Consider the following 72,089-nt stretch of genomic DNA (forward strand, 5'->3'; position numbering starts at 1 on the left):
GGTAGTATGGAGATTCGCCGATAGTCAAACAGTCTATCAGTTTTTGACTGCTGGAATATAAACGACTGCAACAATGTACAGTAAATCTATACGGGTGCTCTTCGACTGCTTGTCAAAGTCCTTTTTGCCCCAGCCGGTAGGTCTCTAGACGTTACAAAGAACCCCGTACAACCCAAACTGTTAATCTTCAATACCCCTTTGTACTTACGATCTTGTATCCACTGACTGTCTTGTTAGATTAACTCAATAAATTTCATTCACTCCGCATACTCAATCCTATAGACACCCCTTTAATCTTTCAATCACAGACGTAACTCGATTTTACAAAAGAGTCAAGAGTATTCAAACCCACTTCATTTAAAAATCCGGATTCTTTATTACAACACTGACTTCAGCAGCGATTGCCTCAGTCTTTCCAAAACTCTACGAAGAAGAAAAATCCAAATTCTATGTCTTTCCTTCCCCGACCCGAAGCATGAAGCTCCTCTCTCTAATTTCCTTAATCTCCAAAACCCTCCAATAAGAAAACCAAACTGGTAACCTTGCAGAAGCTCGAAAACTAGCTCCCCCCCCCCAATTCCCCCGATAAAAGAAAAAAAAACTCCTCCCTCAAAACTATATACCATCTAACCTTATCCTCTGAATTTCTTCAATCTTCCGTCTTAGATCCGGAATTTGCTCCCACTTCAAGCTTGGATCCGAAATTGGCTCTCATCGTCAAGCTTTCTCCTCCGTTTTTACCTTTAAGAAATCCATTTTCTGAAAACAACGTTCCCTGAAACGGCACAGAGAACAGGACAGCCTCAAACAGAATCGAACCCCGTAATCGGGACCACATTGAGTCGCCCGACCAATTCAGGTCCTATATTGGGAAAGATGCCCGTAGTAACCTGGATGTTCCCGTAATTGGGTCAAATTGGTCCTCGCGTCAGATTGGCTAAGACCCGTAGTGAGACCTGGATTTCCCGTATTTAGACTGCATTGGGTTGACCGGCCAATTCAGATCTCATATTGGATAAGAGGACCCAGATTGGATTATCGAAATTAGATCCAATTGGCTCCTCGAACCCGTCGTGTGAATTGGTCCTTCTCTTCCTGCTGACTCCCGTTATTGAAATCGAACGGAGCATTTCAGTATGCCCCGGCTGACTGTAACGGAGTGACTGAACCTGTCCACTCAGTATTTGTACTGGAGTTGGTCGATGCTCCCAATATTCGAGGTAACTGAATATTAATAAAATTCCCCTTTCTTTTTATTTTCACTGTACACTCGTGTTACAACACGACAGCGTGTTAATCAAGTTTTGGAGCAATATTTAAGATGTACCATTAACTACCAATAAAGGTCATTACGGATGTCTATCGAAAGAAACAACCACCATTACACTTAGGTGATAAGATATGGCTACTTCATCACAATATCAAGACCACTTGTCCTTGTGACAAGTTGGACTATCAAAGGCTTGGACCATTTTTTATTTCTGCATAAATCAATCCAATAGCATATCGTTTACACCTACTAGAGCCAATGAAAATCCATTGAGTATTCCATGTATCTCTTCTTGAACCACATAAGACAGTGGACATACCAAGAAGACGACAAGCTCCACCTCCTCCTATAGAAGTAGACAATAATGAAGAGTTTGAAGTAGAAGAAGTCTTAGATTCAAGGCGACGTCGAAATAAATTAGAATATCTTGTCCATTGGCACGGATATGATATTAGTGAATGCACATGGGAGCCACTAAAGAATCTTGCAAATGCAACAAAGGCGATGGAGGCTTTTCATCGACGACATCCATCAAAATGAAGATGAAAACCTTCTTTATAAAAGAAACAACATCTAGGTAATATAACATTCTACTTTTAATCCTTGTTTGTAGCTTCTTTGTAGTTGTGACGCTTAGAAGATGGAGAACCAACAACCAGTAGACTCGACTTAAGAGCCTTTATTTGTTGACCTGTCAGATGAGACATTACGATTGTCACAACCTTCAAGACGACGCAATCGAGATGAAGTTCTTTAAGAATGACATGTTCTTCCTCGAGTAGATGGCGAGATACAACACGTTTCGTATCACGACTTGGAAAGGGACTTCCGATGTTTGGTGATTTTGCTAGAGATAGGAACAACTCCTGATGGTGTTCCAAATGTTCTATTCGAAGGAAGTTATGAAGGCGTCAACAATGATCAAATAACTGGATGGACTTCCCGCCCTGGTATGGAACATTATCGATGGTTGAGAGGCCCTATCAATCATCTTCGAAGAGATCAAAGATCAGATTATGTCCCATCATAGATTTTCTCAACATATGATGACCGCTCCTTGTGGAATTCGTCCCTAGAAGGAGGGGTAATGTCACGGACATTCTCTTAATTACATATACAAATAGGTGGAAGTAAGTAAAAGTAGGTAAAAGTAAGTCAATTCTATAGTATTTAATATGATAGCTTCCTAGAAGCTTCATAGACGTTGCTATGACTTCATAGGTCTATTTAATTGATTTTTTTGGATTAGAAACGTGGTCAATAAGTTGGCCATGTACCACACATATTGTTAGCTTGAAGATCAAGCTAACTATGTGGCTCACACATAGAAAAACTTGCCTTGTAAGACAAGGCATGTGTCTTACAAAGTCAACACATATTGGAGGTCCTATAGAACGTCGCCACATAGCCCCTAGTTAGATAGTATATATAGAGACAAAAGTGAAGCCTTCTTCACTCTTGTCAATTCTTTTCTTGCTTCTAGTCTAATTTCAAGGGTCTCTAGTTTTCTTGTCTTTTGGCAATAGCCATTCCAGTTTTTCTTTCAATATACATACTTGTTTATTTATATTTTGTTATCTTTCTTTGATTGAAGGCTCACTTGTTTGAATTACCTTTTCATCGAGTTCTTGTCCTTCATACGTGAAACCTTTGAATACATTTTAATATTTTCAATTAATTGGTATCAAAAATAAATCTTAAGTAGTTTATATTTTTATTAGCTACCAACAACTTTTTATTTCTTACTATTTGATAGTATACAATTAAAGCTATGAGGATGAGGGGTAGAAGTAAAATTGTTTGAAGATAAAGATTTTTTGAAAGGTAAAAGAATATTATGATTGAATAATACTTAAATATGTTTATATTTATTGGTTTGAATGGTATTATTTTTTAATCTATTTTTCATATAAGTAATTGTGATTGCTCGTTTTACTTATTCCGGAAGAAACTTCCCAGAATAAACCCATATAGGGGAATTCGAACACGGGGAGTGACTAGTTGCTTGAGCGTTCACGTTAGGGTCACACAATTAATTACCTCCAATGTATCGTCACTATTTCCATTGTCTAAGCACATAAGAAAACGATAATCTCTCCTTTCACCTTATCACTCTCTTCCTTGCAACAATTCAGTCATATCAATAACTGTTATTTCCACCAATATATCTTCACTCTTATAATCTCCAACTGTAATACCTCAACATCACAGCTTCAGCACACAATTACCCTCATTCCAATTACTAGAATTCTTCACACAGAACTACCATTCACATTACAGTGTTTCACACAACCACAGATTCACTCTTTCTGCTGAACTACATTCAGATTTCAGCATTCAATCTCTCTTCTTCTCATTCAATAACATATAATTCCATTCACACTTTCATTCCATGATTCACTTCACAATATTCAGAAACTCTCAATACTCTTATTTCAAAGAACATAACAACAAAAGAAAAGAGGTAGCACCAAGCTTACCCTGGCTCACACTATCACAGTAATGGCGGTTTCTTCCTCTCTCTCATCCTCCTTATCCTACCACAAGATACCAACTGCTACATCTCTAATGAAAACTGCTTTTCCTAACTATTCATCCATTTTAACTACTAAACTACATTTCTAACAGTCATCTATCCCTGTTTACACTATAAACTAAGTATCTACAAATCAGCAAATAACTACTTATTCTACATAGCCCCACTCCTAACTGTGCAGCGTCCTCGCAAACAACCAGTTTGAAATTGAACTGGTGACTCCTTAGTATTTTCCATACTCATTGCTACTGATTACAATTCTAAAGTCACTTCTTCGTCTTTCCCATGTGATACATTTATTGGGACTATGTTCAATCTGGCCGTTAAATCTTCATTAAGTGCTCCCAATTCACGGACTTGACTTTCCAATTGCAGAATTCGGATGTCTTTTGCCTCTAATTGGTATTGTTGTTGCTTCACCTTCTGTTCCAATTCACCAATTGAACCTTCAATTGACCCTTGTGGCCGTCGAACGCTGACCAATTCTTCCTCCAATTTCTTTGCAACCTCCTTCAGAGTGTTGATCTCCCCTTGCATTTCTTCTGTTTTCACTCTGAATTGGTCACTCATCGTCTTCTTTTCCTGTTCCAAAGTCGCCACCTTCGTCTGGTTCAATTCCAATTGTTGCTTTATTTTCTCAACTTCCAGTTTCGATTGATGGAGAGAATTGGAGAGTTCTTGTTTCTGATGTGCCATTCCGTGGTGAAGGCGCTCTCTTTCTTTTTCCCACGCTTGCTGTTTTACTCCAAGGACATGCTCCAGTCTCAAATAGGCTTCTTTGGTGGCCCTATTCATCCGATCTTGTTTCAACAGTTTTTGACGTTGTTCTGTCATTTCTCTCTTACACGCCACCAATTGCTGCTTAAAATTCGTGTGATCAACCAATTCGTTTGCCGTCTGCTGCAATTGGGATAATTGTACCAAAAATCGCTCTTTCACACTGTTCTCCTCTGATGTTCGATGTTGAATGTCCACTGGCCTATTGTCTCGCTGAGCCATTGGACCCTTCTCCCGAACATTGATTGATTCTTCAGCCTGCTGGCTTGTTTCTCCTGGTCTCCATGGAAGTGCCAATAAATTGCTCCTCGGTTTTGGTAGTACTGGAGCTGCTATCGTCTTCCCTTTCTCCGGCAACGGTTGACTCAATTCATAAACAATTATAGACTGTATATAGTTGGAACACAAAAGCGTTACAATTCTATCCGACCTGCGCTTGTAACTCAACTCTGCATGAATTCTGGTGGCCACGTACGCTGCCCAATTGAACACCATACCCTCGAAGGAGCCTATTGTTGCATATAATAATCGTTTAGCCATATACGTCATATGTCTATTTAATCCCAACCTCTTCTAAATGAAGCGCATCCACTCCATCAATTCTGGTGTAAGTGCATCCGTCGTCCGCCATCCTTGATTCCTTTCTAGTGACGTCATACCTCCTTTAAAATAACTCCCCGGATTGAAGTCTGAAGACTTTTCTGCACCAACCGCTAACTCTCCTATTGGTAACTGTAATGCCTTATGGAAGGTATTCTCATCAATTCCCAAAGTCCTCCCTTTTACAACACTCGAACCATCCTCAGGATCATAGTTCGTCAAGTATTCTTCCAATAGTTCTATATCGATTGATGGTAAATTGTCTGCCGCTCGCAGAAAAGAATAAAGCTGTGCACTTCTAAAGTCCTTCTGCTGCGTTGCATTCCAGTAAATTTCTAACCGCATGGGTTCCATATTTGTGAGTATACAAAGAGAAAGCTCATCCATATTACTCCTTGACCTCACTCTTCTACCCTCTTCCTCCTTCTCCGAGGCTCTCTTCACCTTCTCCCTCGACATTATAAATCTCTGCGTATTCGCACTAATACTATGATTTGCCGTGAATTCTCCACTCACGAACTATGCTTCAACAATTCTAGACAAAATACTGAAGACAGCTACACAGAGTGCCCCTCTCCTAACTATTTATCCAGTTATGAAACAAGAATCCCTAATCTTGATTGCTGATGTTCTAATACACTAATCAACCGCTGTCATTTGCCTCCGATTAGACACTTATGATGGTAGGCAAGTCATGATGAACGGCATGTCTGCCCCCTCCAATCTTGATAAACCCGCCCCCGGGTTTGTGTGTAATACATGCGTAGTCAGTTTCCATTGATACGGGTTGTGAATTTGGTTCCCGTGAAATCTTCCAATTGGACGGAACCATTGGGAAAAGCGGCCAATACGCGATAGGGTCCATGCCATCGAATTTGAAATTTTCCCAAAAAATTGTAAAAATGGTTGTCGTACAGCAGGACAAGATCATTGGGCATAAATGATTTTGTGCGGAGTTTACTATCGTAATAACTCTTTCGGCGGCGCTGAATAGCTTCCATGGTCATCAAAGCCGAAGCCCTAATCTTGTCCAATTTTTCCAATTCTGTTAACCGATATTGGAGAGATTCTTTGTTACCCAACCGTTCTTCCAATGCAATTCTTAAACTGGGAACCTCCAATTCTATTGGTAAGATGGCCTCCTGCCCGTATACCAATTGAAAAGGTGTGGAATTGGTCATTACTTTATACGCAGTTCGATATGCCCACAATGCTGCAAATAATTTAGTATCCTAGTCGGTTCCCGCTCCTGAAATAGTCTTTGTTAAGATTTTACAAAGGATACCGTTGGTCTTTTCGGTCTGCCCATTGGCACGTGGATGATAAGGGGTAGTTTTTCGATGTTTGATCTCATACTTCGTTGTCAATGCTTCAATGGTTACATTAATAAAATGGGTTCCTCGATCACTAACCAATTCTTTTGGACAACCAAAACAAGTGATAATATTCTCATATAAAAATGTTGCTAAAGTAGTGGCATTATCAGTTTTTGTTGCCGTAGCCTCCGCCCATTTGGTGACATAATTGGTGGCTACTAAAATATAACGTTTCTGTCCATTTCGAGAAGCAGGTGCAATTGGTCCGACGAAATCAATACCCCATTTTTTGAATGGTGCCTGCGCCAAAACTAGTACCAAGGGCATGGCAGAAGTTCCAGTAGGTCGACCAATTCGTTGACAAGGATCACAACGACGAACATATTTGTGAGCATCCGAAAACATTGTTGGCCACCAATAACCAGCCATTAAAGCTTTACGCGCAGTGCTATCACCCGCAAAATATCCTCCACAGTTATCCAAATGACATCCTTCCAATATGGTACACACTTCACTTGGAAATATGCAACGTCGTAAAATACCATCCCATCCTTGTTTGTATAATGCGGCTCCAATCATGGTATACGGTGCACTTCTTATAATCAGACGCTGCTTTAATTTTTCATTATAAGAAATTGGAAAAGTCTGAAATGTGAGATATTGGATCAGGTCACTATATTCGGGTGTAATAACCTCCACAGCAAATAATTGTGCATCCGGAAGGACGTCGTTTATCGGCTCATTACCTAGTATATTCGATAAACGGGACAAGTGATCTGCATTGGCATGTGTCTTGCCAGGGCGAACATTAATTGTAAAATTGAATTCTTGGAGAAGTAACACCCAGCAAGCAATTCGTCCACTCAATTGAGGTTTATTTATCATATACTTAAGCGCATCATGATCAACGTGGAACACAAACGGATAGCCCAGTAGATAATGGCGGAATTTCTGTACAGAATAAATCATGTGGAGGGCTTCTCGCTCGGTAGTATTATAATTGCGTTCGGCCATAACCAATTGTCGACTCGCAAAATATATTGGATGATCACGGTTATTGTCATCCTTCTGACTCAATATTGAACCAATCGCGACGTTGGATGCATCGACATAAACCTGAAATGGTTTCGTCCAGCATGGGGCAACCAATATTGGTGCAGACACCAATTTTTGCTTTAAGGCCTCAAAGGCAACACTGCATTCTGCCGTCCATACGGGACTAGATCCATCCAATAGTGGTTTTTTTAGCAAATTTGTCAATGGCTGACAAAGTATCGCAAAGGAGTGAATAAAATACCGATAATAGCTGACATGGCCCACAAAGCCACGTACTCCTGACACCGTTTCTGGCTTTGGTAAAGCCAATATTCGAGTTACTTTATCTGGGTCCGTAGCAATACCACGGTTGGACACTATGTGGCCCAAGAGTCTTCTAGAGGGGACTCCAAATTGACACTTCTCTGAATTCAATGATATACCGTACTTATCGCATTGGTCCAGACATCGTCCCAGGCAGTTCAAATAATCGGCTGTCGTACTGAACGTGCAAAAATCATCTAAGAATATTTCCATTGATACTCGTAAATAATCTTGAAAGGCCTGTGTCATCACTCTTTGAAATGTGGCTGGTGCATTGCATAATCCAAATGGCATCACTTTGTATGCAAATGTATCCCAATCTGTCGTAAAGGTCGTCTTGAGCTGGTCTTCTTTGGCAATTTTCACTTGATTGTAACCCGAAAAACCATCCAGAAATGAATAACATTTGTGTCCTGCTACGGCATCCAATATACTGTCCGTAAAAGGTAGAGGAAAATAGTCCTTCTTGGTAGCAGCATTGAGTTTTCGAAAATCTTGACAGATTCTAATCTTGCCATTTTTCTTAGGTACCATTACCATTGGTGAGATCCATTCGCTATACGGAACCGGATAAATGAAACCCACGTGTAATAATTTGTCCAATTCCTCCTTTACCATCAAGGAATATTTTGGGTTGAGACGGTGTTGTCTTTGACGAATTGGTGTAGCATCCGGAACCAATGTAATACGATGTTCACACACCGTTTCTGGAATACCCTTCAGATCTGCATACGTCCAAGCAAAGGACGATTTATGCCACACGAAGAATGCTTTCCACTGACTCAATTCATTACCTTGAATACCTTTGTATATCTTTATATTCTGGGGTGCGTCAGGGGTATTTAAGTTCAGAGTCTGGAAAACAGGTTCTTCCACAGCCGCCGATTTAAAATCGCCTGTTGGCCCGTCGTCGTGCGAAGGAGACTGCAACTGCTGGTGACTCATGTCTCACCGCATTGCACTCACATGATTGACATCATATCGGGTCATCCATTCGGTAATAACATGATCCGAGTTAGAGGCATCCTCCTAATGGAGTAAATATTCACCGGGGCCACCACATTGGTAGACTCCTCCCTTGGTTGTAGAAGGGGTTTGACCTACTCCAAATTGTGGTGAAACTATAACATCGTCATCTTCCTCAATCAAGTGACTCTTGTTATCCGATGTAAATTCTGATTCGGGCAATTGGGTTTCTCCGTGATATTGTACCGCGTACATTTGTAGAACAATCTGGTCACTGCCTTTTCCAATTGTCAATGTGCCGCGGCCCCAGTCGTTCTTAGCCTTGGCTTGATACAACCAAGGTCTGCCCAATAAAATGGGATACGATAACGTAGAACTCTGTAACCTAAATACAACATAATCGATTTTGTATGTCAATCCCGCGATTACAGTGGCAATATCGCGTAAGATTTCCATCGGCTTAACCCGACTATAATCTGCCATTCGCAAAACTAATGTCGTAGGAAGCAATTGCTTTAGATCCAAGTCTTCCATTGTATCAGCGTTCATTAAATTCATACTGGAGCCACCATCGACTTGTACCCCTGGAATTAAAATTCCATCGATTGATACATCGATTGTTGGTGCTCTCGGATGTGGGTTTAAGCTAACTTCATGTATTTCTCTAGTGCGGGATCTCCGCCGTATTAACGCTGAATTCAATGTTGATCGACATTTCGGTGCTACAGCCAAAAGTTGCTTCATTGTAATTGAAGGCTGGATAACATCCAAATCCTTCAAAATGTCGTAGGGTTGCATATTGAGAGTAACTCCCAATGCTCTTTTGCGTTTCATTGGTTTCGTTTTGACTTTGTTTGGCAGTAATTCCTTCCTCTTAGTCGACTCTTCGACTACTAAAGGTTCCTTCAATGGGTACGAGCTTATATTGGGTTGTGCGGGTATTGGGACGTGGTCATTTGGAATTGATCTTGATGTCCCCGAAAAATTGGCACGTGAAACTGAAGTGGGTTCCTCGTCTTGTTGAGGGCTCAATATTGGTATACGTCCCAATACTGATATTGGTTTGGTCCGCCTCTTGGACGGCGCTACTATTGTTACTTCGATTGGATCATCCAGGTCCTGAATTGGATTCTTGCCTTTCTATTGGTCCCTGGTAAGCACTGCGTTCACCACCTTCACACGATGTACTGGTGAGTCTCGTTGAACAGGACCTTTGTCCTCCGCCGATTGGCTTGTTTGCATCTGCTGGTTCCGATTATTATAATTAAAAGCCGCATTGCACTGCTGATAAGTATGACCAGACTGCTTACAATTTCCACATATTGGGGCATAATCATCACTTGCTCTTGGATTAGGACATTCACTCGCATAATGTCCGATTTGTCTGCATCCATAGCAACGAAGTGGTCTTCTGCCAGCTCCTTCAGGGATATTGGGTGTCTCTACTGGTATATAACGGCTCGGTCTATTCCATGTCGGTTGAGTAAAGGATCCTGATTGACCCATTGGTACTGTAGATTCTGGCATTGGCTTCTGCATGGGTGAATATTGATGATATCCTTGCTGATTCACCCCCAAGCCATGGGTATTGGATATACCTTCTTGGTGAAATTCAGAGTTTTGGAAATTGGAATAATTCTTGTTTTGTCTATTCGCTCGATTTCCATTCCAGCCGAACCTATTATTTGTTTGTACTTGATTTACATCCCACGAAGTTGGTTGACTCATGGTTTGTTGTCCGACTTATTGTTGTTTCCTTGAGTTCCAACAATTGGCAGTGGTATGCTTACTCCCACAAAAGGTATATTGAACCATCATTTGGGGTGGTGAAGAACATTCGGTTACTAAATGACCTTGTCCCTTACAATTGCTACACCAAATATTGGGTCGCATATTGGTCGGTTTATGCCTTTTCTCTTTATCCTTGGCCAGATTCACAGCCAATTCATCCATTTTCTTTGTTAATGTTAACAGCAATGACTCATTGGGATCCCTTGATACCAATTCATTGATTAATTCCTTCGTAGGTATTGGTTTTTGATACGCGGAATAAGGCACATACGGTTGTGACGATGATGGTAGTACAGCCTGCAATGGAACGGCATTCACTATTCCCTGTGGAATTGTACCATAAACACTCCTTCTCGGATAACTTTCCGATGCGTCATTCCAATTTGTCATTTGATAACCGCCTTGCGATGGAATCATCGTGGTGCCAACGGTTAAGTGCTGGTCGTAATGACATTCCTCCCATACTTTTGCTCGCTCAAGAGATGCTGCAATGGTAGCTGATTGGGCCTCCTTTACAAACATCTTCAATTCTGGTGGGTGTAATCCATTAACCAATATGGACAATACAAACGATTTTGGCATTTGGTTATTTGGCCATTTCCGAAGTATATCTGCTACACGAACATAATATGACTGTATCGCTTCCCCTGGTACCATTCTGTTGTTCATTAATCTTTCTCGAAGACGTTCTTCAAAACCAATTGATCAGAAATGGGCTAAAAATGCCGTTTTCAATGCCTCCCAATTGATAAATTGACCTACAGGTTGGCAGTTATACCACTCGAACGCTGTATCTTTTAGTGTCGCTGGCAACCATCTCAGCCAAATGTCTTCTGTCCTTCCATTATTGGCTACATACGCCGTCAAGAATTGAGACAAATGTTGATCTGGGTCCGCATCTGGCAAACCATGAAAAATAGGTAATGGTACGACACTAGTCGTACGATCGCCGAAGATACCCATTTGAACTGCAATCGGAACGGCTGGTCTTCCTGCCGCCATTGAATTTTCTGTTCCTTTGAAATTTGTTTTAAAATAATCTCTGCTTTTCCTTACTCTAATTATCGAGCTCTCAGCGGTCCTTGCTTTACTGTTATTTCCCGCAAATAGTTTTATTGGTTGACTTGCAGGTGAAAATGTCGGATTTTGAAATACAATATAGTTGCCTTTATTAGCGACCAATTCATGCCAATCTGCAGAGCCCCTATTGCTCGTTTCAGCGGTACCCCCTACTGAAAAATTACCCAATGTAGTACCAAATACTTCTATGTCTCCTTCTCTTTCAGTTAACGGCCTCAACATTTCCACTGGAATGTTGACAAAATTTCCCGCGAGTGCTCTTGGCAGTTTTTCTAATGGTACATAAGACTGCAGAATTAACAGTCTGTCTGGTTCTTGATATGTTCGGATGCGCCGAAAAGCTTGCAACCATGGTTTAATCCAATTCTATCGATGCTTCCTTTTAAGATTACGTTCTTGCTCCTCTCTACGCAAGTTCCTTCTTTGCGCTCTTCCCTGTCTTTCTCTCAACTGATTTATTTTCCTCGATGCAATGCTCTCGTTCTTATTAACAATAATCTTTCTTCAAACACTACTGAAATCGTCTTCCATTGCCCATTTTCTCACACGTTTGTAATTAATTCCTAACGCTCAAAGCTATTATCACTCCCCGGCAGCGGCGCCAAAATGTGATTGCTCGTTTTACTTATTCCGGAAGAAACTTCCCAGAATAAACCCATATAGGGGAATTCGAACACGGGGAGTGACTAGTTGCTTGAGCGTTCACGTTAGGGTCACACAATTAATTACCTCCAATGTATCGTCACTATTTCCATTGTCTAAGCACATAAGAAAACGATAATCTCTCCTTTCACCTTATCACTCTCTTCCTTGCAACAATTCAGTCATACCAATAACTGTTATTTCCACCAATATATCTTCACTCTTATAATCTCCAACTGTAATACCTCAACATCACAGCTTCAGCACACAATTACCCTCATTCCAATTACTAGAATTCTTCACACAGAACTACCATTCACATTACAGTGTTTCACACAACCACAGATTCACTCTTTCTGCTGAACTACATTCAGATTTCAGCATTCAATCTCTCTTCTTCTCATTCAATAACATATAATTCCATTCACACTTTCATTCCATGATTCACTTCACAATATTCAGAAACTCTCAATACTCTTATTTCAAAGAACATAACAACAAAAGAAAAGAGGTAGCACCAAGCTTACCCTGGCTCACACTATCACAGTAATGGCGGTTTCTTCCTCTCTCTCATCCTCCTTATCCTACCACAAGATACCAACTGCTACATCTCTAATGAAAACTGCTTTTCCTAACTATTCATCCATTTTAACTACTAAACTACCTTTCTAACAGTCATCTATGCATGTTTACACTATAAACTAAGTATCTACAAATCAGCAAATAACTACTTATTCTGCAGTAATCAATTAAGACACGTTTTTAATATATAAATTAATTATATTAAAAATACTATAAAGCATTAGAAGTTAATTTATAAACTATTTATTTTATAAGTATATTAGTAAATTTGGCATTATTTTTTTTAATGTTAGATTTATTTTTTGATAATAGTTGATATTTTGATTTTTTTAAATATTAATAATATGATGGTATTTAATGTTTTATATTTAGGATTTTAAGAAGAAAAGAAAATAATATATATACTTATATACAAAGTTTCTTCTTGATGATTAATAACAGCTATTTCATCTATTGTAAGAAAAAGTATTGATTGTTAGAAGTTATTAACTAAATATAATAGTTTAAAAATACAAAATAAAATAAAAAAGACTTTGGAGATCATTATTTTACTTGATTACTTGATTTTTAATTTAAGAATATGCAGTTTATTAGACCCTATTTTTATTTAGGATAACATATGGCACAAAAAAATAAGAGAAAATAAAATAAAATAAAATATTATGTAGTAGAATTATTTCATAATCATACTAATTTGTAATGTTATCAAAGACTTTTAAAGCTTTGGTGCAATTTGATATTTTTATTTTATTAACAAAATAGAATGTAATATATATATATCTTCTTCTTTTTTTCATCAAAAAAAATTTATGAATAAGTTCAATTCCAAATTATTGATTCAAATCAAAATTACATAGTGCTTTAGATGGTTGGACTACAAGTATTGATATTGGTTTGGTTGGTTTTGGTCTAAATTTAGACCAAGTTTTATTAATTTAATTAAATTTTCAGTGACATTTAATTTTTAGTTACAATTAATTATAGATCAATAATAAAACTTGCCATTTTTGAGTTTTTGCAAAACAAAAATGGACATTTCTATGTGATATTGTTTGGTTGAATAAAGTTGAAGGACTTATCTTTGAAGTATTTTTTAATAAGTTAAAGTTTAATTTTAATATAAAAAATGAATAAATGTTTAAACTATCTTCAATACTAGATTATGAATATGCATTTGTGAGAAAATTTATAAAAAAGATTGATAGAAGTACTCTGATTATTAGTATTATTTTTAAACCCTTAAAGTATTATACAAATATTGCCATGATGATGGATCTAATGAATTGAGAATCTACTCCAATCAACAAAGTATTAGATTGAAGTTAATCAAACATTTTTAATTGTTTGTTCTATTCATTATATGTCAGTATGTATGTGTATACAAAAATGTTTAAATTTTTTTTATAAACTTTACTATAAAAAAATTCAGTATGTTCTAATATTATTTCTGAAATATTATTTCTATAATTTAAAAGATGAATTTAGTAAAGATAAAAATAGAAAATATTATCATATTAATATAACTTCTAAATTATAATTTAATTTTTAAAATTAATATATTTTTTTTTATAAAAAAATAAATAGAAGCTGCTAATTCATAATTATTAAAAATAAATTTAGTTTTTTAAAATTTTATAAAATTTGTTAAACTATTAATTTATTCTAAAATATACACACATAAAAATATTAATACTAAAATCTTGATTATATCTTGATTTTTTGATACATTTTAAATTAAAAAATACATAATTTAATAATAAAATAATATTGACAAAATATTTTATAGAAAAAATAAATACATTTATTAGTAAAATTCTTACTTTCAAAAATATATATGACTTTTCTTAAATACTATCATATGTATGTAATAAACCTTCAATCTAAATCGCTTTTAATTCTTATAAGATTTTTAAAATAAGTTGATCAAATATATAAAATTTAATACTGAAATAAGTTTGAAATTTAAATTATTAATTAAAAATCTCTTTAAAATTATTATTATATTAATATTTTATTAATATTATACTAAATTATAGCATAATACTTCTTATGCTAATTAGATATTATTTAGTACCATGGTATAGTTAAAATTATAAAAACAATATTACAAAAAAAAATCACATTAAAACCTTATAGCCTCTTTATGACATCTTCTACACCCCTAATGAGGTTTGATTAGGCTTTAATCCTTGATTACTTAAACAAATTGACCTTTATTTAATTTCCGTTTATTTAACTTTTTTATTTTTTATCTCCTATCTTTAAACCTTCATAATTTATTTTAAATAACTTAGAGTTATATTTTCTTATAACTTTATATCAAGTAAAAATCTATTAAATAAATTATAACAACTTTTTGAGTGCATATTTATTTAATTGTTCATCTTTTATTGTTTTATTTTTTTATTTTTTATTTTTTTTTCTTCTTTCTTTAATTCTTGTTGATTATGCTTCTCACCACCAATTATGAGCAACATTAAATTAACTCCATCTTGTAATTTTGGTTAAAAGGTGAATTTTACTCTCAAAATAAATACACATAATAATACAATTTTAAAAAGTGACCTAAGGTAAAGTGATTTAAATACTAATTTTAAGATAATAAATATAATGTAAAATTAATGAACTAAAAAATATTTTTAATAAGTGCTAATAGAAATTTTTTAAAGAAGAAATATTGAGACAAAAATAATAATTTGGTGGTATACTTTGGCTAAGAAAGGAAAAAAAAAACATGCACAAATAAATTATTAATTGTAATTTATTGCCATTGGTAGAATTGCATATAATAATTCAATACACTCTTTTATTTAACAAATAATTTTTTTTCCAATTACGATTTGATACTTTTGACTTTATAAAAATTGATAAACTTGTGGTAGAAGATTTAATAAATCATTTGTTAGAGTTACATGCAACAATGAAGGTGCAGTTAAAAAAAGCTCAAGAATAACAAAAGATCAATGCAAATGCCTATTGCAAGGAATAATCATAATTCAACGTAGATGAAAAAATATGATTACTTCATCGTAATATCTAGACTACTCGTCTTTGAGATAAGTTGGACTATCATAGATTTTGACCTTTTTTTATTTGTGAACAAGTCAATCTTGTTGCTTATTGATTATATCTACCAAAGTCTATGAAGATCTACCTCGTATTTCACATGTCTCTTTTTGAGCCATATAAGACAATGAATATCTTGAAAAGGAGACAAATATCACTTCTTTCTATAGAAATGAATAATAATTAAGAGTTCAAGATAGAAGAAGTCTTAAATTCAAGGTGATGTTGAAATAGGTTGAAATAACTTATTTATTGGTAAAAATATGATATTAATGAATAGACAAGGAAGCCAACAAAGAAGCTTGCAAATGTAGTAAAGAGAGTTGAAGCTTTTCATTGACAACATCCATCAAAATCAAGATAAAGAATAGAAAATCATCATTATAAAAGAAATAAGATTCAAAGAAGATAGTATTCTACCTTCTACTCTTGTTTTTAACTTCTGTATATTTGTGACATTAAAAAGATAGAGAACCAACAACCAATAGATTTTATTCACGATCTTTCATTTACTGACTTATCAAACAAGAAATTATAATTGTTACAACCTTTAAGACAATATTATTGTCATATAATACAACTAATTAGTAAAAAGAGTGAAGAAATTATTATACTATAGAAGTACTTATTTCAAATATTAAAAAAAATTATCTTATAAAATAAAAAATAGTCCAAAAAAAAATAAAAATAAAGATGTAAATGCTATCTTTTTGCAAAGTAGGCTTCTACTTACTTTGTAAGGTCATAAATGGCATGTCATGATGTACAGAAGGAGTATGATGGGATTTGTGCTGGATTATGACAGTGGGCACAGTAAGGGTGTTGACTTTGAGCAGGGCCATTTGTAATGCCGCGTAGGATTGTACTTCAGCACATGCTTTTTGTAGGATATTGAACTGAGCTCTACGGGCCCATGATATATGAGCAGCAGCATTTGTTGGACATGTCTGGCGAAGAAACTCACTGAGGAGAGGAGAAGTGCTCTTCTTCAGCTTAAGCCCTTAGTTATCACATTTGTATTGTGTTATGAGGAGGTTTAGGTTTTTGGAAGCATTGGAGCGAAGAATTGTACGAATTGCGTGTATTTAAGTTGGGTGAGAAATCGGTAGTCGCCGCCTCACTGGCTTGAAGATTTAATGGAGTGCAACAGAGATGAAGCAATTCGAGCCAAGGATATCGCGGAGAAGAAGTTTGCAATTCAGGACTTTCCTGGTGCCAAAAAGTTTTTTCTCAAAGCTCAGCAGTTGTATCCTGCTCTCGAAGGTGTACCCCAATGGTTAGCCGTCTTAGATGTTCATATCATGGCTCAGATGAAAGCCGGGAGCAATAGCAATGAGACCGATTGGTATGGCATTCTTCAGGTACTTGTGCTTTTTATGCACTTATTTTTTCTCACAACGAGTCGTCACTATCGAATCTCTTCATTCAAGCATATTTTGTTGGACCAACTTTCAGATGGACGTTCTTCGATGCACCAATCCACGACAGGCGCATTCATATTAATTGCCTTCTAATATTTCTAGCACTACTAGTATGTTGCAAGCAATATTTTCACGGACCATCATAGTGCTTAGCTCAGTGTCAATGCGGGCTCACATCGTGAATATGATTTGTAACTTGAAAACCAAAGTACGAATAACGTGTTTTCTGTGTCCAAACATTGGTCTCTTTGAATTATTCAGGCGAAATTTTTGTGATGTATTTTAAACTATTTGAGTGGTATTTGCGGGGAGTAATCTGTGTGAGGTAAACGTTCGTTGACATGGATGACTTAGGCATTTCTACCGACACAATTCAACCACTTTGTATCATGAATTCTGATTGGCCGTAAACAGAACATACCGTTCCTGAATATAAATGTACCGGTGAATCCTGGTCGATCGTGCACTTGGGCTTTAGATTTATTTCTGAACATTATGAACACTTTGTCTTAGGTGGAGCCAATGTCGGATGACAACACAATCAAGAAGCAGTACCGAAAGCTCGCTCTACTGCTTCATCCTGACAAGAACAAATCAATGGGAGCCGAGGCTGCGTTCAAAATGATCGGAGAGGCTTTTGGAGTTTTGTCCGACAGGGGGAAGAGGGGTTTGTATGACTTGAAGCGGAGTGGGGAGTCTAATGTTTCACATGTGAAGGAGCCATCGAAGGCTTCGTATCCCGCTTACCATGCAAAGTATCAACCAACTGCACAGGCAACACCTGGTCCTGGCGCTCAAGCTCCGCACCCTTCTCTCACCTTTTGGACATCATGTCCTCTATGTCGAATGCAATACCAACATTTGCGCACTTACTTGAACTATCAACTTCTTTGTCAGACATGCCACAAACCATTTCTTGCGAAGGACATCAATGCAGCGCCTGTAAATGGGGCCTCTCCGTTCGCCGGTTGGACACGTTCTTCTTTCGACAATAGCGGTCCTATCCCAGCCAGCTCAGTTCCTCCAGGTCCCAAAAGAGCCGAGCCGTTCAATTTTCAGAACCCCGGCCACACCCATTTCAGAACTCCTGCAACACCAGGTGGCATGGCTGAAAATGGACATGCGCACATCCCTGGGGATGTTGACCCAGCCAGGAGTGGAAACATAGGACCAGGTGTTGCCGGAGTTCCATCAAAAGCATCGGCTGCTGCAAGCCTGGTGCAGGAAGCATATGGAAAGGCCCAGAAAGATAGAGTGGATGCAGAGAGCGAGTTGAAAAGGAAAGAGAGAGAGAAAGACAAACAGTTGCGGCAACAAGAAAAGGATGCTTTAAAGAAGGCGCGCGAGGATGCCAAGGCAAAGGAGGCTTTCGAGCGCTTGATGAATAAGCGGAGGGAAGCAATCGACCAAGAAGCCAAACAGCATGCTGCTCGGAGAGATACATCTAGGAAACGACTGAACAAGCGCAAGAGAGAGCAAGATGACGAGGATGCGAGCCCTACAACGAAGGTAAATCCAACAAGGAGATCTTCACGATCTAAAAGGAGAGTGGCTTATGGACTTAATGGACGTGATGACGACAATTTTGATGATGCTTCAGAAGAAAAGAAGCTCAGAATATCTGCTAATGGTGTCGACGCTGGCTTTGGTATCAGTGTAGAGAAGGGCAAGTTCACGACGAACTCTGATGACGAGGACATTGGAATTGTAAGAATTCATGTCAGTGGTTGTGTGAAGGAACGGAGTAGCGGGTCTGTATTTGTTAACGACACTAGATCGAAGGATTCCTTGCAACAACGTTTGGCTGAAAGGTTCAGAAGAGACCTTACAGTTAAATTAGGCAAAGCTCCTAATTTGCCGAATGTTGTGGACAGGTTGAAGCTTAAACATCAGGAGGCCCATCATCTTGCTCATTCGTTCGATATACCTGACAAGGATGCTCCAGCCGTTCCTGGTTCTGAAGAGTGTGTCATTAGTGTTCCCGATCCTGATTTCCACGCTTTTGATGCAGACCGTACAGAAGCTCATGTGAAGAAGAACCAGGTGTGGGCCGTCTTTGATGAAACAGATGGGATGCCTCGGTTTAATTGTCAAGTGACTAAAGTTCGTCGAACTCCATTTACGGTGTATGGTTCATGGCTGGAGCCGATTCATCCTCTGAAAGGCACCTTTCGCTGGTTAGATGATCGTGATCTTTCAATCTGCACGGGTGAGTTTCAGCCTGGTGATGTCGCCAAATTTGACCAGATAAACATGTTCTCACACTTGATGCCGACCAGAGCGTGCAAGAATCTTTATGAAGTCTATCCGAAGAGGTCTGAAGTGTGGGCTATTTACAGAGATTGCGATAAGGATGTGCCAAAGTCTAACGCAGATGGAAGCGTTATATTCCGGTGCAAATTTGTAGAAAATAAAAGCGACTTTTCAGCAGTGACTGGGGAGGTGGTGTGGTGGCGCTTAAGAAGCTCCAAGGATACAAAACCCTCTGGGTATCTGAGGGAGATGTTTACCCGCTTTCAATAAGAAACTGGCACACATTTTCCCATCGTGTACCCGCAGTGCGTATAAAAGAAGGTGACATGCCAGGGGTACCTGCAGATTGTCTGGAGCTAGACCCAGCATCAACCCCAACTGATGCCTTGTAAACACCATAGTTTGAAGGCATAAAAGGCTAATGGGATGTGTGTCTGGCTACTGCATGCACATTGACGGTGAAACCTGGTCTTTTTCCGTCGAGGGATGGACGTCTGACTTGTTTGGGATGGTCACTCATGGACTTAATCCATGTTCCTTCAGCATTTGTCCTCCTTGGCAAGAAGTAGCTGGTCAGACAGCGGCAGATTACCCCCACATACGAGTCTCCTTATTCAGGTTTTTTAACCATCTGAGAGCCACCTCCTACGCATTTACGCCATGAATTAGTCCAAATTCATGGCTTCCGTAGAAAATTGTTTGCAGAGGTAGGATAGCTAGTTCGAAGCCACGTCTCGAAAGTCTCATGGCAAATTCGGGCAGTTTTATTGTGTAGAATATTAGGCATGTACAAACCCAGATTCCGGTATTTCAATTTTGCTACTTGACCTTTCAATAATTTTTCTCCTGCACAGCCATTTTTTGTGGAATATTTGGTTGCTAGTCCTCAGACATGTAGTTCCTTACTTGGACATCAGGTGATGACCTAACTGTACTTGAACTTGAGTGATATTGATAATTGTTGCTTTGTGCATCCCACTTCACAATATACACCTGTGGTCATATAAATAATTCATTGCAGATACCTTTGATCTACATGGAAAGTTTCTTCGGAATCTTTCCACTCGCAAATCCAAACATGCTGTCTGTGGAGTCTCCTATGATGGAAGATAATTAATGAGGAGTTCGTTTAGGACATGCATACAACGCCTGTAATGTTCTCAAGTGAACCAGCAAATTAGGATCCTTCGTACATTCGTCTTCACAAGACTAGATGCGGTTTAGATTTACTATTATCAGCTTGTGAGCGTTTACAATAAAATGCTACAAATACAATATTATTGATGTATGCCAACCCTAAAATATGACTGATAACTATACCAATAATAGAATATGAATTCTAAATTTTGTTTACAAACCTGATCACACTTTACAATTATTTAAACCTAAAACTCAATTTTAGGACATCTACATTTGTGTAGTTATAGTGTATGATGAAGACTATTTAGTTAATCAAGCACTATGGGGAAAGAGAGTCATTTTATTTCAAAAGACTATCCTAGGAATGGGTCTAATCATCAAGACATAAAAACAATTTGAAATCGTAGTTTATTTTTAAAGTTCTGTGGACTGCACAATTCCTGTTGTTAAAAAATCAAAAAATGAATAAAAATCAAAATAAAAATTAAGAAAAAATCGAGAAAAACAAGTTTCTGTATCATAATGTTGCGAAATTGATTTTACGATCGATATAATATAATTAAGATATGCAATTCAGAAAGAAGGTTTAAAAAACCAAGCCCAATCGTCATAGCTATTGTATTGAACTGCGACCATTGATGGGTAAAACCCTGTTGACCATATGAGGTCAAATCCTGTTGACCATATATTATATATATTAAAAAGTATAATACTCCTTTTTACTTGAAAAAAAAATACTTAACTTTTTTAGATGAGTATTTCCTATACACTATTAGTTACAATCTTAAATTATCATGATTTCTTTTCTTTTTTTCTTTTTTGAAATGTAAATTGATGTAGTACATAATCTTTATTCATCATTGTCCAGTCTAAAATACTAAGGGTATAGATAATTTACTATCATTAATGTTGATAATTTGCAGCAATATAGGCAAGGACTTATAAAAAATAGAAAAAGAAAAAAAAAAAAAAAAAAAAAAAAAACATTCCATTTATTGGTGATATTAAGTGGCAAATCTGTTCTTTAAAAAAGATGCAGAAAGTGTTCATGGAAAATACTGTCACACCTTCCATGAAATTTGAACAATTTCGTTGAACCAGGTTTAGGGAAATCATTCATAAAAACTATTTAAAAATAAATAAAAATAAAACTAAGAAGCAATTGTAAAAGAAATATCCAGTGCAAAAAATGACACCATATCATATAGATTCTGATTATAGAAGCTGCATGATAAATTCTGAGCATATACCATTCTCTTTGAAAACAAAAACATCCTACAGCTTTAAAAGAATATTTTAAAAAAATTAAGCACAATTATAAGCAATTCAAGCACAACATTATTTTATAAAATATAATATATTTGATTCAATAAAATGAATTAAATTCTTTTAATTATTTTAATTTTAAATTCTTTTAAATAACATCTAGAGGTTCTAAATGTAGAAAATTTAATAAAAAAAAGTTGTAAAGTATTAGAATATTTGTTTTAAAGTTAAAAATTATATTTAATGTTCAAATCAAATCCTTTAACTAATCTTTATTCTAGAAAAAGAATTAATGCTTTTTATGAATTTCATTACATATATATATATATATATATATATATATGCTTATTTATTTATTTATTTATTTATTTAATTTTAGTAATAGTTGACTATATAATAAAATGAAATTAATTGTATCTTTTACAAAAATTATCATAAGTAAAAAATTTAAAAAAAAACAAGTTTTTTTATAATTAATATCTCTGAATATTATAGTCATCTAATTGATAATTTGTTTTCAATGAGTACTTTAGTTCTTTTAAAAGTATTATAAGGCATTCTATAAGAACTTTAAATCAATGATTAATATTTTTTTTAAATTACATTAGTTTTTATTCAAGAAAGTAAGAAAATATCTCAGAATCAATAATTTCAAAAATAAGAATAGGACATATTTTTTTGTTTGAGAAATACCATTATATTTCAACCATAAATACTTTTATTGTTTGATATTTTTAGGTTTTTAGATTTTGATGAATTTTTGATAAAAACTTTGATAAGTGGATAATTAGTATTTAATGAAATAATTAAGTTTCAACTACATGATATATAAGAATGAAAATAATCAATGTAAATCTCTTTAGAATGTTAAAATCAATATTTAAGTTCACGACTATCAAATCTTAAAATAAATTAGAACATAAAAAAATTAGACAACTTTTAACTCAAAAAAATTGTCACGAATTTAGAATACTAACTGGAAATCTAAACAAGAAGCTTAAGAAGAATTGACAAGAACTAGATTAATTAGATGAGTACAAGAACAATACTAGAGAGGTGAGCTAGAACTCCAATAGGTATATTGTTGAGACTGAGGATCCCCTCAGTCTCAGCTCTTATATATACTACAAGCTAGGAAGCTTCTCAAGTAGCTTCTACAAGCTAGAAAGCTTTTCAAGCAGCTTCTACGAGTTAGGAAGCTTTTCAAGCAGCTTCTACAAGCTTGAAAACTTCTCAAGTAGCTTCTACAAACTACAAAGCTTCTCTAGAACCTTCTAGAATCTTCTACAACTTCTTAGTGTATGTCCTTGACATCACCTCCTCTTTTAGCTTTGAGGTCTTCAAGAAGCACTCCTATTGCAAGTCAATACCAATGTAAGAAGTTGAAAATTTGTCACATAGTGTCTACAATATATTCAAATTGTTGTTTGCACGATAAGTAGTTCATTGGTCCTTGTAATCAACGATAGTATCCTACGCCTTCGATTTTTGACCAGGCATGAACTTTTGTATCTTCATTGTAAAAATACCCTACAAACACTCCTTTGGAAAGATCACCATAGGCAGGTTCTACCTCAAACACAATCACTAGCGACCTGTTAGTAGGTATCCTTTGTCATCTTCGTGGTACATGCGGTTCTTCATCTCAGGGTCGTCTTCTTAAGATACTTGGTTGAGAAGACATGACTGATATAGTATCTATCCCTTGCCTATCCATATCAGACCAAAAAAATAAGCACTAAACATGGAAGAATGGGCTCAGGTTATAGATTTATAGTCTCTAACTATGTCTTTTAGTTGTTCCTTCTCTCCATTCTTTATAAGGCCAAGGATTAAGAGGCTTCAAGGAGAAGGGACTTCACAGAAAAACTTTCATCGAAAGGGCTTAAGTTTTTGAGAATAGCGTCGATGAAACTCTTGTATTTTTTGCAACGCACTGATAAGATTTTTTGTAGGTTCTTATATGCGCTCATCATAGCTGCTTCAATGCACTAGGTACTCCAATTTCTCCCACTTATACCATGAATCTAGTACCTTTTCCACCTCATATTCCTCGTGGTTCTCAATTTCAATACTAGATGGGAGACATTGCATTCTTTTAGAAAAAAACGACTCTCGAAAAGGCTCCAACAAAGAAACATGAAAGATTGGGTATACCTTCATAGCAGCTGGTAACCTTAGACGATATGCCTTTGGATTGATTTTCTTCTAGATGACAAGTGGTACCAATCTTCGGTAGTCCAACTTATCACATGGCCACTTGGTTTTTATATTCTATCGAAGCACCCATACTTTATTTCCAAATTTGAAAGTAGGTGCCTGATTCTGAAATTTATCTGTGCATGCCTTGTAAGCTTCTTGGGCGATTTGTAATTGAAGCTTTAACGTAGTTTGAAGCTGCGATAGTTGTTTCATAAATCCTTCAACTCCCAGGTTGTTATTGGTTGACGAACTCAACAAATCAAGCTTCGGATGATATCCATAGTTGGAAAAGAATGGTGTTTGTTGAGTCGACGCAAGAAAGGTGTTGTTATATGTAAACTTGGCTAACGATAGATATGGAGTCCAATCATCTTGTTGATAGTTGATGCTGCATCGTAAATACTTCTCCAAAGTTTGATTCACTCGTTTTGTTTGGCCGTCAATTTGAGGATGGAAAGCCGAAGAAAGCTTGATATCCACCTTCAATAACTCAAAGAGAGATCTCCAGAACTTTGATACAAAGTGGGTTCCTCGATCCGACACAATATCATCTCGTAAACCATGATATCGATACACACTATCAATAAAGAGTCTTACTGTGTCTTTGCTTGATGATGTTTTTTTGCAAGGGATAAAGTGTGCCATCTTTCTAAGTCAATCTACCACAACAAAGATGCTATCAAATGAATTCGATGGCCGTAAGTCTGTAATGAAGTCCATGGAAACTAAAGACTATGGCCAACATAGAATAGACAATGGCTGAAGAAGACCATATGGACAATGTCGAGGATTCTTGGATCTTGAACAAATGTCACAGGAGAGGAAAAAATCCTTGACATCCTTCCACATTTGAGGCCACCAAAAATCTCGAGAAATAAGTTCTAAGGTCTTATTGAATCCAAAATATTTTGGAGCTAGAAATTCGTGTCGAGATTGGAGAACTCAGAGTCGTGTAGGTCCCTTTGGAATACACAACCTCTCTTCAAAGTATAAAAGATCTCCTTCCACCTTGAACTTATCATTATTGATACGTTACGTGATATCGAGGGCTAGAGAATCTCCAATAATTGCAATACGTACTTGGTTGAGCAAGTCAACATAAATTGGCACTATAGTAGAGCAAAGCGTGAATTGTTTTGACTTCAACAATGTTGTACATTATTCACCAAACGCTGCTTCTATAGCCTTTGGCGCTAGATACGATCCCTTGAATAATGCATCGCATAGTCTTTGTTGCTTCTCAGGCCGATAAGTAATAACAAAGTCAAATCTGGATTGCAACATATTCTATTGAGTTTGACGATGATCTAGAACCTGAGTTGACATGAAGTACTCTAAATTCTTATGATCCATGTATACGGTCATCGAATACATAACTCCTTTGAGAAAGTGATACCACTTTTGGAAAGAATCTACTATCGCAAGAAGTTCTTTATTGTGGATCTCATAGTTGATCTCGACAGCAAGAAACTTACAAAAGTAGAACGTAATTGGATGAAGCTCCTCGTTTGTGCCTATCTGCGAAAGTACAACTCCCATAGCAAAATCTGAAGCATCGTTCTCTAAATAGAAGGCCTTTGCAAAGTTCGGATGTACCAAGATTGGAGCCATAGTAAATGTCGTCTTAAGATCTTGAAATAATTTTTTCGCTAGAGGTCGTCATTCGAGCTTGTCTTTACATGTCAACCAAGTGAGCGGAGTAGCAACTTGAGAATAATTCTTGATGAAGATTTGATAGAAGTTAGCAAAGCCAAGAAAGTATTGTACATCTCTAATCATCTTTGGAACTTCCCATGATACGATTGCTTCTACCTTCTTAGGATCCATCTTCAAGCCTTCCGTAGTTACAATAAATTCCAAAAATTCTATCTCAGTTTTGTTAAACAAATACTTTTCTAACTTGGCATAAAGTCCTTGCTCAAGGAGTTTTTCAACGACTACAAGAACATGTTTCTCATGCTCTTTTATATTTTTAGAAAATATCAAAATATCATCTAGATGAATGACAACAAAATCGTCAAGGTACTCTCGAAAGATGTCATTTATCATGTGTTGAAAGACAGCCAAAGTATTGATAAGACCGAAAGGCATGACATTATATTCAAAATGGTCATACCTTGTATAGAAAGTTGTCTTCCATTTGTCTCCTTCCTTGATTCATGCAAGCTTGTAAGCTCCCTTTAGATCAATCTTTATAAAGATCCTTGCACGCCCAAGTTACTCTAAAAGACTTGATATCAAGGATAATAAATAATGATTCTTCTTTGTCAACTTGTTAAGACCTCAATAATCCACGCACATCCGCAACGAGCCATCTTTCTTCTTTACAAATAAGATTGGTACCTCAGTTGGCGACTTCGAATGACGAATAAAGTTCTTAGCTAGATTCTTGTGAATGTACTTCTGCAACTGTGTTAACTCCATCTGCGACAAATTATAGATTGAGCCAAAAAATGGTTGTGTTCCTTCCTGCAAGTCTATGGCACAATCGTATGGTCAATGCTCCGATAGCATGTCAGCATTCTTCTTTTGAAATACGTCTTCAAAATCTTTATATTGCTCCGATATATTTGTTGTCGAAATCTTCTCTCCACTAGTTAGAGTCGCATAAATGACAAACAATGGGCCTTCCTTGGACAATGTTACAAATGCTCTTGCTCCAATAAATAAGGGTTTTTTGATTCGAAATCTTCTAACATACTTACTTTCGAAATGTTCTATAGGAAATGTCATTCTTCGTAATCTCCAATCTATGGATGAATTATGCATTTCTAACCAAGAAAGACCAAGAATAACAAAGTTTGACGTGATTCTAATAATATTAAAAATAGTATAACTACTATGGTCTTTAAATGTCACCTCTATAAGTTCTGATTCATGGATGACACTATTAGACAATAAAGGTTGTCTATCTATTACTTCTACGTGAACAGGTTTAAGTTTTCATACTAGAAGAATCTCTTGATGCTAACTAAATTTTTCGTCTAAAAAGTAAGCAGATGCTCCAGAATCTAATAATACTAAGGTTTTTAGTTTTTGAAGGCCAAAAAATAGAGGAATGATAAAGCAATGGACAAGCTAAGCAGAAAGAGAGGAACCTGATTGTTATTATGGTATTAAATTGTCCAGTTGCATGGTCCTTATTGTGGTTGGGCATCTTCGTTTTCCTGAATAAATATGCCTTTGGTCTTGACAATGCGTCGATTTTGCTTCTTGGGGCAGTTTTTAGCTTTGTGGCCTTCTTCATCACAATACAAGCATAGTCCTTCCTCCATTTGTCACTTTTTTCTTTTAAAGTTAGGAATTTGAGACGTACCGCATCAATTTGCATATCTTCTACCTTTGAATAAAATTCAGGCTGTTTGCTAACATAATTGGAGCGTGGTAAGCCGTATGTTGTCTTGAGCATTGGCCTTGGCGACGTTGGAAAAGGTGGTTATCACACTTTATAGCTTGGCTAATGGTTTTGTTGAGCATCTGTGGATTGGAAAGAGATAATAACAAATCCTTCACGTCGTCCTTCAAGCTCTAATAAAATTGACTCATCAATGTTTCTTCGTCCGAGTTAATGTGGCATGCTAATTGTTTGAAATCTGATGCGTAGATTGATGCAAAGCATGCCCTTTATCATAGCGACCGGATCTTTGTTGTAGTCCATTGCGTCTTATCATGTTTGCCAAATGCTTTCGCAAACGCTTCCAAAAAAGTTTCAAAGTTGTTCAAAATTGACGATCTTTTCTCAAACAAAGGAGCAAATCATGATAGAGCTTATTCCATGAGCAAAGTTTCAACCAATCCAAGACTCGACTCTTCCATCGGATAGCATTCGGGCTATAAAGCTGTTATCAATCTAATTTGATTGACAAAACCTCAAAACTTGGAACGCATACCATCGAACTTGTGTGGAAGGCTAATTCAGGGCTCTTTTCATTGTAAGACCAACAGTCCTTGTTGAACTAGAGGCAAAGCTACTTCTCTTGGTGCTGAAGCTTGAGGTTTGTAAATCCTCGATTGAGCCATCTCGGATGCTCCATCATTATGAAGTCTTCCAATGATTCCTTCAATCTCTACAGTTCTCTGTAATAACATAGCAAGAGCATTCATAATGGCATCCAACTTGAACTCCAAACTTTCAGCCATACTAATATCTTGACCTCCGGCCATTCTAAGAGAAGGAAAGAAATGACTCTATAAGAAGGCAGTATTGGTTTAGAGGAGGATACTTCGCAATCACTAAAACGCCTTAAAACCTTCAAGAAGAGGGATAATCCACTCTCTCTAAGAAAAATAAGACTCTAATATTATAATAGAAGAAATAACAATTTTAGAGGAGGGTAATCCGCAACCTCTAAAATGCCAGCACCTTCAAGCAGAGGGATAATCCATACTCTAATAAGAAGGAACTAGCTCTGATATAAAAGATGAGTGTAGTCTCGACAAACTGTCATGAATTTAGAATACTGATTGGAAATCTAAACAAGAAGTTCAAGAAGAATCGACAAGAACTAGATTAATCAAATGAGTACAAGAACAACACTAAAGAGGTGAGCTAGAGCTCCAAGAGGTATATTGTCAAGATTGAGGATCCCCTCAGTCTCGGCTCCTATATATACTATAAGCTAGGAAGCTTCTCAAGTAGCTTCCACAAACTAGGAAGCTTCTCAAGCAGCTTCTACAAGTTAGGAAGCTTTTCAAGCAGCTTCTACAAATTAGGAAGCTTTTCAAGCAGCTTCTACAAATTAGGAAGCTTTTCAAGCAGCTTCCACGAGCTTGAAAACTTCTCAAGCAGCTTCCACAAGCTTGAAAACTTCTCAAGTAGCTTCTACAAGCTTGAAAACTTCTCAAGTAGCTTCTACAAACTACAAAGCTTCTCTAGAATCTTCTAGAATCTTCTACAACTTCCTAGTGTATGTCCTTAATACAAATATCATTTCAATTGCCTGTTGGTTGCAATTATTTTATTCAATTAGATTTTATCTAATCTTATGATTTGATTTATTAAATACTAATAATAATTATTATATTAAAAAAGAAATAATCACCATTACTTCTTATTATAATAATAATGATTAAGAATATAAAAATAAAAAAGATATTGGATAATAAGCTACATTAAAATAATTTGGAAGGTTTTATACATTGAAATAGACATAATATTAGTATATTTATATAAGAATCTTTTTGAAAGCTTTAGAGATGCTAATTTGACTTTATAAGTGTTTGTAGGTAATTAAAAGGTTAAAAACTTGGGTAACAAGTTGGCCAAGTATTGCATATGTTGATCACATATCACATATATTAGCTACTTGTGGGACAAGTATTGCATATGTTTCTCATATGTTAGACTCTTATTTTATAAATTAGACACATATCCTATAAGTTGGATACATATAGGATGATATATGGAACATTACAATTTCAAAATTATAATTATATTTGAATAAATATTTACTATTTACTAATAAAACAAAAAAATATTTACTCTTTAGTTATTTTGTGATTCATGTCCTTGACATTAATATAGACATGATTACTTATAACTCTTGATTGAATACAACATATTTAGTATTACAACTCTTGTAAAGATTGTTAATATTTAGTAATATTATTGGAGGTAATTACTACACTTGATGGTATTTAAATGTCTATTTTTAAGGTAATTACTAAGATCTTAATAGCTATTAGAAAATTTGTTTTGTTTTGTTTTGTTTTGTTTTTTTTTTTTTTTTCATACAAACTATTACTAGAAGTTCAAAAGGCCTATCATCTATCTTTATGAAAAATATAATAAAATGTATTTTATATATAATTAAAAATATAAATAATTATTTTTTTATTTGGAAATTTTAAAAAATATTATTTATAAAATCCTAAAAACAATTTGAATCATTTATAAAATCCAAATAATATGCAATTGTATTTAAAATATTTGTTTCTAGTTACAACAAAATATTTATTTAATCTTCTTGTTTGATATGTATTTGATTCTAAGCTCTCTATAGATATATTTTAGATTGAACTTATTGATTTAAATATTTCAAAAATTAGAGATAAAATATATATATATATATATATATATATATATTAAAGTCAATCAGATTTTATATATCTCATATTAAATCATATTTATTTTTACAAAAAAGACTAGAATATCTACAAGAAAATTTGAAAATTAATTTTTTATAGAATAGGATATTTTTATTAATATAATATTGAAATGAAGCTTATTTAATTTTTTATAGGATGTATATTTATTCATATGGTAGCTAAGTTTTTTTTTAGGATCAATTATGCAATTATAGAGGTATATTTGAATTTGAATATTTAAGTTTTACTCCTTAAATGCATATTAATACCTCTTATTTTACATTAGCATACCATTAAAATCTTTATTTGAATAAAAATCAGATTTTTCACAAATCAATATTATTATATTTTGGTTATAAAATACTATTGCTTAAATACATACTAATTTAATTTTTATCAAACTCAAATATAATCATTTTTTAGAATTTTTACTTAGAGTAATTTAATTTAATTTAAAACCATGACTTGTTCAATATATCTCAAGATTATTATTTTTGGATTAAAATAAACTTAAAATTATAAGATTAAATAAATAATCAATAGTTCAATATAAAACCATGTTTTTATAACCACATACAAATGTTTCTATTAAAAAGATTTTATAAATGACTTTGCCAATGCTAAGAGAGTTGAATTGTATAGAAAAGATCATACAATTTTTTTGTATTTGTAGAAATTGTATCAATGTACAAATTACTTGGTTATGTTTTTAATTGAATTTACACTTATTTCTTTTAAAGTTACTACTTATGATACATACAAGTAGTTATAGATCATACAATAGATATACATATATATATATATATATATAGTAAGTTTATGAATTTTATACATCTATCAAATAAAATAAAATACTTTTATTTTTATCTTTTTATAAAAATATTAAATCCTTCATGTATTGAATTTCATAATTATCTAATCTATATATATATTTTTTCTTAATGAACAATCATCGTTCACATTATTTGCAATCTATCTTCTATATTTTTTGATTTAATTTTTTAAATATTATTAATAATTATATTTTAAAAAATAAAAGATGTATATATATATATATATATGTATAATTGAAATTATTATTTTTTAAAAATTAAAAATTAAAAATTAAATAATCTTAAATTAAGATTAAAATACTAAAAAGACAATAGCAATAATAAGTTTTATTTTATTTTATTATTATCTTGCCTTAACATACACTTTTTTTTTTTAAAGTCCAATAATAGGAGTTTTTTAAATTATGAAGCTTGTAAACTAAATGTTTTTGTCCAACACAATGATTGATGCTGGTGCTGGTGCCTTAAGAGGAGGGGATGTGGGAGAGGGGAAGGGAAGGGGAGGTGGGGTTGTTCCGTTCCTGGTGCAGGGATCTCTCTCTCTCCCTCGGCCTCTCTCTCGCTTCTCTTCGCTCGGTCGGTTCTCGGCCCTGCTTTCTCGCTCTCTCGCTCTATGTTTCTGTTGCCATTGACAGGTTGATACTGCGATCGTTCGTTCTCTCGCTTTAGCTCAAAGTCTGTCTGTCTGTCTGTTTTCATGCCATCTTCTGCCCTTTGGATGCGAACTTCACCTCGTTTCTAGGCTGGTGTGGTGAATGTTCCACTGTGTGTGAGTGTGTGTGTGTATGTGAGTGACTGGGTGCTCTTGGGGTGGTATTGTTGAAGCTTTCGCCTTACCCCGTGCAGGGTTCGGCTGCTGTGCGGAAACTGAGCTGTAGGTGGTGAGTTGGTTAGTTTCCAGGAGGCATTACTTAGCGGCGTCGCTGGCTCGTCTTAGGTTTGCTGGTTTTGGTGTGCATGGTTTGTTGTTTGTTAGTTTCTTCGCATGTATTTGTATGTGTTTGTGTTTGTATGGTTGAGGGCGCGTCTAGTCTGCGTAACTGCTGTGGTGATCCAGAATGAGGAAGAGTAGACGTCGGGTTATTCAGCTCAAGTTTTCGCTGAATGCTCCTTGTTGGTACTTCACGGTGGTTTCATGACTCGGTTGCTTCTGCAGGAACGTGAGGTCGATTGGATATTATGGTTTTTTTCGTTTCGCGTTCTCGCTGTCAGATCGTGTCAGTAATAATGTCAGACATACAGTGGCGCTGAAGCTCGTGGAGTTTGATTTCTGGTCTGCAAGAACACGTCATTGTGGTGATGCAGACTTGAGGTCTGTATCCTCTCATGAAATGCAATCCCTCGTGGCATTTCCTGTATCATGAATGCTCCAATCCTGAGATTCTCCTTGTCTCAGTCACCCTGGAGTGGTCTGTGCTGATGCCTCTTCTGTGAACACAATTTTTTTGTTTGTGCCAGGCAGATTATGAAAGTCTGGGTGGTCTAGCCCCATCATAGACTTACTCATCTACACCTCTAGCGTAACTTTCTCCTCCCTAAATTTCAGAGTAGAATTTTGACGCGTTTGACACACGTTGATGTACTTGATCTAAATTTGATACCCTGAATCGCCACATTAGTGCACATAGTTGTGTCTCATTGAGTTTTTTCTTCGATTTCGTCACCACCGCGCTTCTTTCTTCCCCGTGTCGATTTGGCTGTATTTATGCAACATGATGTTGTTTGTGGAAGAGATCTTGTTGAAGCAATCGCACTAAGAATCTTTTTAAGTCTTCTTGTATAGTAAACTTGAAATTGTGCATTGTAATTGATCATGAAAGTCGAGTGATGCGATTTCTAGAACATATTGGCTTCAGAGTGGATTGCCCAAATTTAGCTGAAGATGGAAAGAATCTCGAGTGATTATTTGATGCGAAGATTTGTATTTCTGTTGCTCATCATCCCCTTAACCTTGTCCTCTGCAGGTGGATGTACTGGATGGAGTATGGTTTATTTCCAAATGTTGCTATCATCATACTGCAGCATTTTGCCTAATCCTTCACTTCAAATCCAAAGGACTCACCACGTAGAGATAGAATTTAAGGCTGATTGTATTTCATTGAGAGATCGTGGACCCCTAGCTTCGACTCCATTCGAAGCAAGTTGATTTCATGCGTACTCGATATCGACCGTCTTAGGGGCTGGAGAGTGTCTCTTCATGGCATTTAGGAAAAACCCTCCAAACCTACCCATAAGGAACAATGCCAGGAATGGTGGGTACCGCGCCTCTGTCATCGCTCTCTTATTACTATCTGTACTCGCCCCTCTTTTAATTCTGACGAACAGGACATCGAACTTTCTATCATCAGGTATCGCTCCAATCTTTGAGTGCCATAGTCTAATTTCTTAATGCCAGTGCGAGTCCCACTTTACGAACTATATTCTGTATTGTCTCTTAGGCGCATGTAGTTTTCTTCAGGTACTTTATCGCCGAATTTTGCATTCTGATTAGAAATCTTGGGTTGGGGAGAAATCTCAACTTAGATATCTCATTCTACGAGCCTTCTGGCCAAGAATAATAGCAGCAGTATCAGTAACGATTATTTGAACCACACGGGTTGGGCAAGGACGCATTCTTCAATTTTCAATTTCAGCAGCGAGTGTCTTAGACTGGTGTAAACAATCTTGGAAGCTGATTATCAATCTGGTTGTCTAATTCAAAAGAATTTACTCTACTATTTGTGTAAAAATTTTACAGATGATTTAGTGGTTTTCGCTTTATATAATCATGTGTACATTATTAAGGGTATGCAGAGGTCTTCTGTACTAGATATTGCCCGGGACTGTGGAAAGCTCTTTTAGATAATCTCCACTATCCTTCACTCTAAGTGATTTACATTGTCGTCGCTGTTGTGATGTTTCTGTGTTTAGGGCTAAGCAGTGACCAATCTTCTGTTTCGGTAGGCCCCCCGCTCTTCGCACCTTTCTGATAATTGGCACTAGTTTCTTGATTTTTTGTGTTTGTCACTTAATGATATTGCATGCATGTTCACTAAGTCATTCTATCCCTGTTGCAGTTAAGGATAGAGGAGATACGAAGGCGCAGTGCGTTGGAAGGCATAGAAGCTTTGTTTCCGAAAGAGGTACGTTGCTCTTTCTGCAATAAGGTGTTTCCGGAGATACCAGTGCTTTGTCCTTTAAATGGTATAATAGAACCTCAGTAATTTTGAAGCATTGAACTTTGGTGGAGGCACAATTAAAATGAGCTCTACTTTTGTTAAATCTTCAGGTGTTAGACATTGTAAATTCTAATTCTGAAGGCACTGGGCCTCTGAATCTGAACGTTTTTGGGCATAATTATTTGTCCTCATCTTGGGTCCAAGAAGAGGGCAGGCTTTCTACGTTGGAGTCCCAGTCGTATGAGGTAAGTTTAGGATGAATATGCCGTGCATTGGCAGGGTACTTCTTCGTTTGCAGACGCTGCATGCGCTTCAGAGCACCCACTTCAATTTCCGTGGATAAGATGAATATGATGGTGATCTTGTCTATGTTGAATTGGATCTATTGATGACTAACTGTAGTGTATTGTTTGAAGTCTTCTCACGAATCTGTGCAATAGTGAAGATTCAATATGTTTAAGTGGAACACTACGTATCTGCGTCATGTTCTTCAGGACGCCAAGATAGTCCCAGAGAGTGGTGTCAAGAATAAGCTGGAGAATGAAGGATGGAACCGTGAGAAAACAGGTATGTAAAGATGTCTCTAAGATAAGTATTCGAGACGAATGTTTGATCTTATTTCGAGAAGACCAAGAACGTAAAACATTCCTAGCCATCATTCACAGTGCAGAAGGCAACTTTTTAATTGTTCGTTTCGTATGAATCCGATTTCACTACCAAGTGATTCAATTTTTTATGCATATTTTGCTTCACCTGATTTAGTTCTGACACGCGTCTTTATTTTAAAATATAAATTTACTGCTGCTTTATGTGTTCCTAGTGAGTGGCATTTAGACAGAGAACGATGTTAAGTCTCAGCCGAATTCTACAGGCATATCAGAGGAGGTCGCTAAAAGCGCCAGCACATGGAAACGAGATGCTGACATTGAGAACTCTGATGCCCTGGTCCGGCTAATGCGGGATCAGTTGATCACGGCTCGGGTCTATGCCAATATTGCACAGAGCCAAGGTCATTATGACTTAGTTCATGATCTGAAGCTGCGAATAAAGGAACATTCCGGCACGGTGGGAGATGCTAATTTGGATGCTCAATTGCCATCGGGGTACAGGACTGACTTTTGCTTTCAGTCTTTCCGTCACTTTTACTCGAGTTTACGTCGAGATATGGAACACAATGTACATTTGACAACTGAACTATAAAGGTGTTGTACATTTACCGATTTTACAAAAGTTACTCATCCCTTCTTTGCTGCAGTGCTGAAGACAAAATGAAGCTAATGAGTGAGCTTTTGGTTGAGGCTCGTGAGAAGCACTATGATAATGCTCTAATGGTCAAGAAGTTGAGAGCAATGCTACAGTCCACTGAGGACAATGCCCGTATTCTGAAGAAACAGAGCACTTTCCTGAGTCAGCTGGCCGCAAAAACTGTACCTAAAGGGCTTCATTGCTTCTCAATGCGTCTTGCCGTCGAATACCATATGCTCCCGCCTGCCAAAAAGACATTCCAACGAACGGGTAGGCTTGAAGATCCTAATTTATATCATTTTGCCCTCTTTTCTGACAATATATTGGCAGTAGCTGTCGTGGTGAACTCAACGATTCAAAACGCCAAGGTATGGAGTCTATCAAGATCTATTCTTTTCTGATAGAGGCCTATGGCCTCAGATATTCTATGTTTTGTTTTAAAGCGACGCTCGTTAAGTATGCTGCTGAAATGACTTGGTATATATGATCGAGTTTTCCATGGATCTGTCATAGCAAACACCTATTTCAACTTTATCTTTCTTGCAGGAGCCAGAGAAACACGTTTTTCACATTGTTACCGACAAGCTAAATTTTGGTGCCATGATGATGTGGTTTTTAGCAAATCCTCCCGGGGCTGCTGTCATACAAGTGCAAAACGTAGATGACTTTAAATGGTTGAACGCATCCTACAGTCCTGTGTTGAAGCAACTAAAGTCCACATCCATGAAGGATTATTATTTTAAGGCTGACCAGACGAATCTCCTCGCAGCAGGTACATCAAATCTGAAATACAGGAATCCTAAGTACTTGTCTATGCTGAATCACCTGCGCTTTTATCTGCCAGAGGTGTTCCCCAAGCTTAACAAAATCCTGTTTCTTGATGACGATATTGTTGTGCAAAGGGATCTCACTCCACTCTGGCATACTGATCTAAACGGAAATGTCAACGGGGCTGTGGAAACTTGTGGCGCCAGCTTTCATCGGTTTGATAAATACTTAAATTTCTCTAATCCTCTAATTTCAACGAACTTTCATCCAAATGCGTGTGGATGGGCCTATGGGATGAATGTCTTCGACCTGAAGGAATGGAAGAAGCTAGATATCACTGGAATCTATCATAGGTGGCAAAGCCTGGTAAGAAAATTAACGCCTATGTACATTTAATATGAGCAATTACCCCTCCATATCGTTTCTATTAGGTAGAAGGTATTGAATCAATCAGATCTGGTCATATGTTAATATGATATCTGCTCATGAGCTTATCGGAACTATTTATGGATCTGCAGAATGAGCATCGATCACTCTGGAAGCTTGGGACACTACCACCGGGTCTCATCACGTTCTACAACTTGACACAACCTTTGGAGAAGTCGTGGCACGTTCTAGGACTGGGTTACAACCCTGCGGTTGAGGAGTCAGAAATTGAGGCTGCGGCAGTTATTCACTGGAACGGGAACATGAAACCATGGTTAGAGATTGGAATGGCAAAATACAAGCCGTACTGGACCAAATTCGTTAATTACAACCACCCTTACTTGCAGCAGTGCAACGTTATCAACTAGAGTCATTGCTTCGAGTGCCGTAAAAATGACTTGGAGGTAAGGTGCTGTTCTGTGAATTACATGGCTACTTCAAGGGCTACCCTTGTAGTCTCTTCATCAGTGCGTGCCTGGACTACAAGGACCAGCAACCCGCTTGCACATTGTTGCAATTACTCGTCCTGTTTCAAATAATTGTTCTCTTGCTTTTCGATATGGGGCCTCGCTGTATCGTACCATCAAATGAGTTAAAACGAACCACTTACTAGGTAAGTAACATGTCTATGGCAAGCTGTTGAGCTGGAAAGGTTTTTCAAGGCAGGTTCCAAATTCTTTTCTGACTGCTAGTTGAGGCTCCACTTTAGATAAGTCCCTCGTGTATTGTATCTAGTCAGTACTAGCATCGGGTTCAACAATTTGTATGTAACAACCTTTGGATTCTTCTTGTTCGGGAATGCATGACAAGACAAATACCATTTCAAAAATTGGTCTATCTATAGATTCATGTAGAAGAAAATTGAGACTAATAAAATTTATATTCAAAACCATGAAACGTCCAAGTTGGGTTTCACAAGGTTACAAGCAAGCCTAAAATGACTCTTTCTCTCTCAAATATGATATCTTTAACCATTACATTAAGCAGTACTTCAATGATGCAACCAAATAGGTTTCTTGTAAGTTGAGTGATTATGCCAAGTACTCTTGCATCAACTACATCTAAACATTCTTTTGGTTATTTTCATATCATCTATATTAATCCAAAGCTTTAATAGGTGGCTAGATGGACGTTGTATGTAGAGTTATAGGATTAAACCAACATCAATTTTATTGTTGTTTGGTTTTGTTCAATACTCCATAGATGGTATTGGGATAATGGCTACTCCATAAATTGCTCATTGGGCTTAAATAGTGTGAAAGTAAGCAATGTAGTAAGCAACTAATTATTGCATAAATAGCACAATACTAATTACATGTACACATGGAATTCCAAATAGTTGCCATTGATTACAAGTGCATGTGGCATTTTGTAAATCTAAAACATTAGATGATTGCTTTGATATACATTTGAAGATAGTATCAAATGAAGGAATGATGCAATAGCCATGTGCAAATTTCATTGACTATTCAATTTTTTGTTACACACTAGTTAATAATAGTCTTATAATTATATTGATAATAATATGTTGCTCATTGTACCATGCTACAAGCATCCAATAAATTATTTTTAATATTGAAATTAATAATATCTAACATGCTTCTAAGATCGAAGAGTTTAGAAATTGTGCAATATTCAAAGTCATGTGGCTAAATTGGTTTCCATCAAACTGTGATGATACTCAATATTATGGTCTAGTGTTCATTAAGTATTCTTTAACTTCTTTAAATACAATCCAAACTTCTCACAATTTCATGTTGAAATCAAGAATAGTTAGTGGCTATACTAGTGCCAAAAGATATTATACAAGCAATAGGTTTTTAAATTGCCATTGCAAGTTCTTAGCTAAATAGCACATACAAAATGTGCATTTCATGTTGAAAATACATAATTGACAACACTAATGAGACTTTTTTGTCAATTAGACAAAAATATGAACTTTGGAAGTTTATAGTTGCTTAGACAAAATGCAAAAATCATTGTCTTTAATTTCTATAAGAACTATAGCCAATTGTTGTCATTTTTAGCATTGACAATATTAAATCAAATAAAAAATAGTTATTCCTCAATATCAAATCTTGTAGCAATAAAGAATATTTTATAGAAATGAGGGTGATATCAATGCTAATGACAAGTCGAAAATGTTGCAAGCCTTGTAAACTTCTGTTGCAAGCCATGTAAAAATTGCTGGAAACCATGTTCGGAAGTGGGGGTAACCTAGCCATGGCACAACGATTTGCGTTTGAATCCGACCTTGCTACCATTCTCTTGGGTGCAGGAGCGTCAGTCAAGATTGTGACATTCAAAGGCATGGCCGATCACTCTTACGTGACAAAGAAGTTCTCTTCATCGATTTCTGGAAAGAGGGGTTGTGGATCATGTTAGTGTTCTGCAATCGGTGTACATTCCCCTCGAGGAAGATACTATAGCCGCGAAGATTGCCTTTCGATGTTATAGAGCATCTCTTAGGCCGAATGGTAATGCAATTTCGTATGCCAATGCCGCCTTTTACGCCCATGTCTCAAATAACTAGGAGCGAGGAACCACTGTGCTCAAGAGTGTTTGGTTGGCGTTTGGTGCCTTTGGAACGAAGCATGCAATTTGGGCTTTGCAAGTAGAGACGCTATTGGGCAGCACAACCCTTATCCTTGCAAGGGTAAAAAAATCTGTGGATCTTCTAAAAACGGAATTGGTACCGGTCGAAGGAATTGAAAAGAAAGAGTATTGCGTCAAGCCTTACGGTGGGATTTTTGTTCGAGTTTCTGAATTCTCTTCTATCTAGCGAAACAACCCTGACTCCTACACCTCTCGTAAGTACCCGTGTCGAGTTGAATTTGGAGGCTATGTCGTGGTTTCAGGTTGTCCATATGTCTTTGCTAGTTGCTGCCAGCTTCATCGTAAGACATGGTTGTTGTTCGTAGTTTTCTCATGTTGGTAAGCAGCGTGTGCGGTTGACGGACAATCAATACTGTATTTCGCAGTCCAGATTAAAGTTACATCGACTTCTTCAAACATCTGGTAGGTTTAGGGAACCATAACCAAAATTTCAAAGGGGACGCTCTCAAATGTCAAATGCATCGACATTCTACACACAGCGGTGACTAAACAATGCGCAAGCTCTCGGGATCGTCGTGGTGTCCCAGACCATGGCCGGCTATTCGTTAAGGAGAGTCCCATGAGAACAACGGATAATAGAAGGTCCCAATCCCAACAATTCAACCACAACTTGCAACAAGCGTCAAGATATGAATTGAAAGATGTCCTAGCGACAGCACACTTTCATTCCAGTGCACCACTAGCACTGTGGAGCATCATGATGCACTGTGAACGGTGACATGTTACCACCCAGTATGCTTAGACTAAAGGGTCGATTCGGTGAAAAGGCGAATTTAGACCAAAGTGTTCCACTGCAAGGCGGCGATAAACACAGCAACAATATCGTGCCAAAGTGTGCGAGGCATGCGCTTCGATCCAGTTCGAACTAAAAATAGGATTTGTTTTATAGCATATAAAGGTCAGCGGTAGATTTGTTATTACCAAGAATACAGGGGTATTCTTGATATTTCAGGAAATTGCAGAGAATTCTCTCTTATTTTTAACAAATTCAGGTAACATATACAAAAAAAATTGTAAATTTATTGCTTGCAATAAAGCTTTATATTCTACTTAGTTTTTTTAATTAAATTTTATATTTTCTTTATTGTTAAAACATGGAAATTTGTCAATTAAAAAATAAAAATTATTCCATATCTTTTTTAATTTTTTTAAATTAATATTTTATACTTTTAAATGAAATTATATTAATTTTTTATTTAAAATTTTAAGATAAATATACTTTTATAAAATATTAAATGAATAAAATAAAAGAAAAGAAAATAAATATTTTTTCTTCCATTCTTTTCTTTTCAACTTATATTTTCAAATAATTTTTTTAAAGCTTTGATATATATATATATATATATATATATATATATATATCTCCATTGTAAATATAAAAAACTAAGACAACAATTTGATGGTTGCCTAATGGATTGGTCTAAGCTTTGACTTACAATATTCACCGTATATGCAAGATCCATCTTTGTGCCAACCATTGCATACATAAGTAAGCTTACTATTGCCTTGTATGCAATGTCTTGCATTTCATCTTAAACTTCAGCAAATTCCTAATTTGTGAGCTTCATCAACTTTAAATTGGCATCTATAAGTGTTTTAATGGACTTGTACTCCTCTATATTAAATCATTTCAATACTTCTTTAATGTATTTGCTTTGGCTCATTGTAATGGTCTTGCTACCATAATCTCTTACAAATTCCACTCTTAAATAGTAGTGGAGCTCTCTCAAATTACTCATCTCATACTTTTTCTCTAACTTTGCCTTCAACAAATCCATCTTCTTTATGGTGTTACTTAATGTCATTAAATCATTAATATAAGAGATAACAATGAATATGAATTCATTTGATTATATTATATATAAGGAATCATCAACCTCACTTCTTACAAATCTTTCACAAAAAATGTATCAATACATTGATACCATGCCTTTCGTAATTGTTTAGTCCATATAAAGATTTCTTCAATTTATAAACAAGGTTTTCTTTGCCTTCTTTTACAAATCCTTGCGGTTGATTTATATAGATGTTTTTTTCAACTTTTCATTCAAGAAAGGCATCTTTACATCCATTTGATGCATCTCAAAGTCCATTGCTACTCCAATTGCTACAATGATTCTAATGGTAAAGAATTTGGCCACAGAAGAAAATGCCTCATTGAAATCAACCTCTACCATCTTCATCATCTTTATATTCTTTTTTCTTTAGAAGAATTAAAGATATATCTACAAATACTTTATTACTGCCATTTAGATATATCTTCAAGTACTCAGAAGCATTTTTATGCTCCAAATATTCAACATCATAATTTTTAATGATCTTCTTGATTTCTAAACATATTAGCCTAAATGCCTTGATATCTTCACAATATCCAATAAATATACATTGTATATCTTTTGCATCAAATTAAGACCTCATACTATTTAGTATTTTTGCATAAGCAATGCATCTAAAAGTCTTCATGTCCAAAATACAAGGTTTCCTCTCACTCTATACTTCTATTAGAGTTATTGATGTGAGTGCATTTGTGTCAAGGACAGGAACTTGATGAAAAAACAATCCGGACAAGTGAGCCTTCATTCAAAGAAAGGTAACAAAATATAAATAAATAAGTATGTATATTGAAAGAGAAACTAGAATGGCTATTGCCAAAAGATAAGAAAACTAGAGACCCTTGAAACTAAACTAGAAGCAAGAAAGGAGTTGACAAGAGTGAAGAAGGCTTCACTCTTGTCTCTATATATACTATCTAACTAGAGGCTACGTGGCGACGTTCTATAGGACCTCCAATATGTGTTGACTTTGTAGGACACATGCCTTGACTTACAAGGCAAGTTTTTTTACGTGTGGGCCACATAGTTAGCTTGATCTTCAAGCTAACAACATGTGTGGCACATGGCCAACTTTTTGACCATGTTTATAATCCAAAAAATCAATTAAAGACACCTATGAAGTCAAAGCAGCATCTATAAAGCTTCTAGGAAGCTTCCATATTAAATACTATAGAATTAACTTACTTTTAGTTACTTTTACTTACTTCTACCTATTTGTATATGTAATTACTAGCTTACATGAGTATATCCGTGACATTATCCCTCCTTCTAGAGACGATATCCACGAGGAGCGATCATCATATGTTGAAGAAATCTATAATGCGACAAATTGTATTCGCCACATACTCTGATCTTTGTTTTCTTCGAAGATGATTGATAGGGCCTCTCAACCATCGATAGTGTCCCATACCAGGGCGGGAAGACCACGCAGTTATTTGATCATTGTTGAGGCCTTCATAACTTCCTTCGAATAGAACATTTGGAATACCATCAGGAGTTGTTCCTACCTCTAGCAAAATCACCAAACATCGGAAGTCCCTTCCCAAATCGTGATACCAAACACGTTGTATCTTGCCATCTATTCGAGGAAGAACATGTCGTTCTTAAAGATCTTCATCTTAATTGTGTCGTCTTGAAAGTTGTGACAATCGTAATGTCTCGTCCAATAGGTCAGCAACTGAAGGCTCTTGAGTCGAATCCGCTGGTTGTTAGTTCTCCATCTTTTGAGTGTCACAACTATAAAGAAGCTACAAACAAGGATTAAAAGTAGAATGTTATATTACCTAGATGTTCTTTCTTTTATAAAGAAGGTTTACATCTTGATTTTGATGGATGTCGTCGATAAAAAGCCTCCACCGCCTTTGCTGTATTTGTAAGATTCTTTATTGGCTCCCATGTGCATTCACTATTATCATATCCACGTCAATGGATAAGATATTCTAATTTATTTCGGCGCCCCCTTGAATCTAAGACTTCTTCTACTTCAAACTCTTTATTATTGTTCCCTTCTATAGGAGGAGGTGGAGCTTGTCATCTTCTTGATAGGTCCACTGTCTTGTATGGTTCAAGAAGAGATACGTGGAATACTCGATGGATTTTCATTGACTCTGGTAGATGTAAACGATATGCAACTGGATTGATTTATGCAGAAATAGAAAATAGTCCAAGCCTTCGATAGTCCAACTTGTCACAAGGACGAGCGATCTTGATATTGCGACAAAGTAGCCATACCTTATCATCCAAGAGGAATGGTGGTTGTTTCTTTCGATAGACATCCGCATTGACCTTTTGTTGTTCTTGAGCCTCTTTTAACTGCACTTTCATCGTTGCATGTAGCTCTGATAAATGAATCGCCAAATCTTTCACAACAGAATTATTAACTTTTGAAAAGTCAAAAGTATCAAGTCGTGGATGATAACCATAATTAGCAAAGAAAGGTGTTTATTTTGTAGAAGAATGTACCGTGTTATTGTAAGCAAACTCTACCAATGGCAAAAGAGTTGTCCAATCATCTTGTTGGTAATTAATGGTACATCTTAAATATTGCTCCAAAACTTGATTAACACGCTCCATTTGTCCATCAGTTTGAGGATGGAATGCCAAAGATAGTTTTATATCCACTTTAAGAATCTTGAAAAGAGTCCGCCAAAATCTTGATACAAATTGAGTTCCCCTATTTGATATAATATCCTTGAGTAATCTATGATACCGATAGATATTGTCAAGAAATAGCTTAGCTGTTTCTTCACCTGTGATAGATTTTGTACATGGTACAAAATGTGCCATCTTGGTAAAACAATCTACTATTATAAATATAGAATCATAAGAACTTGAGATTGGAAGATTCGTCATGAAGTCCATAGAAACAAAAGACCATGGTTGTTCCGGAATGGATAATGGCTGAAGAAGTCCAAAAGGTCGATGACGAGGAGTTTTTGATCTTGAGCAAACATCACATAATTGTACAAAATCTTTGACTACCTTCTACATTTGAGGCCACCAAAAATCCCTAGATATCAGCTCTAAAGTCTTATTATATCCAAAATGTCCTGCTGCTGGGAAGTCGTGATGAGCTTGAAGAATACGTAAATGTGCTTCTCCTTCTAGAACATGTAGGCATCCTTCAAAATAGAGTAGGTTGTTCTTGAATTCAAATTTAGAGGGATTTTGAGATTGAGAAGAATTATTCTTGATATCATGAATAAGATGATCTGAAGACGTACTTAACTGGACTTGCTTAAGAAATGTTAAATCAACAGTCAATGTTGATTTTATTGCTCAAAGATGAAATTGCTCCGGCTTCAAGAGAACCATTCTTTGTTGCTCAAAAGCTGCATCTTCTTCTTTTGGTGCAAGATAAGAATGTCTAGATAAGGCATTGGACAAACCTTATTGTTTTCCTAGCTGATAAGTGATGATGAACTCGAATCTTGATAAAGACATGCTCCAACGAGCTTGGCGACGATTTCATACGCATGCTGACATAAAATATTTGAGGTTCTTGTGATCGGTATATACAGTGATTGGACTAGAAGCGCCTTCTAGATAATGACGCTATTCTTGAAAAGAATCCACAATTCCAAGAAGTTCTTTATCGTGGATTTCATAATTGATTTCTGCTGTTGAGAATTTTCTTAAATGAAAGGCTACTGAATGAAGTTTGTCATCTGTTCCCATTTGTGATAAAACCGCACCCAAAGCAAAGTCTAATGCATCTGTTTCCATAAAGAATGCTTTGAAAAAATCAACACAATACAAGATTGGTGCAAAAACAAATGTTGTCTTCAAAGATTCAAAAGCAACTTCTGCTTCTTGATTCCATTGGAGTTTGTCTTTACAAGTCAAACGTGTAAGTGGAGCTGCAACTCGAGAGAAGTCTTTGATGAAGATCCGATAGTAGTTGGCAAATCCCAAAAAACATTGGACATCTCTTACCGTTTTTGGGATCTTCCAATCTATAATAGTTTGAACTTTCTTAAGATCCATCATAAGTCCATCATTTGAAATGATGTAATTTAAGAAATCGACTTGAGTAGTGTGGAATCCACACTTTTCTATCTTGGCATGGAGTCTTGCATCTCTTAATATTTGTAACATTCAATGAACATGAAGTTCATGTTCTTCTGGATTCTTAGACTAGATCAAGATATCATCTAGATAACAGACCACAAAATCGTTCCAAAATTCTCAAAAAATATCATTTATTAGATGTTGAAAAGCTGCTGGTGCATTTGTAAGTCCAAAAGGCATGACATTGTATTCAAAATGTCCTTACCTAGTTCGAAACGCAGTCTTCCATTCATCTCCTTCTTTGATGTGTACTAGATTGTATGCTCCCCAGAGATCTATTTTTGTATAGATCTTAGCTTGATTCAGCTGATCAAGAAGTCCAGATATTAAAGGTAGTGGATACCTATTCTTGATGGTAATCTTATTGAATCCTCGATAATCAACACACATCCGCAATGATCCATCTTTTTTCTTTACAAATAGAATTGGAGCTCCTGCCAAAGATTTAGAATGGCGTATGAAATTCTTGGCTAGATTTTTTTCAATATACTCCTCGAGTTCAGTCAACTCATTTTGTGATAAATTGTAGATTGGGACGAATGGCAATTGTGCTCTTTTTTGAAGGTCAATTGAGTAATCATAGGAACGATGTTCCAAGAGTATATCTACATTCTTTTTTTCGAATATATCTTGAAATTCTTGATATTGGCTTGGAATGCCACTTGAAGTCTTTTCACGAGTAGGAATAGGTGTGGCATAAATAATATATGGTAATTCTTTCATAGCAGCATGCAAGAAAGCTTTTGTACCTATAAATATGGGTTTAATTGAACTGAACTTATGACTCTCTACTTTATTAACTACATTGTTAGTTATACTTTTAGAGAAAGTAAGAGTTCAAGAAATCCAATCTATTTGAAGGTTGTATTTTTCTAACCTCTATAAACCTAAAATGACTAGATTAGAAGGAGATCTAATGATATTAAATACTACAAAACTATTATGACCATTGGTTATTACTTCTATAGGAAGGGTTTCGTGAGTAATATCTCCAGAAGATAATGGACGACCATCTATGACTTCTACATGAACAGGTTTAGTTTTCTTTACTAAAGATATGCTATGTCTTTTAGTAAATTCTTCATCTAAAAAACACGTTGAGGCTCTCCAATCTAACAAGACAGAGACTTTGTAATGTTTAGGTCCTAAAATAATATTTAATGTAAAACAAGGAGAGGGCTCTGAGGAGAGAATAGGGCCTTTAATAGATATTGTGCAAGGTTCCAGCCACATGGTCCCTATTGTAGCTGGACAAACTCGTTTTCTGACATATTGTATTCTTTCACAGCCATACTCCTCATTTTGTGATTACGTCATTTCTTTGGACAATGTTGAGCAGTGTGCTTTGGTTCTCTACAATATAAACATAATCCTTCTTGACGACAACGAGTCTTTACTTGCTCAGTAAGAGGTTTGAAACGTACTGCATCAATTTATATATCCTCTATTTCCGAATGTATATGTTGAAGAGGTGTTGGTGTTGCCATTGAATTATAGTATCATTGAGGTTCACTTGTACGGTTCTCAGATCGAAATTCAAAAAGGCGATTGTCGCACTTCACAGCAAAGTCAATTGCTTGACTCAATGTTTGAGGATCAGATAAGTTGAGCATTAAATTTTTTACCTCATATTGTAATCCGTAGAGAAATTGGCTAATAAGTGCAATATCATCCCACTTGATATCAGTTGCAAGTTGTCAAAATTATGAAGCATACAACGTTATTGATCGATTACCTTGTCGTAAAATACGGATCTTATTGGTTGCAACACGAATTGCATCATGTTCTCCATACATGGACAGAAACTCCAGCAAAAAAGCCTCTAGATTATCCAATATTGAATCTCGTCGTTCAAGAAAAGATGAAAACTATGATAGTGCTGAACTTGAAAGAAGCGTACCAATGAATCTAACTTGCGATCCTGGAATTGGATAGCTTTGAGGTTGAAGTTCAATCACAAGTTGCACTTGATTGATAAATCCTCGAAACTTGGATCTGGTGCCATCAAACTTCTCGGGTAGGATAATTCTTGGTTCTCTAATACTGGAAGGGCGTTCCACCACAGGAGAAAGGACATGATTTGGTGCGGATGTTGAAGCAGCTCCAACCATATCTATATCTTCACTTCGTGCCAATTTTATTATTCCTTGTGGTGGTAAATTGGGTTGATGCATCGCAAGTATTAACTCCCTCAATTGCTCTTACATTCATGCCATTGCATTCTTCATTTCAATAAGTTCTGCCATGATAACACTTAGAAAAGAGAAGATTTCTAATATCGCTCAAGACAAATAGAAGAGGGGACTTGAGAACAAAGAAAATACTAAAGACAATATCAGTTTACAAGAGGGTAATCTGTAACTTCTAATATGCTTATATCTTATCAAGGAAAAGGGGTAATCCACTCTAAATCAAGATTAGACAAAGCTCTGATATTCTAGGTGTACTCTTGTCAATCTGTCAAGGACAAGAACTCGATGAAAAAACAATCCAGACAAGTGAGCCTTCATTCAAAGAAAGGTTACAAAATATAAATAAATAAGTATGTATATTGAAAGAGAAACTAGAATGGCTATTGCCAAAAGATAAGAAAACTAGAGACCCTTGAAACTAAACTAGAAGTAAGAAAGGAGTTGACAAGAGTGAAGAAGGCTTCACTCTTGTCTCTATATATACTATCTAACTAGAGGCTACGTGGTGACGTTCTATAGAACCTCCAATATATGTTGACTTTGTAGGACACTTGCCTTGACTTATAAGGCAAGTTTTTCTACGTGTGAGCCACATAGTTAGCTTAATCTTCAAACTAACAACATGTGTGGCACATGGCCAACTTGTTGACCACGTTTCTAATCCAAAAAATCAATTAAAGACACCTATGAAGTCAAAGCAGCATCTATGAAGCTTCTAGGAAGCTACTATATTAAATACTAGAAAATTAACTTACTTTTATATACTTTTACTTACTTCTACCTTTTTGTATATGTAATTACTAGCTTACATGAGTATATCTGTGACAATTTGTAGGGTACTTATTCCTTGTATACACTGCATTTACTATGGCTTCTATCTAAAATTCATACCCAAAATATTGAGCATGTAACATATTCCTTGTCATCTCTACAATGGTTTCTTTTATTTTTTCAGCAATTCTATTTTGTTTTAGAGTATAAATAGTGGATGTTTGTTTTACATTACCTTAAATCTTCAAAAAATCATCAAATTACTTTGATAAGTACTCACGTCCATTGTCTATGCTATAAATCTTAATCTTCTACTTACGTTACTTTTTCACAAATGCATATGATTCCTTAAAGCTTGAAAGCACTCAATCTTGGATTTAAGGATAAAAATCCACATTTTCTTTCAAAAATCATTAATGAATATAAAAAAGTGTCTTGTTCTTGTAATTAATAGCATCTTTATTGATCCACAAGTATCCAAATGTACAATTTCCAATAACTTGCTTGTACATATTACAACTCTATTTGTATTCCAGACCTTTTATTATTTACCTTAGATACAACTTTTATAAATAAGAATTATGGATGGAATTTTTGTATGATTGTCTAAGATCCAAGCTACTTATTATAGATTGAAATTCTTTCATGCTCTTAACATTCAAATGACTAAAGCATTGATGTAAAATACCAAATTTATCTTGATCATGTCAAAACTCAATAAATGAGGCTATTTCAACTCCATTTATCTTCTTATACTTGATGAAGTAGAGATTGCCATCTCTAAAGCCCTTTGCAATATTATTTCTATGGAATGTCTTTACAAAGTATCCATTCTTATCAAATTGCATCTTATAACCATGTAAAAGAAGGCTTTTCTTAATCTTGGATATATACAAGACATCTTTCAATCTGATTCTTTTGATTTGTCCACTCAAAACAATTTCTACTATAATAGAATCTATTCTAATGGCTTGTACCATGCCATTGTCTTCCATAAAAATAATTGTTGCCAAAATAACTTCATAAGTGATAAATGAATACTTGTATGAAGTCATATACTTCATAGTATCGAAATCAACAATCCACTTGGATATAGCATCTATAGAGGTGCCTTCATTTGTCATGAATGCAAAATTATTTCTTTTAAATTGCTTATGTATATTATTGATACTTTTTCTATGTCTCTTTTTTGCCTTGTAGCAATTTCGTGCAAAATAACATGGTTTTTTACAAATGAAGTAAGTTCTCATATTGCCATATTGATTAGAATATTTCTTCTTACCTTATCTTAAAAAAAAGCCAAATCTTCACTTTGAAGCTCTTTTTCTTTCTTTTTGGTCACTTCATAGGTAAAACTTTCCATCATATGGTCCATTGTAAGTTTCTTTAACTTAATAGACTCCAATGCTACAATGAGGTAGTTGTAAGACTTGAAAAGACTCATAAATAAGGTCATGACAATATTACCTTCTTCTAAAGGCTTGTCAATAATTGCTACTTGGTTTGCAAGAACCTTTACATTATTCACATGAGCCATAAAGTCTTCACCTTCTTTTTTCTTACAAATGAAGAATTTTCTTCTTATGAAGTTGATTTTGAATAAGTTCTTGCTCTCATATATGTTGCAAAGAGTCTTTTATTCTTCCCCTGGTTTTTTGCAAGAAACAATATAAAAAAATTTATCTTCATTCAAATTTTTTACCAATTATGCCAAAAGCCTTCTTTTTGTGTTTTTTAAAGACCTTCTTTTCTTAAATATTTGTATGTATGCTTGGAGATTCTTTACTTTCATCTACAATATTCTAAAGGTCTAAAGTTGCCAACAAAAGCTCTATTTTGACCTTTCAATGGTAGAAATATTTCCTTTAAACTTTTCAATTATTCTTAAATCTTTACCCTGACTAAAAGCCATATCTAAGAAGAATTCTATCATAAAATATCAAAAAAATGAGCCTCTATGTGCTCAAAATCACCAAGATAATTTTATATTAGCAAAATCTCAAAATGCCCTCTTGTAAATAATTTTATATTTTCTTACTTAAAACACTCTCAATTCAAGTTCTAAAGCTTTTAACAAGTATATGTACTCCAATGAACCTTACTATTAAGATCTTTTATTCTTTCAAACCAATTATTTCATAATATACACAAGGTAAGTGAAACAACTTCAACAATACAAAAAGATACTATTGTGGTCTTTCTATAAAGTCTTAAATTCATAATCTTAAGAGTTAAGAATCCATAAAGTAATGTTAGAGATCTATAAGATCAAAAACAGCACTTCTTCATGCCAAAACACAAGTTTAGATCTTACAAATTTTAATTTCAGCGAACACTATAAAATCTATTCCATACAAGTACAACCACTAGAGAATGACATCAACTTACTTGAATGTCACAACAAAATGTATATGAGCCGATAACATATTGAAAAAATACAAGTAAAACATAAGTGAATAGAAATCAGAAATGTTGCTTACAAGAGAAATGAGTCATAAGATACTTCTCACTTCCAACATCCTTTATTTATAGCAGGAGTTTATATTTATTTTAGTTGAACTTCATCTATAATCATCTTCATCCTTCTTTGCTTTATCCAAATAAATCTTAGATTTCTCTTAACCTAGCTACCACTTAAAATCCTAACCGCTACATTATTAACTTACTTTTATCTTTTTGCTACCCTATTATGATGCACTTCTCCAAATATAATCAAGGTTCTATGTGTAAAAAAAAAAAAAAAAAAAAAAAAAAAAATACCATCATAAATGTAATTTATTTGGAAGTTCTTTTAGCTTAATTATTATAATTATTATTTATATGAAATATAAAAAAATTTATATTTTTAAATTAAAATAAAAAATATTCATTGTTTTATTTTTATGCATATATTTATTCATTTATTTATTTTAAAAAATAGCCAATTTTTCACTTAACAACCACAAATTAAGATTTTATAACTTTTTTGTAGCCAACAACATGGATTTCTATTAGTATTATATAAAGAAGCTCATCAAAGATAAATACCCTATATAAACAAGAGGAGATAAAAAATTTATTCCATTGACCACATAAGTCAATGTTTTCATCAAAAAACTAAATCAAAACTCAAATTGATTGAGATATTGATTGCTATATTCAATGATATTAACTTCTTGTCTTTGGATATTAACATTGTCATATTATGTGGCATTTGGCTTGAAAATGTACCAGACACATGGCTGTAGAAGATAAAAGGAATATTGCAACAACAAGTCCTAACAACTCTAATGGATTCTTAAACAAATTACAATTAATTGATTATATAATACGATGGTAAATATACAATTATATAATCAAACATCAATCAAATTCAATTAAAATTTTAAAAGAATTATACATAAAATACAAAAAATTCTTAGAGATTCTTTAAAGAAATTATAAAGAAATAACATAGAAAATTTAAAATATACTAAAATAGAAATATTAATAAATTATTAAAATAAAAACTTTAATTAAATCCTAATCAAATCCTAGTCAAATCCTAACCAAATTCTAAACAAATCTTAAACAAATCCTAAACAAATCCTAAATAAATCTTAAACAAATCTTAATCAAATTTTAAACAAATCCTAAATAAATCCTAATCAAATCCTAAATAAATCTTAATCAAATCATAATCAAATCCTAACCAGATCTTAGTCAAATCCTAAATAAATCCTAATAAAATCCTAAATAAATCTTAATCAAATCATAATCAAATCCTAACCAGATCCTAGTCAAATCTTAATTGAATCCTAATCAAATCCTAATCAAATCCTAATCAAATCTTAAACAAATTCTAATTAAATCCTAGTCAAATCCTAATTGAATCATAATCAAATCCTAAAAAAATTCTAATTAAATCCTAGTCAAATCCTAATTGAATCATAATCAAATCCTAATCAAATCCTAATCAAATCCTAGTCAAATCTTTAAAAAATCCTAATAAAATACTAACCAAATCCTAGTCAAATCCTAACCAAATCCTAAACAAACCCTAACCAAATCCTAAATAATCTCAAGTAATTCCCATAACAAATTTAAACCTCAATAACTAATGAATATACCATTAATTTTAACTCAAATTTTACATACCTCTTAAAAATTAAGTTAAAAACAAGCACAAAAATTTTGAAGAAGATCAAACTCACCAAAAAGAAGATCAATCCTAAAATTTACTTGAATGTTGGTCAGCCTCCTTCTTCAATCTGAATGTTGAATTTTCAGCTCTTATATCTCCTTATTGAATTGTTTAATTGATCTCAAAATTCTTATATATATAGGAAAACAATTCTACTACTTATAAATATAACTTTCACTCCAATCCAAATAATAGATTGCAAGAAATCTTAGAAACCCACACTAGACCTAAAACTCTACTTTCCGAGATCTAGATCCACTTAAACCTCAATAATCCTCAATCCAACCCTTCAATCAAGCTCCAACTCATAGAATATATTAAACATATATAAACCCACAAAATTTCAAAATTTCATCCATGGATCTAATGCCAAACTTATGAAATTCTCTAAAAGGTATATCTCTTTTTATTTGACAAATCCAAAGTCACCCAAAACAAACCCTGACTTTGTAAAGCTCTTACAAAGTCAATAAAAATCCAAATCACTCCAAAACAATGCTCATTGAAATCCTATGAAGTTTTCTCTCTAATTCCACTCTTCAATTTGCCATAGAATCACCAGAATCGTTGTCAAAGCTCAATTTTGTATCTCATGGTCTAATTTCGACCTTGGTTTATAACTGGCCCTCTCGGAGTATCAATATCTAATTTTTCTAGATAATTTTTGTTGGAAATTACTCTTAACTTCTTTCCAAATGTGCTTTTATTATTTATTTTTCTAATCTATCTTATTTTGCTCTATTTGTGGTCTTACAAAGTGAGTAGAAGCCAATTTTATAAAAAAGTAATATTAGCACCTTTAATTTTTCTACTCCTTGACTATTATCTATTTTTTCAAGATAATTTGTTATAATATATTTGAAATAAGGTCTTCAAAAATATGATATTTTCTTCACCTTTTTACCTATTAGCCATTTTACATCACAACAACATGTTGTTTTGAAATGTTGTATGCATTCTATGTTCTTTTTGCTATCATTGTAATAAAAGGTCTAAATAGCTCATTGCATTGTGCCAATAGTATTGTACTCACACCATCTTAGAGTATGACTTATCACATCTCTAATACTAATAAGTTGTCTCTAGAATAGTGGTGTTCAATTGAAAACCTAATATCAACTATTTATTTTTGTAAAAATATACAAATATGGATTTAACTCTCATAGGAAGTCCTAGATTTGTTGGCTAAAAAAAAGTAACTATTTTCATTATTTGCCTTAGTAGATAAGAGTATCTTGCACGTACTTGAATTTTGCATTCAATGTACTTAATATTTTTATGGATTTGTATTAAATTTTGAGTATTTGATAATGTAGACTTCCAAAAACTAGATCTTTAAACTTTTTGTGGATATTGTTACCAATTGATATAGGCATGGAGAAGCTCACACTCGTAGCAGAGCATAAGATAACTTCAAGATACATGCATATTTCTTCGAGCATATTTCTTTGAGGAGGCTGGAGTTCCAATTCTATCCAATAAATCAATGAATATTTTATGATATTTTATGATATTAACTTTTGGATTTGTGATGGACTCAAAGAGCATTGTATCTAGTGTGACATTTTGTCATATCCGTAGGACACATCCTAAGAATATTTTATGATCTGCTAAAATATTGCGGTGAATACCAAAAACTCTAGATCCAATTTTTATAAGCATATTGTATATAATAACAAATCAAATCGATATGTATTTTAGTAATTGTAGTCCATTTTTTGAACTTTATTAAAAACAATCTATTGAATCCAATCAAAAAAGCTTGGTGCATAAGACACATTTATAAAAAAAAAATCCATGATCCTATGACATATTCTATTTTAACATAATTTATTTGTGCATTGTTGGATTGTGTATGTGTATGTATATGTGAGATGTGTGTAGGATTTTGTTTTAGATGTTGTATGAATGAGGAATATAAATTTTGTTGTATATTTGTATTTGTCGTTGGACTAGTGAAATGTGAATTGGACTGAAGTTTTTTGCATGAAATTAGATTGTTTGTAGGATTTTGTTTTAAATTTTGAATGAATGCAAAATGTAAATTTTATTTTGCAACGCTTTTAATGTTGATGTTGCATTGAATCAGTTGTTTTTATGATATAGTACTTTGCTTTGTGTTTTTGTTTTGGATTTTGTGTTTATTTGGTTGTTTGTTTGTTTTTTCTTTTTTTCTTTTTTTATGGTTTGATGTTTGGATTTGTTCTTGAAGTGATGAAATGTGAATTAGATTGAAGTTGTGAGGGTAAAACTGGATTTTTGAATTTTTTATTTTAAGAAACTATTTTTTAATTTTTTAAATTTTTATTTGTATTATATATATTTTTTTTCAGAATTTTTCAGAAACTGGATTTTTAAATTTTTTATTTTAAGAAACTATTTTTAAAAAAAATTAGGATAAAAATTTATTTTAATATTTAAATTTTTAAGTTATTTATTGATTTTTGATTTTTAATTATTGATTATTTTTCAGAATTTTTCAGAAACTAGATTTTTGATATTTTTTATCACTTTATTTTCATCCATAGATACAAAGTACATCCATATAATTTCATCCATAAGTACATCCATAAGACTACATGTTTTTTGAGGTGGATATTTTGTGCATATTTTATGTTCAGTAGAGATATATAGATGTAAGATCTTTATTTTTATATTATTATAGCATATTATCAAAGCACTATGATATTATTATTTAATTAATTAATTTATATGCATTAATTTTTATTTTACAAGTACTACATAATCTTGATCAAATATTTAAGCAACGTGGTTTTATTCAAATTTTATTGGCATGTGGTTTTGATGCTTACAAGTTTATTTTTTTCATTTTTAGAACAAGCTCAATTTAATTTTTTGGTTGAATTTATACTATTATTAGTAGTCTAGCTTGAACAATGATAAGAAGTAATTGGAAAACAAATGCTCAATAATAGCATGGAAAACATGAACAAGTACAAAGAGAAGCTAAAATGTTTTATCTTGGAGCACTTTTCCAACAACATCAAAGAAATTGAGAGAGAGCTTAGAAAGAAGGTATAAGTATTGTAGATGATAATGATAATATTGATTAGAAAACAATTGGTCAAGAATATAAAAGAGATTATGAAAGAGATGAAGAAGAGAGAAATGAAGTTAATCATTAGAACTTTAGTAGGGTATAAACTAAGAAAAAGACATGAAAGGAAGCAATGTTATTTGCACAATAAGAAGAAGAAGCAAAGGAATATAATAGAACAAAAGAAATTGGTGAATAAGTAGAGTAGCTTCTTCATGAACATTATAATGAAAGAGAAAGATTGAAAGGTCGTAATGATGTTGGAAATATGGATGTTTATGCCCACATTGCAAAGTACTCCATGAAATGGATGGAAAATTATGCCATCAATAATATTAAATCTACAATTTAGTATATATTGTCTTCATAGAAAGCTTCAACTTCCTCTTCTTCAAGTTCTCATGTTGTTAATTAGACAACTATTTAATGGACAAGATGAACAAAGTAAGGAGTTTCAAAAGAATATTTGACAATATAATATTACACATGCATTTGTATCTTTTGGTACAAAAATCAATAATATTATCTGATAAGGATCTGGTTTATATAGCTTTTCTATACTTTGAAAGCTTTGACATGAAATAGGTATTCTTTTATCAAAAGAAGGTATAGAAGCAAATTATATGTAACTTTATATTTATGACCCTGATATTGCATACAAAGAAAGGATGGCACATAAAGGTAATTTATTAGTTCAAATAATATGAGAGCTTCAAGAATGTTTTAAAGAACATTATATATTTTTCTACTTTGTTGACTAGCTCATACAATATCATCTAAAGCAAGAAAAAGAAGAGAGAGTGTTGATCATATAAACATACATCTTCATTTAAGTAATATTACCAATAGAAGATTTTATAATCTTCCAACTTTTAATAAGATTTTAGTTGTTATATCGGGTAATGGAATAGATGTAGAAGAAATATGAGATATTATTGTTTGATAGAAAAGAGATGCATTGCAACAAATTCATAAAGAATAGCTGATATACTTGCCACTCTAATACGTTATTTTTTCTCCATGCAAAGAACTTGGATGGCATAACCAAATGAGATATAGAAACATGAATGTTAATGAAGATAGGAGTAAAAATATGCAAATTGCATATATTATTCAAATGAAATTTTATTCATATCAATTATTTCCATAATATAATGAATATTCAACTATCTTAGGATGTAAAAAGTTCCTATAAGAATTTATTATGGATGTTTTGAAAATTATAGAATATAATTGATTGAGATACATTAGTATGAATCAAAAAAAGTTACATGTAGATGCATATTAAGGATTGTCAAATATTTTAAGAGATGTGCAAAACCAAGAAGTTGACATGCAAAATTTAGGATGGAAGATAATTCTTTTGTCTTCTCATATTGAAAGTACAATAAACCTATTTGAGATTTTTTAAGATTTTATAGCTATTATTCAATATTTTTAATACTCAAATGTATTTGATATAATAATTAAAAATTTTCAATGATTAGAGATCTCAAGTGCACTTCTTTTAAGATAAAGACCTAAGAATTGTTCCAACTTAGTAGCAGGATTATTTTATATTCAAGCATCATGCATTGATTGAATATATTTATAAATATCACATTTTAAAACATGCACTTATAAGAGTGTATACTATTGAATTTCAGAAGTGAGATCTTCTACATATGCACTTTTTACTATTTTTTGAACAAAATAACAAGGCAAAAAATTCAACTTATGTTGATAGAATCATTAATGCAAAGTTTTCTATTGAAGAAGAAGATCCATTGTTATTTGAGCCGATTAGCACTTGCATGGTTTATAATTCATATGGACCTTGAAATATGCAAGTTCCATGTATGAAGGATGGAATATGTCAAAAAAAATCTCCAAAAGAATATCAAGAAGTAACATCAATGAATAGTAATGACTATCTCCAATATTATTGAAAAAATGATAGGACTTTTAATGTTGGCAATAATATTGTGCATAATAGAGATGTTATTTTATACAATCCTACTCTTAGAAAAAAGTATAATTGTCATATTAACATTGAGGTTTGTACTTCAACTTGTAGTGTGAAATATATTCACAAGTATATTCATAAAGAACATAATTATATAACCATGCAAATTAAAAATGAAGCAAATGAGATCAAGCAATATATTGATGCATGATACATTTGAGCTCCAAAGACAACATGATATTTGTTTGGAATGAAAATGCATGAAGAAGTTTCAAATGTGATTCAATCAATATTGCATCTTCTTAGAATGCATCAAGTAATTTTTTATCCAAATGATGATGTAGCAAAAGTCTTAGCACGTAAAAAGTGGAAAAAAAACAACTTTGATAGTATTTTTTGAAATGTGTGAACCTATAGAGATTTCTTAGCAATACAAGTATCAAGAGTTTCTACACCATTTTGTGCAGAATAAGACCTCATCAAAATAGACAATAAGATAACATGGATTTATAATTAAAAAATTATATTTTGTTGATACTAATGTAAAAAAAAGATTCTATCTTTGGCTTCTTCTAATTATGGAATAAAGAACCACATTCATTTGAAGATTTTTGTATTGTAAATGGAGTGCTACAACCAAATTTTAAAAGTGAATGCTTAAAAATGGGATTATTAGAAGATGACAAAGACTAGAATTAATGCTTAGAAGAAGCCTCCATAATGAAAACATAGAAGCAATTAAGAACATTATTTGCTATACACCTAAAAGAGCTATAGAATAAGTTTAAACAAAGTTTTTGTGATGATTGATTATCAATTGATTCAAAATTATGGAATTGAGAGGTCAATAGAAAGAGAGATATTAGATTATGGACTATTTCTTCTTGATGAAATTCTTCAAGAATCAAACAAAATACTAGAAATATTTTTATTGATGCCATTTTCGAAGAAAATTTGAATGAAAATGCTAAAAATCAAATATTTATAGAGCTTATAGCATAAAGTCATGACAAGCTAAAACAAATAATATGAGAATGTGTGCCAAATTTGAATGATAAATAACATAACACATATTTATATATCTTTTTTTTAATAGATAAAAATCTTCGAAAGCTATATTTTTTGAAAGGACTAATAGGAAATACTTAGAGATGAATATTTCATCAATAAGTCAATTTTATTTGCAAAAATTATGATGTCAATGATTTAAACAAGTAAATAATAGAGAGGTTTTGTGAAGTTTCTCGTATTTATTTCAATGCAAATGTAGCAATTATGGAAGATGGTATCGATAATGGTAATTATTATCTAATTAAATATTTAAATAGTTTAAGTCCATATGAATTTCTATCATTTTGCTTGGAACTAAAGGTTAGATATTCTATTATATTGTTACAAGACATTACTTTATATCAAAGATTTTGCAATGAATCACACTTAATTATTATGTAGCTTATTGATCAAGTTATAAAGCAAGAGTTTTATTTGGCGACTACAAAGGATAGTTGTCTTTTCTTCCAATAATCACATTATATCCATCATTTGAAGAAATTTCTTTTAAGTTGCAACAAAGGTAATTTCCAATAAATATAGGATTTATAATTACTATTAATAAATCTCAAAGATAAACATTGAAGAATATAGGAATAGATCTTAGAATCATAATATTTGTACATGAACAATTGTATATTGTCCTTTCACAATGCACTTCTTTGTGTATGATGAAGATCCTATATCTTGAAAATAATGAAGACAAAATACCATTGTAAATGTAATTTATCCAAAAGTTCTTATAATTTTTCTATTTTATTTTATAAAAGTATATTTGCCAATTATAATGAAGAAATATAAATGGTTGTATTATTATTCACATATTCTATTCTTTTCTTTTCTTGTCTTTTTCTTTCTTTTTCTTTTAGAAAATATTTCTTTAGAAGTGGTCAATTTTTTACTTTGCAACTATAAATTAAACTTTGACACATTTTCCATGGCTAATGGCACGGGTTTCCACTAGTGTATATATATACACACACAAACCAGGAGAGAGGGTTTGTGGTATTGTGTGAAAATCCACCAGCAAAGGTGACAAAAAGAAAGAAATGTGTGAGGGAGAAAGTGAGGCACTGCGTGGTTTCATTTCTTCTGTTTTTCTTCTTCTTCTTTTTGATCCTTCTGTTCATTTGCAAGTAGGTGTATATCAATTTTATGTAAAAGAGAAAGCGGACCTCAGGATAGTAAAAAAGTATGAAAACAAAACAAAAGGAAAAGAATAAGGATAACATGTGTCAGGTGGGCAACCCTTTGGCTGCCAAACAACATGGGAATGAAATGAGAAAGGAAAGGAAGGGAAAGAGGATGTGGTAGTGTGGTATATAAAAATGTATCCAACCCAATCCAAGTGATGCACCCTAATGACGTACCTACACATACAAATATGTATGTGTGTATAGATATATATATATATATATATATTCCCCACAGCCATCCTATTACACTCCACTTTCATTTCCATGTCTCCCCCCAGCCCTGGTTTGCTCCTCTGTTGCTTCATCTTTTCTCTTCTTCTCCTTCTTCTTTTTTACTTGACACACAAAAAGAAAAAGAAAAATACTATTATAATGTCACACGCATAATTTGGATGGGCTGTACAACAGTTCTGTATGTTAACACTTGTTATTCATGAATCATGATTTACACACACAAATTGATGAAAATTTCAAGTGATGGGGGTAATATTCCATAAAGTTGAGGTGCAATGGTCGAGCATAGTTATACTATTTTTGAAGATAGATAGAGAGCTATGTGAATATAATCCACAACAATTCTAGTATAAGTGGTGGTGTTGTTAATAGTCATATAGTTAATAGTAAGTATATATTACAGTACCCATGTGTAACCATTAAAATATAGCATTTCACGAAAATTTATTTTTATGTTTGTTCCTCAGATGTATTGAAACTTAGTGAAAATCACAAGGAATTTTTTTTGTTTATCATTTTGGGGTATATACCAACTTGATGTATTTAGCTGGTCTTAATTTAAAACAAGGCATTGGAGGTACTTTGTTTTTTACAGAAATGAAGGAAGACCGTTACATTTTTAGATAACACTGAAGTAAATAAGAATAAGAATAAGAATAATAAGAATGGAAAACATACTGGACAAGGGGTGCAAAGAAGATTGGGTTGCAGGATGAGAAACAGTGGTGGTGGTGGTGTAATCAGTGCAGAGAGAGAGTGAGATAAAAAAAAAAAAGGGGATGAATTCCTTGGAATCGAACAGTGCAGCAGGAGAGGGGAGTGTGGGGATTAAAACAAGTGGAGGAATAATAAGCATCAGAATAACAAGATGGAGACACAGCTTCTGCTAGATGGGGAGGGGGGAGGGATTGCAGACGAGCTTGTTGTGGCACAACAACTGGAGGGGAATCCATCCACTAGAAGAGATGAAAGGTGGGGGAGGGTGAGGGCAGGAGGGGACTTTCGCGAAGGAGATCCTCCTCATCATCAGCATCATCATCGGAAGAGTCCAGCCATGCCCTGTCCAGCCTAGTCCATAGGGGTAGATAGAGTGGATAGAGGGGGATTAGAGGGGGACGGGAGAGCCAGCTGGTGCTGGTGCTGCACTGTGTGTGTGCTTTCTTCTGTTTTAATTTTAATTAGGGCATATCCTGGGTGGCGGTTCCAATCGGGACCCGACGGAAGGAAAGCAAAGCAAAGCAAAGGCAAAGGCAAAGCCAGCCCATGTTGCGACCAGGATGCAGGAACGAAGTGGGGTCGGGGTCTCTCTTCATCTACGAAAGTGAAGAAGAAGGAAGATGCGCTGGGGGGGGCCCTGTTGGTCCGCTAGCACTGTCGCCCGGGACGCTGCTGGGCGAGATCTTGGTGGCCAGGGGGGGCGGGGCGGAGAACGGAAACGGGAACGGGAACCCAGGGGGAGGGGGGGTCTTATCTACGAATGAGAAGATGGGGATGTGGAGGATGTGGACCGGGAATGTATGCGTGCATGTATGTATCTATGTATGTCTGTCTGTATGACTTGGGGGGGCGGGCGGGGGGGGGGGGTCGAGGGTTGTGAAGCAAGTTGTTTCGTGGGTGATGGTTTCGTACGTAGCGAGCCTGCGGAGGAGGCGGAGGTGTCGAATGTGAGGCCTCGTCCACTGTTTGTTCGTTTGTTGTTTGCCTGTGGCCGTGAGCGAGCGACCCGGGCCATGGATGTGCGTGGCTCTTTCTTCTGTCTTTGGTTTTAGCGTTTGTAGGTTCCTTCGGCTTTGGCATGGCGAGGCGCTCGTTGAGCCGGCACAGCGACACGCAGATCAGCGGAGGAGTTGCAGACGCAAAGTGGCCAGGAGCGCCATGAGCACCTAACCCTAGCGAGGATGAACTCTAAGTTTGGGAGGGCGGGGGGCGGGGGCCGCGGCTCGTCCATGCGGGGCATGAAGGATACGGGCCCTCCCCCGCTGGGTCGCGGCATGGCCTTGCTGCAGCCGCGTATGCAGCAGTTGGGTGGAGGTGTAGGGGGAATGCGAGGGGGCATGAAGGAGCGTACGGTAGGCATGGGGAAGGGGAGGTTAGGGGGCAGGGATGGCGGTGCCGGGGTGCGGGGCGCAGGGCCGCCACCTCAAGATGAGAAGTTCCAGCTGCAACAGTTCGATGAGGATGGGGTCCGGCCTTTTGCTATGGCAATTCGCCTCACTCCTGAGCTTCTTAGCGATCTGAAGCGTGCGGAAGCGGAGGGCAGTGCTTGTCTGATGAAGTTTGGGGTCACTCCGAATGGGAATGTAAGTGGAATTAGAGATTTTATTGTCCGAGGGGCATGGTGAGAGTACAGGGCAAACGAAGTTGTAGTTTCGATTGTGTGGCAATTTGGGTACTGGGGTTCGATGTTTTGTCGGTTTTAGCGTGATTCTGTAGTTAAAATGGGTTGCTGTCTTTGAACTCTCTCTCTCTCTCTCTCTCTCTCTCTCGCTTTTGTCTTTTTAGCTGTCGATCGCCATCTGAGCTCCACTATCCAATTTACTCTGCTCCACTGGTGCTGAAATCTTTTTACTTTTATTTTTGACTGAGCTTGATAATTTAGATTTTCGTGGCATAGAATTTCGACCAAGATGATTTTCTCTCGTGTTATGTGCACATCACTTGGCTAGGAAAATTGCTAATTTTTCTTTTTCCAATTTGGTTCCGCCACGGGCCTGACATGATTCATAGTACTGCCTTCTTGGTACATGGACGATTCCGGAGGTGATATTGTAAATTATATATTTTCTTTTGGATGAGCTCAGAAACCTCCTATCCTTGTGGGTCTTCTACCCTGCAACGGCCATTTTCGATTTCCCACACTTGACGTCATCCATTCCCCGTCATGTAGTCTGTCTCGACTTCAAGCAACTCTCCTTCTTCCTCAATTATTGCCATCCTGCTCTTCTCTCTCATTCAACTCAGCTGTTCGTCACATATCGCACTGGAGGCAGTAGCTTTATTTTACTTGAAGTTTATATGTCCTGATTGGTTGATACTCTACATGGTTTCTCTTTAATGTGGTCGACGGCCTTTCCTATGAGCAATGAACTCGATAATTCTTACAATGTGGGATGTCGTGTGTGATAAAGTTTGAGTAGCATCGTAATGAATGCCAATATTATAATTTTTCCTGATCATGTTATTCGGGGGATCTTACATGGATGGAAGTCTGTTGGGTTTCTGGAGTGAGGCATTCTTGTAACTATTTTTTTTGAATTCGGCATCCTTTTTTTGGAAAGTCTAGATTCTAATATGCTCACTTTTTTCATAAACAGCTGTAAATTGCATATGCGATGGATATCGGATATTTAGTTTATGCGGTTGTTGATCTTCTCGTGCTCTATTTGGAAGGACAGGCACTCTTCAATCTTTCATTTTAATGTGGGTAGTGCAGCTAGCTTAAGAAGTGGACTCAAGTTTATTTATATTTGTCCTCTTCTTACCGGTATATGCTGGGGGGTCATCGGCAGGTATTAAAAATTGGAGACGAGGAATTCAAATTCAATTCGGCTCCTGAAGACGGAGGTTTGTGTGATATTTTCGAGGAGCAACGAAGGGGCGAGGATGGGAATGGTAAACTGAAGGAAGCCGGATCAGTGTGGCGCAAGCTATCAGTGCTTAGAACCCTGAACGCAAGTGAGAAGGATCGTGTGAAAAAACGATCCGTGGAGGCTCAGCAACAACAAAAATCTCGCAAGTAAGTAGGCATCATAAAACTATCCATCGGCAATCGATTGAATACTGAATCCTTGGATGTTTCACTGTTTGTAGGTTTCCAACCCCTAGCCTGACCCTTTCGCATCTCGTGATTTGTCGTCTGTGTACAGTCCCCTCACTGATTTTTGCCAGATTGTGGGAGGATTTATTGGTTAAGAAATTCCATTCCTTTGAATTGTATTTTGTAAGATGGCGTAGATCTAGTATTTTGGCACTTGGCCAGTATTCTCTCTTGTTTAACTATATTACTTGATCATATCCTGCAGCTGTGATAGTCTGGTTTTTCGTCTTGTCATCTTGCACCCATACACAAGTAGCAGTCTTCTCAATATGATGAGCATGCATTTGAGAAATAAAATTGAGCCTATCAATGAAGTATAATTTCACAGAGTGTGGTCTTTTGGAACGTACTGGGGCAGTCGTTTAGTAACACATCTAAAGCTTATATTCTCGATGATTACAGAGCAATCATATTGGATCCAACCCATTCTCAAAAGCTGACCCAGAATTCTTCTATTGCTGGCGATGGTAAGCGATTTTGGAATCCCTCCCAGCCTGGAATGCATTCAACCTTAAGTAGATACATGTTCTGTTCTAAAACACGAATCCTTTTTACTGCGCACATCTGGTTTAGTCTCTTTTTCAGAGAAAGTGCTTATTGTTTAGGATGAAACATGCAACTGTTTTCCGAACCTGAATAATCGACTTGGTATATATTTTTCAGTTTTTTCACTTGAAGCGAATTGATAGGTTCAATTTCTTTATCAGTATAACTTCTGGTCTGTGGTGTCTGACAATTTGGCATGGTGTTGAGCAGCAATGGGCAGGAGACCACTCATGAAGCCAAAGGTGGAGCCTCCTAGGAAGAAGCTCAAGCCCAATAGCCCTGGTAAAGTTCTCCTTTGAGTCTTGTGTGGTCCTAAATCATTTTCTGACTCAAGTGTTTGTGGACTTGCAGATTAGGAGTTTTCCTGGCTCAGTTTGTCAGACAAATATGTTTGCTAGACTGGATATATCCCCAAGTGCGTGTTTTACAGTTTGGGGTTAGGGTTGGTACCTGAGAAGGATATGCTGTTAATGGGTGCAATTTGTTTACACACGAAGAACAGTAGATAATGTATATTTCAACAACCTACATTTCGTCTATCAGGTGTGTCAAGTTGAACATAAATTTACACCTACATCGTAAATCATGACAGTGTTTTGTACAACCCTGCTTCTTGTCTTCAGTCACACAAGGTGTAATATCAGTTAAATGTGATGCCAAGTTTTTGATCTTGCTTGAATGCATCAGAATTCAATGTGATGTTCTCTAAGTTTGGCCATCACAGTAATGTCAAGCACCCCTGCTGTGCCATAGACTTCTTCAGATTGCTTCAATTAATGGTTCAATGATTTTTTTATAAATTTTGAGTGTGATCCACGTTTCGTGTTATTTCTTCTGAGAGCTCATTCCATATAATCTTGTGACATTTCGAGGGTATTTAACCACATTGTCGAAGTCCTTGTGGATTGCGTCAACCTAAAGCCTATTGATACCAATATTCTTCTGTGGATTACTACCAGTTCGAAGTCCTTCTCGTCCCTCTGCACCTACTGCAATACAAAAGCTAGTGGTATCAACAGCTTCAGCAATTGCTAGTGCGAAGGCTGCTAAGGATGCGAAGGCTGCTTTAGTGGCCTCCCCAGAGCTTCCCGCACCTAATAGAACATCATCTCTTCCGCCGCCGCCACCTAGTGGGAAGGCAGTTGCAGAAGAGAGCGCCGCTCCCAGCAGGTCCTCTTTGATTCCGATGGACAACACACCAAGTCCCGCAACGACTACCCCAGATACTGCTGGTCTTGGCAAACCTGGAAATACAATTAGTGCAAGTGAGCTGCGCAACTGCCTCATTGGGCTGCTTACAGAGAACCCAAAAGGATTGACCCTCAAGGTAGGCTCGTTGTGTTTGTGATGTAACATATGTGAAAGTTCGTTAAGTGACCGCTTAATAGTTATTTATGTAAAAGAGAGATTTGTGATGCTGTACGTCGTTTTGCAGGCAGTGGAGAAAGCCCTTGGAGAATCAACTCCATATGTCAAACCTGAAAAGAAGACCATTGAGAAGGCGATTAGAGCTGTAAGTTTATGCTGACTTCTGCATTTTGAGGATTTCTGAGCTTCAACATGAAGCCAAATGGCATTTTTAGTGCATGTTGTGAAATGGTACATTCCATCTTCTAGATTAATTGCAGCAACTTAGGATTCTGCAGGAGTTCAGTTTGGGTTGGAATGTATGGCGAACTGAATTCACGATCAACTGAATTATTTTAAGCTAATGCTTTGTAGATTGCATCATATCATGCACCGGGAAAGTACATACTGAAGGAGGGAGTGACATATTCCAAACTCTCCCCAAACAGTGGAAGGTGGGTGAATTTTGGATTTCTTATCCATCCTTTTGGACGTATCATTATTCCTTAGCCACTTTGTTAAGAGTACATTTTGCCTATGATGGACTGTTGTGATTGTTAAGGGGTGTGAATATCCGATCAGTTCATGATTGTATTTGATATTGTGTTCAGTTGCCGGCACTATACTATCATGTGAGAATTCATACTTACTCACTCTTTCACTGTCATCAGCTCCCATGATGATGCAGCTGCTGATTCTCCACCGCTTGTTGACTCTCCTCCACTGCCAGACGTGGCTGATACCTCAAATCACGACCAAAGTTCTGATGGAGTGCGTCGTAGCGAAACTGGTTTACTGGGAGATAAGCCCAGTTCACTTCACGCTCCGGTAGCCTGGAAAGGTTCTGCGATTGTTCCAAAGCATCATGAAAATGCTGTGAGTCGTGCAATACGCAAAGCTAATGAAAATTACCAGAAGTCCCAGCCACAGTCTCATCCAGATCATAATACAATCACTCTTACCACTCATGCTCAACATCCTGAAAGTAAAGTTGCAAAGGATGATGTAAAGGTTGATACAGAGCAAATTAGTGTAGGCGGTGGTGAGAGTGGAGAGATCGAGATTACAGAAGGTGAAAATCACCCAGATATTAATGAAGACAGTGAAATAGACAGTCGAAGAGGTGGAAATGAGTCTATTCCCAACTCACCGAAGGAGAAAGCGAAGCCTGCGAATAGTGTTGGCAGCGAAAGTAGCAGTTCCGCCTCCTCCAGTGATAGTGATTCTGAAAGCTCAGATAGTGGTGATAGTCGCAGCGGGACTAGGTAAATGAAATTTCTCATCCAAGATCATTTGACTAAATATTCTCTTTATTATGTTTAACGTCGTACTTCTGGGATTCTTGGTACTTTTACTCTCATGAGTTTGCTGATGAATCCTTACTTGTTGCGACAGTGGGAGTGACAGTGACAGTGATGGGAGCAGCAGTGACAGTGAGGATGAGAACATGGATGAAGATGTTGAAATTGTTAGCGACGACGAAGATGGAGATGATCCACCTCAAAAACCTAAATCAAACGACAAAAAGAAGGTAAGGAACAAGAATCATTGACTCAAGCAATTATTTTTTCCTCAAAATAAGTGTAGGAAATTTTTCAGATTGTGCTCGTAATGCAGAAAAGTTATTGGTATTAGATTTTTTTTGCACCCGCTTTATTAGGTTTCAACTTGGTCTTGGTCCTATCCTTACTTGGTCTATGGACACTTCCGAAGAGAAAAAAAGTAGGTTTATCTTTTTGTTCAGGCTCCAAATCGTTTGATTCTAATGTTTTACCAAGAAATGGAAAAGTTCGAATTGTTGCGTAGATGTTAGTGCGCACAGTTCATGTATTTATTTTGTGTTTGAATTTGCATTGCAAAATATCTTTGAAAAATGTGTCTTCGAAGAACTATTCATTAAATTCTTGTGGTCGTCACAAAGCAGGCATCTCATCAGTCGAAAGATGCGAAACGAGCAAAGCAGAAACCTCCGGAGAAGCTTGTGACTCAGGAATCAGAGGAGATCGACATTGGGAGCTATGATGGGGCAGTTCACCCTGAGGTTGATCCAGGAGCAAGAGCCAATGTGGTGGTAGAAAATTTGGATCAGGACGTTGCTGATCCCGACTTGGAGGTAGATGTTATATCTGTGGGCGGCGCTGATTCACCACAAGAATTGGGCTCTGCTACTCCGACTTCAGAGCAGCAGGCGGAGGAAATCAAAAGAGAGGTTGCAAATATATCCGTGAGTAAAAATGAGAACACAAATTCGTCTGACAGACCCATCGCACGAGGGAGTACTTCAAGTGCTCCCAAGGAAGAACCTGCATTGACTGGGGAAGTCGGGACGGAGAAGGATATTAGTATTGGAAAGTCTACCGAAGTCCACAAACATCCCTCGCTATCCGGTACGCTGAAGGGACGTATCAACAGCATGGCGATCAACCGTAAGAACACGCCTCCCAATGTTAGCAACAAAGATTCAGTAAAGGATTCTCTAACACAATCTCATACGAAACCACCTACAAAGGATTCTCCAGCTCAGAGTCTCTCTCCCTCACGACCTGAAACCGGTACAAAATCCTCGCTAAGTTCTCCTGCATTGAAGAAGGATGCTATGGAAAGTAGTCCTCGGCGGACCAAAGAAAATGCTTCGAAGAGGCGGGTTAATTCTGAAGCTCGAAAGTCCTTTTCCAAGGATTCTAAAACTGAGAGCGAAGAACTTGTGGACAAGCTTGTTGAAGCACCTGTGCGGCCTCGGCCCAGGCCTGGTAAGTCGGCCGAGCCCAATCGGATGTCTAAGCCCGTCGAACCTCTGCATGCATCGAACGTAGGTGCTACGCCGGAGTCTGCTGCCAGAGTCTCAAGAGACGGTGAGAGTTCAGGACTTTTAGGAAGGGATGCTGAAGCTGAGGCTCCGTATAATTCCTCAAGGCCTCTCCGCGATGGACCCTGGCGTCACAATCCTGATGCTGGCTTGCTTGGGAAACCGGGGAAGAATGTAGAGTACTTGGGACGGCCGCAGGGTAGAGAAACGGAGGGTAACGTGTTCAGTAGTAGACAGCTGAAGAACATGCGAAGAGCTAGTAATGAGCCAGAAGCAGCGAGAAGGAGTGATTCATTGAATGATTCAGAGTTGTGGGGGAAGCCGACGAGAGATGTGGATGGAGCGACCTTAGGTAATGATAGTGAGGTAATGGTCAACAGGCTTAGGGAAGGTAGAAAAGAGCTCACTAGGCAGGAAGGTCCAAAAGGGTCCTTGTCTGGTAGTGCGAGTGGACAAACTGAGAAAAAAGGTAGAGAGAGTCTAGATAGAGAGTCAGGTGAGTGGAGAGAAAGCACGCCAGGTATAGAGCAGTTACCAGGGGAGAGTAGAGGGAGGGATAGCTTGCGAGGTGATCAATTGAAATCTAGAGCTGCGATCGAGACATCGGGTGCTAGTAGACCATCTCAAAACAGCCCAGCAAGGGAGAAAGGTCGAGGTACGCCTAAAGTTGGAGGAGACTTAAGGAAGCCTTCCCCTGCAAAGGCAGGAGATTTAAGAAAACCCTCCCCCGTAAAATCAGTAGCAGATTTTAGGAAACCCTCTCCAGGAACTACTGCTGGTGATTTGAGAAGGCCTTCTCCTGTAAGACTGGCTGGAGACTTGAGAAAACCTTCATCCCAAAAGCTTGCCCAGTATACTCAGAACATTCATGTATCTAGGGATGTTCGCGGTAGCACCGGTTTTGGAAAATTTCCGTCTTCTAGTCAAGTGGAAGAGAGGTCTGAGGGTAATTCTAGTCGCAATGGTAGGGCTGCTACTGATACCTTTGATAGGCCGATGGAGTCCCGGGGTGTCAAACGGTCATTGGAAGAAGGCAGCAATGAACCTACAAGGGCTTACAAAAAACCTTCTATTGCTCCTGTTGCACCTCCATCGTCCGCCAATCGAGGTAATTCAGACTTGGGTGCTGTAAAGTCGACGGAGAAAAAACAGGCGAGCCCTGATTTAGCTTACAAGTCTCAAAATCCTGAGACTGGGCGAGGAGGATCTTCCGATGGACTAACTCAATTAGCCGGTCCTAGTGGGAAAGCACCCAGCGGGGAAAACGGTCGTAAACAAAGACCCATGGGTAAAGGCCACAAAGCTTCTGCAAAGGAAGTCTTAGAACCTCCAAGGGGCCGTGATTGGAAATCTAAGACAAGTGCAGGTTTGCTTGGACCTGGAGGTGACAAGAAAAAGGACAATCTTCAATCTGATTTAGGGCTTAGCAATGGAAAACGTCTGAAGACTTCATCAAGTCCTGAAGAAGTTTCCAGGAAGCAGTATTTTGCTCAGTATGAGAAGGTCACTCCAGATTTGCGAGGACCCGTTAGGTCTAACGAAGAGTAAGTTCGCTAGTTGATGCAAATTGGAGCTTCCTGACTACATTGCCATCCTGCGTTATCTTTCTGCTTCCTTCTGTTATTCGCTGTTAGCGTGTGTAATCAAGTATTTTTCATATTTTCTTTATATTATTTTTGGTGTGCGTGTGTGTATACATTGTATGTATCGTATTTGGTTGAATTTGTAATTATTGGTTCCTTGGTTCTCATTACTCCTCATTTGTTTATGTATGCAGGGCTGAAGCATACAGGAAGGAATACCAAACCAAATATTCTGTGTATCTTCGTCTCCACAAGGACCTTGAGAAAAACAAGTGAGAACTCTAGACTTTGTTGTTTGGAGCTCTAGTTTTTGGTCTAGAGTGAATGAATAGTTTTACGTCCTTTGGTGTATTGTGTTTTCTTTCAGAGCCAAATGACTATTGGTGCTAGTCCTCGAGAGGTTGACATGCGAAGAATTTGTTATGCCTTTAGTGCCATTTTAAATACTAATCGTAAGGTTTATTTCTCTTGACGCATCAGTGATTCACATTAGTTTGTAACGAGGAATCCCTCTAATGAGAAGTTGACTTCGAAATGTGTCGAAAATGTATCTTGATATGCGTTTTGTCGTTTCTCCTCTTTGGCTGCCAGTTTTGCCTCGGCATATTGTCTCATTCTTATATGCCCTAGTCCTAATTCGTCGGATGTGTTTTTAACACTTGCAGGGAAAATTTCCTTTCGTTCAAGCGAGAAATGGTGCAGCATCCTGATAAGCTGCAACAGATCAGTTCCAAAGTGCGAAGAGAATTCCACGCGATTAGAAAGGTCAGTCAACATGTTGAGGTGTTACTCATGACATATGGTCTCTGTGGAAGTATCGTAGGTGGAGGTTAGGTCGCTAGCTTAAAGTATATTGATAATAGAAATGAAAATCCTATACATTTCTACTTAGAGAATATTTAGTAAGATTGTCATTTTCCTTATGAAGTTCAGCAAGTTCTATTTAGAATTATTTTCCGCCGAACTTGATCTCTCGCTACTCCTTTACTTCCTGAGAGCTGCACTTTTAATGCATTAAGATGATTAATTTTTTTGGGGTGTGTTAAAATTAGTCAACAGGAATGGTAGGGGTAGTCCTAATTAATCGAAGTGGGACATGTGATTATGATACAGGAATTCAAACGTATGCAGAAGACCTTCGACATTTTGCATGAAGAACTCCAGGTTAGATCTTTGACCTAATTCTGAGGTCTAAATCCCTTTGTGAACTTCTGAGCTTTATCTGAGGTTGACCACCATGAGCACTGGCCTGGTATTGTACTTCTCATGTTGCAAATTTGTGAAGCTTCAAAGTAGATTCTACTGCCGATTTTGTTATTATTTAGTGCAATAAATGTGTGTCGAAGGTGCTGTTTAATGAGTGAGGTGCATTTGTGTAAATGCAGACAATTAAGCAGCAGCTGAGGAACTTTACAGAGAAAGCGGGACAAGGTTGAAGGATAAGTATGTTACTTTTGTATCAATAAATGAATTTGGGGACAAGGCTGTACACTTCGTTTGTGCAGCATCTTCCAGCACTTGAGGAGACTTTTCTATCTCATTCTTTTCAAGCATCTGTGACAACATAGTTGTCTCTTGGACATGGTTTGTGTGAATTTTATGTCTTATGTAAATTATGCCACTCCAATTCTGGGCCCTCAATGAATTTCTTGCTATCATTCATCTGCCAAACGTGGAGGATGAAAGTGCCCAGTCTACCACAAGAATCGTAAATGATCCCAGTGCATTTTCGGTCGGAGAGGATACTACTTTTTGCAACTGGTACTTGGATGTTTCTTTTGTGAAACAAATTCGTAAGAACTGGAAGAGCATCTAGCTTTGAAAGCATGATAAGTGCTTCAGTCTCCATTGCACATTGCAAAATTTATTTGTGCTCGTGGTATTGATAAGGGTCTTGATCCCCACACTGCTTGCGAATTGCTTTGAAGAATGCGATCTGTGAAGATGTTTCGGTTAAGTTTTGTTTTATTGGGACTGCTATTGATTGCGCCTTTCTTTTTTTTTTTCACACAAGAGATACCTTCCGTTGCAAGTAAGCAGAATATTGAAGTGTTGAGAATGAAAGAAACTAGTGTTACT

At 35.8% G+C, this 72,089-nt stretch overlaps 2 protein-coding genes, 1 long non-coding RNA gene and 1 other non-coding gene across 12 annotated transcripts; all 4 read left to right on the forward strand.

Moving 5' to 3' along the window:
* The first annotated feature begins 16,913 nt into the window (after nt 1-16,913).
* On the forward strand, nt 16,914-20,632 carry LOC112289457 (uncharacterized). Its single transcript, XR_016505664.1, has 2 exons — nt 16,914-17,346; nt 17,920-20,632. It is a non-coding gene; the product is annotated as an uncharacterized LOC112289457 (transcript).
* An 11,039-nt stretch (nt 20,633-31,671) lies between these two features.
* Nucleotides 31,672-37,681, forward strand: LOC112289320 (polygalacturonate 4-alpha-galacturonosyltransferase). Of its 9 annotated transcripts, none has more exons than XM_090254557.1 (12): nt 31,672-31,763; nt 32,344-32,499; nt 32,646-32,707; nt 33,152-33,535; nt 34,098-34,126; nt 34,244-34,309; nt 34,456-34,590; nt 34,840-34,912; nt 35,217-35,448; nt 35,601-35,958; nt 36,137-36,724; nt 36,877-37,681. In XM_090254557.1, the coding sequence occupies exons 4-12, from the start codon at nt 33,385-33,387 to the stop codon at nt 37,150-37,152; spliced, it is 1,908 nt and encodes a 635-aa protein (XP_090110683.1). In that variant the 5' UTR covers nt 31,672-31,763; nt 32,344-32,499; nt 32,646-32,707; nt 33,152-33,384; the 3' UTR covers nt 37,153-37,681. The 9 variants fall into 9 exon arrangements, 7 of the variants coding, with proteins under 7 accessions (XP_090110683.1, XP_090110684.1, XP_090110681.1 ...); XM_090254555.1 differs by having other exon boundaries at nt 31,678-31,822; XM_090254556.1 differs by lacking the exon at nt 31,672-31,763 and adding an exon at nt 31,847-32,068.
* Nucleotides 37,682-38,977: 1,296 nt separating this feature from the next.
* On the forward strand, nt 38,978-40,388 carry LOC112289951 (uncharacterized). Its single transcript, XR_002972020.3, has 2 exons — nt 38,978-39,594; nt 39,766-40,388. It is a non-coding gene; the product is annotated as an uncharacterized LOC112289951 (long non-coding RNA).
* A 21,121-nt stretch (nt 40,389-61,509) lies between these two features.
* Nucleotides 61,510-71,651, forward strand: LOC112289619 (uncharacterized). The gene is made up of 14 exons (XM_024534968.3): nt 61,510-62,211; nt 63,421-63,647; nt 64,131-64,195; nt 64,485-64,556; nt 65,234-65,601; nt 65,710-65,787; nt 65,997-66,076; nt 66,293-66,886; nt 67,017-67,152; nt 67,546-69,971; nt 70,205-70,282; nt 70,676-70,775; nt 71,124-71,174; nt 71,396-71,651. The coding sequence occupies exons 1-14, from the start codon at nt 61,810-61,812 to the stop codon at nt 71,444-71,446; spliced, it is 4,728 nt and encodes a 1,575-aa protein (XP_024390736.1). The 5' UTR covers nt 61,510-61,809; the 3' UTR covers nt 71,447-71,651.
* The last annotated feature ends 438 nt before the right edge of the window (nt 71,652-72,089 follow it).

This window comes from Physcomitrium patens, chromosome 12 (assembly GCF_059467195.1).
Source record: "Physcomitrium patens ecotype Gransden chromosome 12, ASM5946719v1, whole genome shotgun sequence".
In the NCBI taxonomy this organism is placed as follows: domain Eukaryota; kingdom Viridiplantae; phylum Streptophyta; class Bryopsida; order Funariales; family Funariaceae; genus Physcomitrium; species Physcomitrium patens.

Bases quoted from the DNA above. Each gene is read 5' to 3' on its own strand.
- LOC112289619 (XM_024534968.3), top strand. From the start codon at position 61,810: ATGAACTCTAAGTTTGGGAGGGCGGGGGGCGGGGGCCGCGGCTCGTCC. The intron at 67,153-67,545 runs GTAAGGAACAAG...GTCACAAAGCAG, and splicing joins AATCAAACGACAAAAAGAAG to GCATCTCATCAGTCGAAAGA. The intron at 70,776-71,123 runs GTCAGTCAACAT...ATTATGATACAG, and splicing joins AATTCCACGCGATTAGAAAG to GAATTCAAACGTATGCAGAA.
- LOC112289320 (XM_090254557.1), top strand. From the start codon at position 33,385: ATGGCATTTAGGAAAAACCCTCCAAACCTACCCATAAGGAACAATGCC. The intron at 34,127-34,243 runs GTAGGCCCCCCG...TCCCTGTTGCAG, and splicing joins GTGACCAATCTTCTGTTTCG to TTAAGGATAGAGGAGATACG. The intron at 35,449-35,600 runs GTACAGGACTGA...TCTTTGCTGCAG, and splicing joins GATGCTCAATTGCCATCGGG to TGCTGAAGACAAAATGAAGC.